The 55746-nt window shown below is 36.2% G+C and overlaps 1 protein-coding gene across 2 annotated transcripts; it reads left to right on the forward strand.

Moving 5' to 3' along the window:
* The first annotated feature begins 2245 nt into the window (after positions 1–2245).
* RICTOR (RPTOR independent companion of MTOR complex 2) lies at positions 2246–55459 on the forward strand. 2 transcript variants are annotated; one of them, XM_058170018.1, is made up of 39 exons: positions 2246–2496; positions 2698–2745; positions 12900–12997; positions 15897–15961; positions 18196–18327; positions 19270–19333; positions 21021–21147; positions 21572–21741; positions 22553–22620; positions 22883–22950; positions 24144–24226; positions 25317–25404; positions 25884–25974; positions 26119–26185; positions 26312–26392; positions 27131–27231; positions 28781–28943; positions 29228–29329; positions 29433–29479; positions 31084–31219; positions 32003–32050; positions 32693–32892; positions 33542–33668; positions 34834–34998; positions 35134–35210; positions 35314–35392; positions 36938–37047; positions 37156–37243; positions 37767–37859; positions 39117–39223; positions 45086–45315; positions 46695–47724; positions 49342–49522; positions 49766–49850; positions 50720–50953; positions 51402–51560; positions 52207–52330; positions 53587–53725; positions 53828–55459. In XM_058170018.1, the coding sequence occupies exons 1-39, from the start codon at positions 2448–2450 to the stop codon at positions 53900–53902; spliced, it is 5199 nt and encodes a 1732-aa protein (XP_058026001.1). In that variant the 5' UTR covers positions 2246–2447; the 3' UTR covers positions 53903–55459. The 2 variants fall into 2 exon arrangements, with proteins under 2 accessions (XP_058026001.1, XP_058026000.1); XM_058170017.1 differs by having other exon boundaries at positions 2247–2496; positions 32690–32892.
* The last annotated feature ends 287 nt before the right edge of the window (positions 55460–55746 follow it).

Here is a 55746-nt window from a genome sequence, read left to right on the forward strand (position 1 = left end):
CCAGACCTAAAATCCTGGGATTAGAAAATTTAGAACTCTGCCGACTCCGACAAGACTTGTATTTAATACACAGAATCATTTATTGCAATGTCCTTCCTGTTAAAGACAACTTCAGCTTCAATCGCAATAATACAAGAGCAAACAATAGATTCAAACTTAATGTTAACCGCTTCAATCTTGATTGCAGAAAAAATGACTTCTGTAACAGAGTTGTTAACGCTTGGAACTCACTACCTGACTCTGTGGTCTCTTCTCAAAATCCCAAAAACTTCAACCAAAAACTGTATACTATTGACCTCACCCCATTCCTAAGAGGACTATAAGGGGCGTGCATAAGAGCACAAAAGTGCCTACCGTTCCTGTCCTATTGTTCCCTTTCATTATATCAAATTAATATAGTTGTTGCATACTTTTGCTTATATATATGTTTATATGTGTTGTTGTTTTATGTTTGCGTATACTGTTGTGACAAAAAAAAAGTTGCTTCTCCCATTGATTAATTTCCACCCATTGCTTCTTGTCCTGCCCTCAGGTGCTTTGGAGAATAGTTTGACTCCCTCTTCTTTGTGGCAACCCCTGAGATATTGGAACACTGCTATCATGTCTCCCCTAGTCGTCCTTTTCATTAAACTATACATACCCAGTTCCTGCAACCTGTTCTTCATGTTTTAGCCTCCAGTCCCCTAATCAACTTCATTGCTCTTCTCTGCACTCTTTCTAGAGTCTCAACATCTTTTTTACATTGTGGCAACCAAAACTGGATGCAGTATTCCAAGTGTGGCCTTACCAAGGCATTATAAATTGGTATTAACAGTTCACGTGATCTTGATTCCATCCCTGTTAACACAGCTGGTACTGTGTTGGCTTATTTGGCAGCTGCAGCACACTGCTGGCTTATATTTAAGTGACTGTCCACTAGACTAGGACTCCAAGATCCCTCTCACAGTCACCACTATTGAGCAAAGTACCACATATACTGTACCTGTGCATTTTATTTTTCTTGCCTAAAGGTAGAACCTTACTTTTTTCACCATTGAATTTCATTTTGTTAGATAGCACCATAATATTCAAGACCGCATCTATTACAGGATGCCAGTCTCCCCCTTTCCTCCAATGTCCCCCTGAATTTGGCCAAACCAGTATTCACTGCTTCGATGACACTGTCTAACCATCTCATCCTCTGCTGTCTCTTTTTGCCTTCAGTCTTTCCCAACGTCAGGGTCTTTTCCAATGAGTCTTTTTTTATTTGGGGGCCAAAGTACTTGAGCTTCAGCTTCGGTATCTGTCCTTCCAAAGAAACATAAACCATGTTGCCCCAAAAATAAGACCCTGTTTATATTTTTTTTGAACCCTGAAATAAGTGCTTGGCCTTATTTTCAGGGATGTCTTCTTATTTTGGGCCGCATGGAGCAAGACTCTTGCCCTCTTACCTGATTTTCAGCTTTGTCTCCCTAACCAGAAGAAATGGCGGGGACTGGCTACGCATGTGTTTAAATATTTTCGGGGAGGGGGACTTATTTTAGCGCTTGCACTCAAAAGCCCGATTGGGCTTATTATCAGGGGATGTGTTATTTTAGGGGAAACAGGGTGCACACACACACAAAGAACCAGACATATTATATATTGATATCCATATATAGAGGGCGGGTGGGTGGGTGGATGGATGGGATAGATAGATAGATAGATAGATAGATAGATAGATAGATAGATAGATAGATAGATAGATAGATGAGAGATGATATAGATATGCATACATATACAAGTGTGTGTGTGTATGTGTGAGAGAGAGAGAGGATGGATGGATGGATGGATGGATAGACAGACAGACAGATGATAGATGATATAGATAGATGATAGATGATGGATGGATGGACGGACGGACAGACAGACAGACAGATTATGATGGATGAACAGACAGACAGATGATATAGATAGATGGTTAGATAGACAGACAGACAGATAGGTAGCTATAGAAAAAACACAAGAACTGCAGTGACTGGAAGCCACTCAGAGAAAGTAGGTAAGTACACTAATTAAGCTATCCACGTGCGCGCACGCGAGCTACAAATCCCGAGTCGCGCACACACAATTACCACCTATCGTGGTAAATAAGGCGATGCGGGTCCCGCCACCTGGCTGGAGGAGGAGGAGGGGGAGGGGGAGGAGGAGGAGCGGCGGCTGCTGCACTGCTACTGCTTCCCCCCACCCTCCTTCTCGGCCCTTCCAGGCAGCCTCCCCTCGAGAGGCACCGCCGAATACGGGCGGGTCCTTTCCGCCCTCCGGGAGCCCCCAGCAGCATCAGCGTCTCCGCCGCCGCCCCGCCCCGCCCCGCTTTCATACTGCCGGCCAGAGCGCGTCCGGCGGGCGAAGTCAAACGGCGTCTCTCCTCCGCCCGCTCTCGCGAGATCGGGCAAGGTTTCCGGTGTTGTGACTGCGGGACCGTAAACATGGCGGTGAGTCTCCGCGCCCGCTCGCTGAGGCACCTCCGCATCCGAGGTGAGGAGAACTTGGGCTAGGCCCAGACCGGGGCGGCGGGTGGGCGGCCGGAGAAGGGAAGCGAAAGCGGCGTGTCTCCGAATTCTTCGTCCTCTCTCTCTCTCTCTTACCTCAGCCTCGGCTGCCCCGCTGCGGCTTCCATCACTAACTGAATCTCCTGTTCTTGTCTCTCCTTTCTCTCCCCCCACCCCCACTTTCCAGGCCGGAACGACAGCGGCGAGGAGAACGTCCCCCTCGATCTCACCCGAGGTAACGGAGGGCCTGCCGAAAACCAAGCCGGGCCGGGAATAACACCCACTCCCCCGCCGCCTCCTCCTCCTCCTTCTCTTGCGTTGCCGGCTCCCATTTTCAGAATGGGAGTGAATGGAGTCTGGGTCTGAGGGTGGAGAGGCTCGTCGGGCGAGTCCTCCGTGGGGAGAAGAGGGAGGGTCGCCCAAAGGAGCATTGGGCAGCCGCTTCTCCCTTTCTCGAAGCGGGCTCCCTTGGCAGCTGGAAAGGTTGCCAATACACGACCGCCCCCCCCTCTTATATTTAAAACTAAGCTTGTTTTGGGATGGTTGGACAAAACCAACCAACCCTCCCCCCCCCGCCTCCTTCCTCCTGCCTTATTTAAAACTAAGCTTGGTTGGAGTGGTTCTCACTTCCCTATGAGTAATATTTCATTCAGCCCGGTTTTGCGGTGTCTGAAGCGGACTTGTGGAGTAAAATTAGTTCCTCAATGGCAGGCCCGGCCTTTCCATTTTTTACTGGTCTGCGTGTTTTTGCAAGACGAAATAAACTCTGAAGAAATAAGGTTTTTCGTACACTGTGTGTGTGGTTGTGTCGCCTCCCCCCCCTTTTTTTTTCTCTCTGCCCCCCCTCCTGCAATGGCGTTTTTTTCCCCCCTGCTTAAAATAAGTGGTATTCGTTGGGCCTCTTGAAGAGGGAGGGAATGTGAAGGCTGGGTTGACAGGATGAAAGGCAAACCGGTCTCTCTTTCCCAAAAAAAAAAAAAAAAGTCTGCCTTGAAAATAGTGAAAGTCATGGTGTTTTATGGCAGGGTGATAAATGCAAGGGATGCTTCATTCTGGTGAGTTGCTTGCTGAGATAGTCTTGATGTGGGAGGAGGGGGGAAGCATGAGGACAACAAGTAGCTACCCGGTTATTGACAAGTAGTGTATTGCGTTCTCTCCACCCTAGATTGTTTGTGCAACTTAACCTATTTCAGGTTCATTATTTAATCTGTTGATGGCTGTTAGCAGCCGTTAAACGCGAGTTTGAGTGCTTATGCTAGCACTATATAAATCTCAATGGTCTTTCTGAAGGCTTTCTGTTCCACTCCTACACTCAGCTTGCAAATTGATTTGGTGAGTCAGTCTACTTGGAAATAGGCCTCCTTTGCGCCTGTTGATAAGCTATAAAAGTTTCCTAACTGACAGTCTCCATAGATAGGCAAAAACTGTACCATGATTAGATGTGGATATTAAGGCAAGGTGGCAGCTGAAAGTATCATACTAACATTTTTGAAAAACTCAAAATTTTCAGAGATGATTTATAGGAATATATATGTTTCTTTTAAAATTAAAATATATACAGTTGTAGTAAAATATGCTATTGGCATGCTATCTAAACATAAAACTATCAGTACGCAGTATAACTTATTTCATTGCTAGTTATTTAGCATATTATATTCAGTATGACATACATATTCCTTAAGGCAGTATCAATTATATTAAAATAATACAAATTACAATACAAGCAAAACTCAGAAGGTATATATTAGTCAGTCTCAGGACTGTTTTTACAGCAGCGTGTTGTTTCTGGAATAAATAAACTGTAGCTTCTCTTCATTAGTCCAAACTGATGAACTGGGCTGTTTTCTCTGTTTCCATCATGCTATTTCTGGGTGGCAGAGTTGCAATTTGTCACTAGTAAATGGCAGACTAGCATTTGTTTTAGATAAAGTTTTGGGTAGATTAAATAATAGATTCTAGCGTACTGCATATTAGGATTTGCAAATCCTTTGTAAACTGAGTGGAATATTTGGCGCAGTCTTGTTTATCAGAAAAAAATAGAATAAGTGTATAAGCTTCTGACAAAATATGTAGTACGAATGATAGCACAGAATAAATTCAGAAGTGCACAATGAAATCCATAATTTTAATCCAACAGATCTAAATGCTTCTACTGAAGAATGAATGACATAATGCAAAAAGATACTGTTTATTCAGCATGTGATTTCTATGTTTGGACATTACTGCAGTGATTGCTGGACTTCATTATGGATGTCTTCTTACTGCAGTTGTAAAATCTAAATTGGGGCTAAATTTTTTAGAAAATGACATTCAATAGAGAAAATGTTCATTCAGTTTAAATGCTACAATTCAAAAAAATATCACAGACTATGTCTAGATATACATTTTGATACATTGTAACTCCAATTAATATGCCAATTTTCTAGATTATTGAAGGAAAAATATACTGAAGTCTCTTAAAAGTTAATTAGATTCTGGGGATCTTTTGACAACTTTTATGAGGATACTGAAAATGTATTGCACAGGGAGGTTTTGTTTCTCTTGTGTATTATTATTCTATTATTACTGTCTTATTACAGATGTGTTTACTGCATAGACTTGCTTCAGTAAGATAGTCCATGTTATATGTATTCATGAAGGCAGTGATCAGAGCTCTTAGTGATCCTTGGATAATAGTGCTTAAGTACGTCCCCTACATTTGGTTTTTTACTTTGAATGATGAAAGAAAGGTTGAAGAAAGCTAGATATGTTTAACAGAATGTGGTCAGAAAGATAATTTGCATATTTTAAAATCATGGTTAAGTAATACATACCGTAACTAGCAGTATTAATTGCACAGATAGTACTTTTAAATTCCTTCACAGGTGATGCAGAAGTGGTGCCTGTTGCATTGTTGTCTTTCTTCTGTGGGATCCTAATCTCTGGATTGTATCAGTTAGATAGTACTGCCTTGTAGAACTCAAGAAGCCTACTTTCTTTGTCACAATGCCTGTCCTATCAAACCATACTTCCAAAGTAGATTACATTCTATCTTCTGGGTCTTTTGGAAAGCTGTTTAGATCTAGGTATTTTCCCAGGCATAGAGTGGGGGGTGGGGTTAGAATTATAGAAATTGAAACCAGATGTTGCTGATTTCCTTGGTTGCCATAATACCTTGTCCTTTTTAAAAAAAAAAAATCACTGGTATATGTTTTTAATTTATCAGCTGCCCTGACTTGTGTTTATGAGATGGGTGGCCATGTAAATTGACTGAAATAAAGTCAATCAATAAAACAATTATGAGTAAGCTGCTTTGGTGATATGCTATGCTTCTTCCTTTCCTTAGAAGGAAGATTTAAAAGAAGACCAAAAAAATGGAGAAAGACCATGCAAACATCTTGGACGGTTCTTTTCATTGTTACATATAATATGCAGGTCACCTACAATTCTTTTGAATAGGCTTCAGTAACTTAGAACTCACCAGCTGAGTGTAAGCCAGTAGTTAGTCATTAAGATCCTCAAGTTGCTTGAAAAATCCAAATTTATTGACTCATGATCAATTGATGGGCTGGCAGTAATTTGCTATTTTTTAGCTCTACCTGTGAAAATTATAGGAAATTTTCTGTATGTGGTGGACACAAGAAAAAAATAGCTAGAAGTATGCATAATATCCTTCCTTTTCCACCTAAATTAGTTAACATCACAAAACGAAATGCAGTTTCTAAACTATTTTTAGTTAACTAAGAAATGTGTAAAGTTTTTCTGTTTATTGTCAAAGAACAGAGAGTCCTGGATATTATCACAGAAAAATCGACATTTACATAAAGTGACATTCTTGGATGACTGAAAAATAAGCCACAATTTCATTATCAAAATTTGTCACATCAGAATAGTAATTCTGCATTGCTAAAAATGATTTATGTTTATGTGTGTGTATATATATATATGTGTGTCTGTATGTATATGTGTGTGTGTATGTATATGTGTGTGTGTGTTATGTGTGTATGTGTGTATGTGTTATATATATATATAGGTCTTTGGTTGTTCGGGTTTTCTCCCGTGTAAAATTGGAAGTGTCTTGGCGATGTTTCGACGAAGTCTCATTCGTCATCTTCAGGCTTCAGCTTCGTGCTTCTGGGAGCAATGTGTGATCGCAGCTGTTTCTTCCTTTTAACTGCTAGTGGGGGTTTGAACTGATTGGGTGGGAGCTTGGCTGTGCTCTGATTGGATGGGGTTTTTTTTGTGCTCTGATTGGATGGGGGTGTGTCCTGTGTTGGTGGGGGCTTGGTTTAGTCTGTGTTGCAGGGGGATTTGAGCTGGTGAGCTGCATAGCTGTTGTTTGGCTTTGTGGTCGTGCTACATCTTCATAGTGGGTGTCAGTCTGCTGCATGTATGGATTGGAGGGGTTTGAAATGGCTAATGTTGCAGCTGCGGTCTGGCTTCTGGTCCTTGGTCGTGCTTCATGATCAGTGTGGGTTTGGGTCTGCTTTCTGGGTGGATGTGCGGTGGTGACATCCTGTGTGGACCTCGTGAGTGTGGGTCTGGTGTCATTCCTCGTGTTAGGGACTCGTTTGTCAATAAGGGCGGGTTTCCAAATGGCTGGTAGGCGGGAGGTGTCATCTCGTTTGTTCATGCTGTGTGGGCGTTTTTCTATCTCAATGGCTTCTCTGATTATTCTGTTGTTAAAGTGTTCAGTTTTGGCGATAGTTCTGGTCTTTTTAAAGTCAATATCATGTCCTGTGACTTTAAAGTGTTGGACCAGGGAAGAAGTTGGTTCCTCTTTTTTGAATGAGTTCTTGTGTTCTTCAATGCGTGCACTTATTCTTCTGTTGGTTTGTCCAATGTATGTGGTGGGGCAGGCGGTGCATGGGATTTCATATACTCCTTGATTTTCTAACTCAATTTTGTCTTTGGGGTTTCTTAGGATGGTGGATATTTTTCTGTTTGTGCAGAATGCTGTCTTGATGTTGTGTTTGTGGAGGATCTTGCTGATTCTGTCTGTGGTGCCTTTTATATATGGGAGGAGGGCTGTGCCGTTTTCTTGTTCTCTGTCTTGGATTTTAGTGGGGGGTTCTTTTTGGATTAGCTTGGTAATCTTATTTGTTTGGAATCCATTGGATGTTAGTACGTTAGAGTGTCACGGGAGAAAACCCGAACAACCAAAGACCTATATACAAACACCCGTGAAAACCTCAGAAAACATATATATATATATATATATATATATATATATATAAATGTAGGTCTTTGGTTATTCGGGTTTTCTCCCGCGTAAAATTGGAAGTGTCTTGGTGACGTTTCCACGAAGTCTCATTCGTCATCTTCAGGCTTCAGCTTCGTGCTTCTGGGAGCAATGTGTGAAGCACGAAGCTGAAGCCTGAAGATGACGAATGAGACTTCGTCGAAACGTCGCCAAGACACTTCCAATTTTACGCGGAAGAAAACCCGAATAACCAAAGACCTACATACAAACACCCGCGAAAACCTCAGAAAACATATATATATATATAAAGAGGGGGGGCATAATGAAATAATGTACTGTTTATTTCACTGAGAGCTTTATGGATTTTAAATTTTAAAACTTTCATGATGGGTGACAGAATAATATGTGGCATTCCTAATGGAGTACCATTAGAACATTTTGTAATGAAGAAAACCCCCAGAACATCTATGAATACGATTTATAATCACAGTCTAGAAATTTTTCTGACAATATAATTTTTATATAAGCACAAAGTAAGGAGATGAGACTGTCCCATGCCAGGATGTGGGAAATAAATTCCATGCCTCTATAGAGTTACATGAATTCAAAGATTTAGGAATGAACATAGAGTCAAAATCTATTCCAATAGAATTTTGTTCATACAGTGACTATTTTAATGGAAATCCAAACTAAGTCAAACCTAATTAATTATCCATTTAATCCTGTTCTGTCTTATTCAATTGGCAACAGTCTTCCAGAAATTTAATAAAATAACTGCATTGATGACTTAAAACTTATTTTAAAAAATCTTTTTAAAACTGTATTTTTAAAAAGTGAAGGGCTAGTAAACTAGGACCTGGGGTATTTAGAAGCTTTGGTCTGAAACTTAGTTTCTTTCTTAGTAATTTGATATTTCTCACTGTGGTCTGATATTTTATTCTCTTGTTTTTGTTTTTTTTTACTCTTTAGCTATAGGAAGGGGATTTTTTATTTATTTATTTATTTTATTTATTTATTTATTATTTATTTGCATTTATATCCCGCCCTTCTCCGAAGACTCAGGGCGGCTTACACTATGTCAAGCAATAGTCTTCATCCATTTGTATATTATGTACAAAGTCAACTTATTGCCCCCAATAATCTGGGTCCTCATTTTACCTACCTTATAAAGGATGGAAGGCTGAGTCAACCTTGGGCCTGGTGGGACTTGAACCTGCAGTAATTGCAAGCAGCTGCTGTTAATAGACTGTCTTACCAGTCTGAGCCACCAGATGCCCTTTGAAAGCTGCTCACACTCAATGCTAGAGTAAACAGCAAATAAACCCCAGCATATATGTTATATTTTCTATCCCAGATTTCTATTGCCAAACGAATAAAATACACTTTAATGTATTCGTTAGATTTATATCTTGTTTTTTATCTAGAAGCTTAAGTTAGTGTATATGATCTCCTTCCTTCTATTTTTCTTCAATAAAATTACCTTGTAAGGTGAGAGCAAGTGTTTGATTCAAACCCAACTAGTTACCTTCGATGATTGAGCTTGGACTAAAACCTGCTGCTAGTCTAACATTCAAACTGCTATACCACACAGAACTCTTTGTGGTAACAGTTTAAGTGTATTGGCTGATTGGGGATATGAATCTACATGTATCTTCATATATAAATGATGACTCAGAATCTAGTTATTTGCAGTAAATATTAAATAAAGGTATGATGCAACAAGAAATGCAGAATTGAAAATGAGTATGACATACTAAAGTAATCTTGCTATAGCATTTTGAACCATTTGAGGTTTCTGAGAAAAGCTATAGCATTATAGGGTATTAGTAACTCGATCTGAAATTTATAGAAACTGGAATAGCTGATGCAACAAACTTAAACGCTTCTGGATTATGAAGCAATCATTTCAAGCATTGAAATATTTTCTTTAGCAACAAAACAAGTGCAATGCCTTGGTTGTTATTTTTAAGATACCGTTACAGCTAATATGAACTCTCCTTGCAGCATAGGCATGAGTGGATTGCTGGATTAGGTGTCATTAAGTTGGTGTTTAACACTTAAACTTAATGACATGAATTACTTTTTTTAAAAAAAGTTATGTTTTCATTCGTCTCAATGAAGATGCAGGGTGACAATTGCAAGACTTTCTGAATGGGGTTAACCATTTATTTTATTCCATTAAATCTTTTTATATAACATATTTTCCTGTTTCATGCAATTCACATATAAGTGTTGTACAATGGTAAACTTGTTAAACAAATGTTTAGGAGGAGTCTAACTGGTTGGTATTGAGGACTGGGTTAAAGTTATTATAGCTAGGTATCCTTGTAGTAAGAAATACCACAGCTGTACTGTCCAGAGCTAAACTTGAGTTCTGGCTATTACCAGACTTCACACAGAAGTTATGAATCCAGAAGAATTACATTGAACAAGCAGCAATTCTTTCTAATGTGGGTTCAGATTTTTCCGGTTGTCTCTCGTCCCAAGTTTTCACAGGCTCCATGTGCTTATTTGTACATAGGGTCCTTCTGTGAGGGAGATGGGCAGTTTCTAAATATGATAAATACATAAAACAAAGAACATCAACTGCATCTCTTATAGGGTGGGGTAGCAGTATATAATTAGGCATCACCAGGATACTGCTATCACATCCAAAATTTTTAGATGACTTCCTCCATCAGTTTATTATAGATGTTAAAACACAGGGAAGGGAGAATTGAATCCTGTGGCAATCCACCCAGTAGTAGCTATTGGATCAATCTCTCCTCCCACTTGCTATGGCAGACTGAAATTGTCCGTTGAGGAAAGAGCAGAACCATTGCAAAACAATACCTCCTATCCCCAATTGCAGATGGTCCAACAAGATACCAAGAACAATGATGTCAGAGGCTGCAGTCCAGTTCACTTACTTAATTTTCAGAATGTTTGGGACCATGCTTCATACTCAATGTACACCTGCTTCTTGTAATATATCATACATGCCTTTTTTTCCATCAAGTTTTTTTATTTTATAACATATAAAAATTCCATTTTCAATTAAACTGTGTTGTCTGGGTACAAATAGTTTTAGGAAATAATAATAAAAATATTTACAACGGTGATCATTACATTAATGTTGATCAATAATAATAAAAATAGTTTACTTTAACATTTTAACATATCTCCCTTATATCATTGATCCTTTCCTTATATTTCCCTGTTTCTAACTCCTGTTTTTATCAGCTAACCATTGATAAAATAAATCCCAGGTCAAAAAATATTCAGTTTTCCTTAATTGTAAGTGTTAGCCTATCCATTTCTGCACATTCTTAAATTTTTTTAAAAATCACATTTTCATCTGTTGGGATCTCTTAACTTTTCCATTGTTCAAATGCAATTCTAGCTACAGTCAATACACGTAAAATCAGGTATGCATTTCTTTTATTGTACTTATCCGGTAAAATGCCCAACAAGAATATTTCTGGTTTCAAATCAGTATGTTGTTTTACCATTTTTTCCATCTATGTATGCATTTTTGTCCAGTATTCTTTTGCTTTGGGGCATGTCCACCACATGTGATAGTACGAATCAGGTATCTTCCATTAAAGCTTTGTGACCAGAGGATATTTTATTACTACTTTGAGAAAAGGCAAATAGAACTGCATTTTGGCTGTTAATTTGATCAAGCTGGAATGTTTCTGTTTTGTGGAGCCTTATTGAGAAAGCACAGGTAGTCGTCATTTAGCAACTGTGTAGTACTGTGATTGATCACAGTTATGAGAATGATGGAGAAGTAACTTTGAAACCAATTCTTGCATTTTTGACCTTTGCAGGTCTATAAAGCAAATGAAAGCTGAAGTTAAGATCATAAACAGGGTTACAGTTTTACTTAGCAATCACTTTGCTTACTGATTGAATTGCTGGTCCCAGTTGTGCTTGCTAAACAAGGACTGTCTGTAGTTTGATTTATTATTTTGCCAATGAAATAAGATTTTCTAAATTATAACTCTATGAACTTCTAGTTGAAACCTAAATAGTTTTTATAGCAAAATTATTTGAAAATTATTTATTTTGGCAATTTTCTGAAAAATGCTCAAAACAAAAGAATATACATCACCCATATTGTTGATGATTTTAAATTATAGGACAGCAATTTATCCCATCTATTACGCATCCTTAAAAATCAAAGATTATAATAGTGATGTTTTTATATCAGTACTATTGTAACCTTTGTAATCTCTTTTGTTTGTAGTTTTTGCTTTTTAAGTTTTATAAAATGTTTTCTGTCTTACTATTTTTTCTCTTTTTCTCATTCTTTTCACATTTTCTATGGAAGCGCTATTCTCACTTTGTAAAAGAATCTTTGGAATCTCAACATTTTCTATTATTTATTATTCTATTATTTAGAAAATGTTTTTTATAAGATTCCCTTCCATCAAAATTTTTAATTTTGCTTATTATTATAGCAGTAACAAAATAATAGAGTTTTTTAATAAGTACTTTTTGATTCAATAACAGTTCATCTAACAGTGGTTTAAAGTTTCAACAACATTAGGGAAAGTGACAATCAATTCACACACTTATAATCATTGTACCACTCCTGTGCTCACATCGTATTTTGGACACTTGACAACCATCCCGCATTTATGACCCTGTTGCACTGTTCTGTGGTCATGGGATTGTCATTTGCTACCTTTTTTTATCAATTTCCGGCAAAAAAATGAAATACCATTGGGTATTTGCTTAAGAGATGTTGATTCACTTAACAATTGCAGTGATTTATTTAATAACCACCATAAAACTTATAAAATTGGGTCTGACTCAACTTACAACCACACCATCTTACAATTCTGGTCCCAATTGTCATTAAACTGAGAACTATTTGTACTGGATTGTTGATAGCCAAATATATAATATTGTTCTGCACCGTAGCAGTTTATTATTGGGTGACTAATATAAAATAGAAGTGGTTATTTTTCAGTCTTCAATTAAGCTTGAACTCTCTTTTGGATTAGAAAAAGGCATACTTATACTTATTTACTTATAAATAAGTAACAAAATAATAACTTCAGTATAGAATAAATTTGTATGTCAAAACATAGCAGGAATTCTCAAAGATAAATATTAAGATAATTTACTGAGTTATACTGTGATCTAAGGGATACATTTTTCATTGTTTTGGGAACTGTATAGTTTCTCTAACTCTATTTGTACCATATTTTTTGTAGACCCCTCCGATAACTTGAGGGAGATTCTCCAAAATGTGGCCAAATTGCAAGGGGTTTCAAATATGAGAAAACTTGGCCATTTGAATAATTTTACAAAGGTAAGAAATTTAGTGACTGTTACAATGTTATCTTTTATTTTTATTAGTGCATCAAATAATTGTTTTAGAAAAATGGTGGTTGAATGATGGGATGATAATGTCATCAAGTAGTAATGGGATTGCTAAATTGTTTGAAATTACTTGGATATCCACAATTTTGCGGAGCTTGAACAAATACGTAGACTGCTGTGATAATGAACCATATTGAAGAAGCATATGCATATTACAGTATTTGATGTATACGAAACAAATTCTGGATGTGCTTCCAGAAGAAGTATGTTCTGAATATATACAGTATATGCATTCTTGCGAAGACCTAGAAGCAGTCAGCTGAGCCTGCGACAGTTACATGTCTCCTTTTGGCAGATCCAGAGAGGCATGATCTGTTTAGCCATATATGAATACATTTTTAAGTTAGAAATTGAGATGTTGGATATTAATGACTTATTTGTAGGATTTGTTTAGTCCTATTGACTAGGATTCTAGGCAAGGTAGAACATATAGTAACTAATAAAATATATCATAATTCCAGATAATACAGATTAATAAAAAGCATTCATCTGCCAGTGGTTCTACATTGATCAGTTCTCAAAAAGCCAGTTGTTTACAACCTTCAGACAAACAATGAGAGGCGAGCCATCTCTGCTTTGGGATAAGTTATTTCAAAGGAGGGGGATCTCACAGGGTGCAGAATAGAATAGAATAGAATAACTGAGTTGGAAAGGACCTTGGAAGTCTTCTAGTCCAACTCCCTGCTCAGGCAGGAAACCCTATACAATTTCAGACAAATGGTTGTCCAATCTCTCCTTAAAAACTTCCAGCGTTGAAACATTCACGACTTCTGGAGGCAAGTTGTTCAACATTCAGTAGGAGGGTAGCTGAGTCAGCTATTGGGTATCCTAAGGGAGATGCTTATGGCTCAGAGGGTTTGTTTATTGTTTTTATTATTTTATTTTATTGGCTTAATGATTTTTATAAACTGCCCAGAGATGCTTACAATGGGCAGCCATAATATAAATCTTTTAAATAAAATTCATTATCAAGCTCCCTTCAACTGAACCTTGTCACAGCAGTTGTCCCCTGGTCTCCTATATTGTCAGGCAAAAGGGGTTTCTAAAGTACTCAGACTCTGAGTTGTACGGTATGTAATAGATAACAACCAGCACTTTGAATCGCACATGATAACCAGTGTAGCTCCCTAATACAAATTTTGTCCATAGACCATTCAACAATGCTAGCTCAAGGGCATATGACACTTCTGAGACACATTGACTGCTGGTATCATGTGCTGCCAATGTGAAGTTTTGCATTTTTAGAGTCATTCAGAAGGGGGGCTGCATTGTTGCCCCCAAGGCTTTGATGCCCTAGGTCAATGTTTATTCAGACTAAAGCTCTCCCTGATTTTATTTTATATATAAGCTTATTTTATAAACTTTCTTTACAAAACTAAGCCCATACATAAAGTGGAAGAGAAGTGTCTACATTGTCTGCTATTTGACCTGATCTCTTACACTTTTATTTCAGGTGTCAATGCAATAGCATTTTGTCAGTTTTATGGTATTTACGGCCCCGGATATATTTTGTTATACAGTACATCCTTACTATAACAAATACTACATTCCGTATTTTTCAGAGTATAAGATGCACCTTAGTTTTTGGGAAGTAAAATAAGAAAAACTAATTGGCAGGTGGATCTATCCCCAATCAGCTATTCCCAGAGGTGAATTTTAGCAACAGGTTCCTTGGTTGTGACCTCTGTGCCTTGCTTTTTTTTTTTTTTTTTTTGCCTTTTTTTCTGCCTCTGAAAGCCTCCGAAACAGAGCTTCAGAAAAAAAGTCTCTGAAGCTCTGTTTGGGGGCTTCTTTTCTGAAGCTTCTTTTCTGATGCTTTTTTCAGCCTCAGAAAACTCTGTTTGAGAAGCTGGGCGAAGCCGCACCCAGATTTTCACCCTCTTTTTTGGGGGAAAGAGGTGTGTCTTATACTCTCAAAAATACGGTAGTAGGATATCAAATAATTGAACCAATTTTTATTATTTTTGTTATCATATATTTATAGGCAATGAAACAAAATTATATTGGTGACTTTTGTTTGAAAAGTGGTAGTAGCTTTGCCAAAAAAATGAATTGGATAAAGATGCAAGTGATTTTTTTCAATTCAAGATTGTTGCTGTTTGTAGAGAAACCAGGAATTTGTACATTTTTTAAAATTTGTGTCTTTTTAGGTAATTGGAGTTAATTATAGAATCCTGTATACGTCTGAAAAATAAAGATTTTTTCAGTCAATCCATATACCAATAGCTTGGTTTTTTTAAATTATCTTTCAAAATAATTGACAAAAGTTAATGAAAATAATTCAGCCTATTTCTTTCTCTTCTAATAATATCCTTGAAAAATGTTCAGGTTGGTTAATTAGGACATAGTGTAGATGTGTGGAAATGATTACCGTATATACTCGAGTATAAGCCGAGTTTTTCAGCACGTTTTTTGTGCTGAAAAACGTCCCCTCGGCTTATACTCGGGTCTATACGGCTTATACTCGGGTTTTTTTTTTTAAGCCCTCGCTTATACTCGAGTATATACGGCTTATACTCGAGTTTTTTTTTTTCTTTTTCACATTTTACCGGACGGTGGGAAGCCCTGCCGGTGCAGTGAGAGGGCGGGCGGGGGAGCCGCCAGCCTTCTCAGCTGAGGGAGGGAGGGTTTCCCCAACCGGTAGGTGCCTCATTTCCCACCCTCGGCTTATACTCGAGTCCCCAGTTTACCCCAGTTTTTGGGGTAAAATTGGGGACCTCGGTTTATACTCGGATCGGCTTATATTCGAGTATATACGGTAATTGAACTTGCTTATTGAAAATTGTTTTAATTCTGTTGTTGAAAGTACTGAAATTTATATCTTGCAGCTTCTTTGTAATGCTGGTCATACTGAAGAAAAATTAGGTTTTACTTATGAAGATATCATCATATGGTAAGTGTTGTGTATTGTAAATAGTAATCTGATGATTGAAATTCTGGATTAAAGTAATAACAAACCAGAAAGTGGTTTTCTACAGAGAATATGGTTTGTGACAGAATTAGAACAAAAGGCTAGAAATTCTAAGTTGTGATGGGAGATAAGTGTGGAAATTTATTAAGGTGGATTTAAACTGAGCATCTCTTCAGACCCGATAACAGTTGTGAGCAGTAGAGATTATTAGCTTGACTGTTACTCTGATTGTTACTCCTGTCCCGAATGCACAGTTGGGATTTATGCCCAGTTTATATCTTAAGCATAAGCCTGTTGTATAATATATCCTGAAAGAAAGACCTGAAAGAAAACCTTTAAAATTGTTTTTGTTTAAAATACCGGACTTTTACTAGCCACACATTGGGATGGTAAAGAATTTAAATTATTATAAACAGTGGATAAGCAGATAAATACTACAAAACATGCTGTGACTTGATCTGTTTTTAAAACAATACATACGTAATATGTTATAGTGGTCAGCATGACATACAGGTAGTCCTTGATTTACGATCACAAGTAAGCCCCAAGTTGCTTGGTTATGTGAGAAATTTGTTAAGTGAGCTTTGCCCCATTTTACAACCTTTCTTGCCTCAGTTAAGTCATTGCAGTTATTAAGTTAGTAATGCGACTGTTCAGTGAATCTGGCTTTCCCATTGACTTTGCTTGTCAGAAGGTCACAAATGTTGGTCACATGACCTTGAGACACAGCAATGGTCATAAATATGAATCTGTTGGCAAGCATCTGAATTTTGATCACGTGATCATGGGGATGCTGCAATGCTATGCAAAGCTTCATAACTGAAAAATGGTCATAAGTCATACTTTTCAGTGCCATTGTAACTTTGAATAATCACTAAGGAAGGAGGGAGGGAGGAGGATTGTCTGTGTTTTCTTTTGGAGGTATTAGAGAAATATAGTATTTTACATGCATTTCCTTTCCATTTACAGCTAAGGTGGACAATAATGTCTTCCTTATCCTTTACTGCTAACAGAATTGAATACAGTATAGTGCTATATTAAAACTCAGGAACAAATTTGACAAATCCAATTTTACTTTGAATATTAATAAAAGAAATATCTGTTAAAGATGTCAAATAGGTATTATTGACTTTATATCTCAAAGATTGGACATATTTGACTAAAGATTAACTTTATTCTTTATAATTTTAAAATTATATCATTGTATTTACTGGAGATTTAATTTAAGAATCAAAGCAATGCCATATTTTAAATCTGGTTTCTGAAAAGTCCTCTAGAACTTTGATAGCATAAACTTAACAATTGTCTGCACTCTAAAGGCCATCATAAGTATAGAAAAAAGCACAGTTCTTTTTAGAAGTTGCAAACATGATTTTGTATGCTTTTTTACCTAGTTGGCCATTCTTCTGACTTTCAAAATCTTAAATGTGCTAAGCTGAAAACCTTTGGGAAAAATATGATATATCAGCATAATGTTGAAAACATTTAGCTTTGTAGTGATTTTTACCCCATAATGATTTCACTTTTGATCATTCTGATAAACTGCAAATGAATCCAAACAGAAACTAGTACTTTTTAAGTGTAAAGTTAATGGATCTTTACTGGCTATAAAATGGAATAGCCAAAGAATTTAAATCTTAATTTTTTAAAAAAATAGCTCTCAAGGTCACTAGGCCATGTGTTTCAAGGAGGTGTATCTCCTTAATTGAAAGCAGTGAGTAATGAGACAATTTGTGATCTTACAATTATAGAGATGAGCTTTGGAAGAATTTAAGCTCTTTAGAACTTTTTAAAAAAGAAACAAAAAATTTAAGGGATTGATGGGTTAAATTGTTTAAAACTTTTGCAAATTTGGGGTTATGTAATTCCTTAAATGTTGCAGAGATGTTTTTTCTGTGGTAATTCTGACTTAGTTTCAACAATTAATATTTATAGCAAAGTGTAAAAAGTTTTATGTTTGTGTTACTCTCTAGATTCATATTATTGTTTTTAATTTGATTAAATATATAATACAATAGATATTTAACAATTTTTCAATCACATTTATAGGAATTTATACATTATTGGCTGCTGGTGTTGTAAAAAACATATTTTGGATACTACAGTGTTAAAAAATAGTTAGATGAAGGAAGTTAATCACATAAAATGAGTTTTGTGAATATAGAATGGATATACTTTGATCATTTATAGCATGAATGACTTATTTATCATCACAGTTTGCGGTTAGCTTTATTAAATGAAGCAAAAGAGGTGCGAGCAGCAGGACTCCGAGCTCTTCGATATCTTATCAGAGACGCCAGTATTTTACAGAAGGTATTAAAACTGAAAGTGGATTACTTAATAGCCAGGTAATTACCAAAATAATATAACAGTAATGTGATTTGGAATTGTTTGGATTTTTCATAAGTATCTGTTGTTTATATGGCCCGTCAACAGTGTCCATTTGTATTATTAAATTTGTAACTTGAGCCTCCTCCAACAGGAATCATCATCCTTTATGTTAGGGGTCCCTGGCAGGCCACAGATCGGTACTTGTCTGTGGCCTGTTAGGAATTGGGCTGCACAGCTGGAGGTGAGCAGCAAACAAGTGAAGCTTCGTCTGTATTTGCAACCACTCCCCTGCACTAGTACTACCACTTCAGCTCCACCTCAGATCATCAGGGATTAGATTTCCATAGGAGTGCGAACCCTAAACGCTGCATGTGAGGGATCTAAGTAGTGTGCTCTTCTTTCCCCCTTCCCCCATCTGTGGAAAAATTGTCTTTCACAAAATCAGTTCCTGTTGCCAAAAAGATTGGTAACCACCACTTTATGTATATATAGAATTATTATCAATAATAATATTTAGAAGTCGAACCTTATCATTATATCCCATAAAATAATTTTGGGTTGATTTGAGCATTTTTAGCCACTTGTACTTTGAGAGAAAGTGAAAAACATAGTTCTTGCTTCTTCCCTATGCTACCCCTGTGCAGTCTCCTACATATGTATTAGAAGATTCCACTTCTCTCTGCTAATCTTTTGAAAGTAGATTTTCAAAAAGAATAAGAAAATGTCACCTGTACTATTTTTCCATCAAAAGTATTCTACAGATAAACTTTCCTTGAAGGATGGAAGCCTTTGTGTGTTGTGAGGCAAATTCTAGATCCAAACCAACCAATAATTCTGGTTATTTTAATATTTGAATCCAAATTATAAGGAGCTAATACAACAAAACTTTAAGAAAATCAACCATGTTTCATAGGTAATTATAAATATATGTACATAAATATATATGTATTTCATTTTAGATGCATAGATATACAGCAAAGTAATGAAGTAGAACGAACACAAGCACTTCGTTTAGTCAGAAAGGTATGTGAAAACTCACAATATAATACTGTTATTTACTAAATTATCCATCTCAAGTTTTATATGATTATAAAATAATATTGCAAATTGCTTGATTATTTAACATAGAAAACAATGCTGATAATGAAATTCAGTTAATATGGTATAAACAAGATTACAAGTACAAAACAAATATATGAATAAATATAACGGTTTGGTTGCGTACCTCATCCATGGTCACAGTTCTGACTTATTTGTTAAATTTATTGCCATCCATCTCACCATTGGGCTACTATAGCTTACAACAATAAAATGGGGGGGGGGGTGATAAACTTGTAAAAATAACAATAGTAAAGGAATGAAAAATAAAAATAAACAGTGGAAGTACAATAATATGAAATCCAAAAGATGAGCAGTGTGGGAGGATGAAGCGCAAGAGGAAGGTGGGGTCAGTAAGTTAGTCCAGCAACCATCTTCAGTTATGTATTCTCCCATTTTGGTTCCTCAGCAAACTGACAGCTATGTCTTCTGTCCCAGGCAGAAGGATAGGGAGAAAATTTCACCTATGGGGGGCAGGATATTCCAGAGTGCTGGTGCTACAGCAGAGAAGGCTGTTCTCCTGATCTTATCAGTCGGAGTTCTGTGACTGATGGTTCCTCAGCAGGTTACCTCTGCCAGCTTGAATATGGTGGGCTTGCCTTAGTGGGACGAGATGGCTCATCAAATAGTCTGAACCTATGCCATAGGGGGCTTTAAAGGCCATAACTGAACACTGGAACTGCACCTGGAAACAAACTGCCAGCCAGTGCAGCTCGGGAAGCAGTGGTGCAACATGGGTCATTCTGTGGGCCCCAGAGACTGCTTATGCTACTGGTACCTTGTACCAGTATACTCCATGTAGTCTCTGTGGCTTTCCAAAGCCAACCAATGTCAATGGACTTTCAAAAAAAGCTTAAGATAGGAAGGAGAAATATCAAATAAAAGAAGCACTGTATCATTTAGGTCCAATTAGCTGCTATGCGGGGCATCTAGTGAATAAATATGATGCATCAAGGACTAATATTCAGGGACACTTTTTGAGAGTCCACTTAACATTGATCAGCTGTGTACTAAATGTTAAAGTCCCTTTAGGAATTGGAAAAAGCTTATTGAAAGTCAGGACATGGTTAGCTGCAATTAAACTCTGGTTCAAAATGTGTGTATACCATTCTACTTTTCTACTTTACTGAATGTCCATGGTTTAAAATTCCATCTCAGAAAATTATTCAAATTGGCCTCTATCCAAATCACCTATTTTTAATGGGACATACTTGGAGCCCTATAGTGCTCTCATACTCCTAGCTTTTCCATAGACATTATTATTTGTATGAACATTTTCAGATGGAGAAATTATTGGGGCACATTTCAGCAGCTCTTGAAGTAGCTTTTGAATATGTTTTTGCTATTCAATTTTTGTGGGTAAATTGAATAAAAAGATCTTGAAGATGCTTTAGCAGCAATGTTTCCCTTCTTAGGGCTGCTTCTTTGTATGGTTGTAGTCTAACAGTTATCTTTTGAAAAATAAAATTAAAAATTAAGAAGTTACTGATTAAGAACAGAATACCAAAACAAAACATTTACTGTTTAATATGAATAAGTTAATATTTTGTTTTGTTCCTTAATTGAGCCATGCATACAGCAAATACTTCCTTCTTTCTACATTTCTTTGCAGATGATTACAGTCAATGCTTCATTATTTCCCAGTTCAGTTACCAATTCTTTGATAGCTGTTGGAAATGATGGCCTTCAAGAGAGGGACAGGATGGTTCGCGCATGTATTGCTATTATCTGTGAATTAGGTAAGCATTTTTAAAAGTATTTCAGTTAAATATGAGATTCAGTAGAGAGAATTATCCATCTCTTGGAATGAATGGGCAATCTATACAGATTACCAATCTGTGTAATTTTTATCACATCTCCTTCCCATATGTCTTTTGAAATACATGTGCAACATAACTGAGAAAGACCCATTGAATTTAAACTTGCTGTTAAATCTTAAATACCTGTTCTGATGTGTGTTTTTGAACAATTTGAAATGAGTCTTAAATACGAGTTCTCAAAGTTTCTGTAAGGAATGTAGTATGGATTGGTGAAGAATTTTAAAAAAATAATTTAAGACTAATATTAACTTTTAAACGTAAGATTTTTGACTTTGGAAATGTGATTAGTTATTAAATATTATCAAAATTTTAATACTCTTTAAAATTGAATAATCTCTTTCAGCGATTCAAAATCCAGAAATAGTTGCTTTCCGTGGTGGCCTAAGTACTATTTTGAAAAATGTAATAGATTGTCAATTAAGCCGTATAAATGAAGCTCTTATAACGACTGTTTTACACCTTCTTAACCATCCAAATACCCGACAATATGTGCGAGCTGATGTGGAATTAGAGGTAATTTTCAATATAATTGCATTAATGTGCTTATTTGTTCTAATTTTGAATTGCTTATCTACATGTAGTTTTCACTTAGCAACCACAATTGGCAGCTGAGCTGCTACTCTGTCACTAAGCAAGTCATCACATGACCATGATAGACTTACTATCTCACGTCTATAGATGTTAAGGAATAAATCAGATAGTATGATTTTACTGCCGGCTTTGCCATTCACTGTGCTTGTTGGAAGCAGACTGTGAATGTGCAAATGGCAATCACATAACCATAGTGTGCTGTGACCGTCATAAGTGCAAGGCCTAATCGTCAAGTTTTTTTAACACTGTTGTAACTTTGATTGGTTGCTAAAAATGGCAGCCATTAACCAAGAACTGTTCGTATATCACATACAATTTTGAAGCTTTAGCTTTTAAACTTTTAATAACAGAATATTACCTATTAACATTGAAATTTGATACTTTCATATGTGTATGTAAATTATTCTTTTCTTCAAAAGCAATTGATATTTTTAGTTAATAAACAAATTATAACATCTCCCAGTGCCTTTTCTTTCTACACTATTTCCTTTAAAAATAAGAAATTAGATGATGAGTTTACATGCAGGGACAAGATACATATTTTCATGTTAAAAGCCCAGATCAACTGTATCATGCCAGTTCTGTTAAAAAGTAAGAAGCTTCTGATTAACAAAATAGATAGATAATTATACAGAAAAAGAGGACAATATTTTTAAGAGCATTTAAATAGATTTACATATGATAATAATATATAAAACGGTAATAGGAATGACACCAATCTTCTTTATTGTAGCGGATTTTAGCTCCATACACGGACTTTCACTACAGACATAATCCAGACACTGCAGAAGGACAGCTCAAGTAAGTATTATTATTTTTTTATTTGCATTTATATCCCGCCCTTCTCCGAAGACTCAGGGCGGCTTACACTATGTCAAGCAATAGTCTTCATCGATTTGTATATTATATACAAAGTCAACAGTCAAGTCAACAAGTCAAAGTACACAATCATTCTCTGCTATTCCCAGATTCCTAATTTGTGGAATAAGCTCTTTTACAGCAATAGCATTTTAAAAAAACAATATAACATAACAGTCTTTACTCATTAATGTTTTTTTAACAGAGAAGACAGAGAAGCACGGCTTTCTGCTAGTAAAATGGGAATTGTGGCAGCATTTCGATCATGGGCAGGTAGGCTATTTGTTCTCACTTTAACTGAAGTTAGTAAGTAGAATAATGCACACACATGCACACACACACACAGATATACCTATGCCCTCTCGGCTTTGAAAATAGCCCATGTAGAACTGTTTAGCATAGTCAAATATCAGCACAGGAAGTATTTTATGGCATTCTATATTATGTCATAAACTGTTTAGCCCACAGTGAACTGTATAGCATAAACATCAGCACAGGAAACATTTTATGACATTTTGTATTATGTCATAAACTGCTTTATGGTAATATTTAAATATTTAAAATGTTTTCTAAAATTTACCAAATTTCATTTCCACGGGAATCATGGATCTAGATTATAAATGCCTTCTGTAAGTTAACCCATTTGGGGTACCAAGGTCCATCCAGTTAAAGGTTACATGAAATAGAGTTTTAGTAGTATATAGATGCTTTATACTGTAGATGTAAGCAGAATCACTTGGAAGCAAAACTTTCCTATTGTGGGCAGACTAGATTGGATATTTCTTTAGGTAAGAAAGGATAAATTAAATGTTTGGCTTTCAGTGCAGAAAAAAGAATAACATGCACTAGACAATTAGATGGTTTAATTGTATTAAGACATTCATTTTTTTCTGATTTTTTTTAAGTTTATGATTTGTTTACAGGTAGCCTTCAACTTACAACTTTAATGGAGCCTGCCCATTATGGTCATAAGTCATGACAGTCATAAAATGAGTCACCCATAAAACTGACCTGATGTTACCAACTTTTTTTGCAGTGGTCATCAAATGCCATGGTCGTTAAATGAACTAATTGTTTACTTGGGCCAGTTGTGCCAAAAACCAAAAAATAAATGCTGAGTTTTGGACAAAAATATCATAAAAGAGTTATATGAGTGTGGGGTGTTGTAAATGGCTATAATGCAGGCCCATTGCCAAGTGCCTAAAATGTGGTCATGTGTTTGGGGGGGTGGCCATCATAACTTTGGAACTGGGTTGAAAGTGTACTGGCGTTACTTTGAACTAGGTGACTGATTGTAAGTTGAGGGCTACCTGCCGGGTTTTATTGGCTGTCTTAACTCCAACAGACACTGGGCTTTAACAGATTCTGAAACTGTAACAAAAATGTCTGCTCATGTGTTCAAATGTAAAAACATAACAGAACACTACTCTACCATTATATAATTATGCCTTTCATTTTGTTTTCAGGTATAATTAGTTTATGTAAGCCTGGGAATTCTGGGATCCAATCTCTTATTGGGGTGTTATGTATACCTAACATGGAAGTGCGGGTATGTTTTCGACTTCTGCCATTAAAATTGTGAGATTTGCAGATTCTTCACAAACCACACTCAGTTCTCACAATACTGTTGATCTAGGAAATTTATAACATTCATTTTCTTAGGCATCTATATTCTGTGTGAGGACATGTCAGAGGCACAGCCAGACGTTGCCATTGGCATTTGTGGGGATTGCTTACATTAAGTTTTGTTTTAAGGGGCTATAAATCACAATTTGGTTTCAAGTTCAGTAGAATTTAAAAACTTAATGGAAACGTGAGAATTGCCATCATATTCAGTAAACTTAATCTACTCATTTTGGCATACTGTACATTAGCTGCCGTACATTATTTAGTGCAATGCATATTGTTTATGTTTTTCTAGAGCTTCTATTACAAAGCACCCCAAAGCTATTTATTATAATCGTAAAAAAAAGAAAAATCATAGTAAAACAAAATAAAAGCAATTGATTAAATCTAGAGTTACTGTAAGTTTAAAGGCTGGGAAAGACCATTATAAAAAGATGGCTTTATTAAAAAAGAAAAAAAAACTCCTAAAACATGCTAGTATCGATGTACATCGTATGCAATCTAGTATTTTATTTTGTAGAATGCCTACCTGTTCCCTCCTCTTTAGAAAAACAAAAATTAATCAGATTAGTACCAAGTATCCTGGGAGAGGGAGTCACATTTCCTAAGCCACATTCTTGACACTGTTGTTGCTTTAGATCAGGGGTTTGCTGGCTGGGGAATTCTGGGAGTTGAAGTCCACCAGGCTCAAAGTTGCCAAGGTTGGAGACCTCTGCTTTAGTTGTCCCATCAAGATAGCCATTTTGTGACTGGGCAACCACATCCCAAGACAGAGTCAGTAGACCCATCACATGTTCTCAGCATTCATAATGTGCCCACTGCTTAAAAACTAGTTTCCTGCTGTAAATGTTTAATAAACAGTTAAAATTTTGGCAATTATAACAGAACATTAGCTATGCCCTGAAGAAGGTAGTCCATGTTTTTAATGCCTGAGTTGTATTTCTTTGATATTAGCTTCATATAAATATATTTTTTTGCTCGTCTTTGTAATCCTATTCCTGTTTATCTTACAGCGAGGCTTGCTTGAAGTTCTATATGATATATTTCGCCTTCCTCTTCCTGTTGTGACAGAAGAATTTATAGAAGCACTTCTCAGCGTAGGTTAGTATTGGACCTAGGGAAAGGCTCCATGGTGCTTGCTGGGAAGATCCAGGAGCATTTCTTTATCTGGTGTTGTATTGGGAACTTTAACCACAGCTGAATTGCAAAACTTATGTAGTAATCTTTTTTTGATAAACTAGAATCATGACATACAACTATAAGCATTTTATTTATGACATATAAAGGGCCCCTCTGAGGGAAGTCATTTGTTGCCTAAATTGCTAATATACGAGATGCTTTTTAAAAATAATTTATTTCACTATCATGCATGAAAGATTTTAAACTTAAGATTTTTTATGATGTTTGCAAGGCAAGCATGAACTCTCTCCCAGCACTGCAGAATAGAAGGAAGAACTGCTAAGGAAACAATGAGAAATAATATGCCGAATCACATGAGAAATGCCATGCCCTAATTTTACAGGATTTTCAGCTGCCCATCTTTAAACTTAGAGTACTTTTCCACATTTTTATTTGTGTAGATCCAAGCCATTTTCAGGACAGCTGGAGACTTTCTGATGGCTTTGTAGCTGCAGAAGCTAAAGTTATATTACCGCACCGAGCCAGATCCAGGTACTTAAATATTACCCACCCAAGCAGAATACACATTTTTGTCTCACGTTGATAAAGAAATAGATTGAAATAGATTTTTCTTTTAAAAAAAGTCAATATGAAGGATTGTCATTTTTTATTTTATTTATTTTTTATTTTATTCAGGCCTGACCTCATGGACAATTACTTGGCCCTGGTTCTCTCTGCTTTCATTAGAAATGGACTCTTAGAAGTAAGTTCAGATTTTAAATTAAATTGCAAAAAACCTCCGTTCTTTAGTACAGTATGTTGAGTGTAAAGCAACATGGATGTCATATGTGCACCACATATCTAGAATTTTATTTCTTAATTATTCCAGGGTCTAGTTGAAGTAATCACAAGCAGCAATGATCATATATCTGTCAGAGCAACTATCTTACTGGGGGAACTTCTGCATATGGTAAGAAAGATTTACCGTACCTTCATTAGCTGATTAGCTGCTATTCAATTTAATAGGCATTAAATGTTGGATTTCATTTCCAGTAGTAAAGAAGAAGGAAATAATGTTCAAAACTTAAAAAACAATGCCAAGACACATTCAAGTTGCTGTCTTATTTTAGCAAAAAAGGTAGTAACAATAACTTTTCCTTCCCTCTTTTATTATCTTAAAATATAAGGGGTTTGGTCTACAAATCAAAGTTGCCTAATCTATCAAATGTGGACAGTTTACTGAAAAATCCTTGCTTGTTTTCAATCCATTGCTAATATTCCTAAAATCTTTCTCTTCTTGGTTTAAGACAATACAGTTAAGTTTCTTTTCTTAACTTGAGATTTCCCTCTACTAAAGTAACTTTGTCATAATTCATCATTTCAGCAAGTTGTCCATTTTAGATTAGGATTCACCAATTAATTGCTTGTTGCCTGCTTTAATTAATAGGTAATATTTTGTGAATGGTTTTACCATGAGATCTATTTCCTTTGCTGCAAGCAAGGCAAGCAGTTAGAAAACAGTGTTTTCTAATAGTTTCCCCCAAATTCAGTATTTTTAAAATAATGTATTTTTATTAGTTATATTATTTGAAGTAAGCGCTGGTCTTATATCATTAGAATAAAACAGGTTGCACAGGGGGGCTGGAGTGAGTAGGTAGAATAAATTGGATTTTGTTTCAAAACCTCTAAAGCTGTTTCTGTTTTTCAGGCAAACACCATTCTTCCACATTGTCACAGCCATCATTTACACTGCTTACCAACTTTAATGAATATGGCAGCTTCTTTTGACATTGTAAAGGAGAAGAGACTGTAAGCATAAATGTTAATAACATGCTTAGATACACACTTAAGTTAAAAATATACATTCAGCTTTCATGCACATCCGAATACATTTTAGTTATCAAACATTTTACTTTGTTTTACTTTATTCAAAATAGAATACTGATGAGTCAGAGAGAGATAGAATTACTTCTCACTGAAAGTTTCCTCCTTTTTTCTGTTGATGGTAGTCCCTGCTCTGTCAAACAGCTTTCCATCAGCAGAGGAACATCAGTTGTATAAATAACACTGCTGAGCAGATTTTGCTCCTTGTATTATTATTTTCATCTGAAAATTTCCTTTGCCAAAATAGTGATTAAGACAGATTATGTGTATTTTCAAAAGAAAGCAAGTATAACCTTCTTGTTTTCTTGTTTTGAAATTACAAATTTTCAAAAAATCATAACACTTTATAATATATTCTGTGAAGCAAACAACATATACAGTGAATTTAGAAAGTATGCAACCCCCCTTCACTTTTGTCAATTTTGTTATGCTGAAGCCTGATTCTACACTAGAATCGGGCTACAGCATAATGAAATTGACAAAAGTGAAAGAAGTCTGAATGCTTTCTGAATCCACTGTATTTGCCTAAATTGTACATCTTTCATAAAGTTTATTTGGCATATTTCTACACCAGCAGCACTTATTCAAAGGCCAATTAACATTCATTTTCTCTTTTTTTTCTGTTTATGGCTAGAGAGCACTATTAGTAGTGAGCTCATTTTATTTTGTTTTCATCATTTTCAATTTTATTAGTTAACATTTTCAGGAGTTATTTCTCTGTGACTTAAACTTCAAAGCATGAATTAGAACTACATAAGTTGAATGCTTTACCCTTAAATAGTATTTTCCTTTTTAAAACAATTTCATCTCCACTGCAGCAAACCCTAGAGGCGCTGATACTCCTGCATAATTATTCTAAAGACAGTTGTCTTAAATCTTGGTATAAGAACCAATAATTTGCAAAATCAATTATTATAGAACTATATGTAAATTATGTTCAGGTAATTTTGTTTATACAGGTAGTCTTCAAGTTACATCAGTTCATTTAGTGACCATTCAAAGTTACAACAGCACTGGAAAAAGTTACTTATGACCATTTTTCACACTACCGTTGCAGCATCTCCATGGTCATGTGATCAAAATTCATATTTATGACAGTTACAGTGTCATGGAATCACCTTTTGTGACAGTCTGACAAGCAGAGTCAATGGGGAAGCCAGATTCAATTAACAACCATGTTGCTAACTTAACAATTTAAGTGATTCACTTAACAACTGTGGCAAGAAAGATTTTAAAATGGTGCAAAATTCACTTAACTGTCTCACTTAGTGACATAAATGTTGGACTCAATTGTGGTCATTATTCAAGCATTTCATCTAAACTACTGAAATCGGACTTGGTTTATAGTGGTTTCAAGTCAACAAACTACAAAGCCATTTCAGCATAAAAATCCCTGAGATTTACAGAAAAAAACCCAATATATTTTTAGAACCTTATTAAATACAGTAATTACATTATCATGTTCTTCTGCTAGACGAGCCAGTGCTGCATTGAACTGCTTGAAACGCTTTCATGAAATGAAGAAAAGAGGCCCTAAACCTTACAGTCTTCATCTAGATCACATTGTCCAGAAAGCGATGTCAACCCATCAGCGAAGAGATCAGTATCGCGTGCAGAAAGATATCTTTATTCTTAAGGTAGACTTATCTAGGTTCTTTGTCATCAGAAGAACATAGTACTTACATAATATTTAACCTAATCCTTCCTTCTATAATGGGTAGCCATTTTAAGCTAACTTTTTTTTTCATTTGCATGGGAGCCTGTCTCACTAGATACTAGTTCAACTCTGAGGTTTTGGTTTTATTTTTTTAAAATAAATATATATATATTGGTATGGTTAATTTGAAATGTGTTTAGTAACGCGGAGGCAACTTTACAGTGGGATTACTTTATTTTTATTTTTCCTTCCCTGCTGCTGAAGGATACTGAAGAAGCACTATTAATGAATCTGCGGGATAGCCAAGTTCTTCATCACAAAGAAAATCTGGAATGGAATTGGAATCTGATAGGGACCATACTTAAGGTAAGATGTACAGTATGATGATACTATAATTAGCATTTAAGAATTGAAATACAAGAAATTAATTGAAATAATTCTTACCATGCTTTGTATTTGCTGTTTTTAGTGGCCAAATATTAACTTAAAGACTAACAAGGATGAGCAGTTGCACAGGTATGAAACTATGTCAACAAAAATAATTACAAAAATATTTCATTTTGTCTTGGGCTTTTGTTGTTGTTATTGTAACGCTTTAGCCAACAGTTGATACATTAGGGAAAAAAAAGAAATTATATTGTCTTTTCGTCCAATAATTTTGAATTTAGCTTCTTGTAAATGAAACTATTTTCAGCTATTTTAGATCCAGAAAGAAATATAAATCTAGTGTGGCATCCACATAAGGAAACGGGTGTAAACAATTATTTTCAGGTGCTGAACTACCAGCCCTCTGTAATCTATAAATTGTACAAGAAGTTATTCTTAAGGGTGTTGAACAAATGGATAGGTTTGAAAGTAAAATAATAATTATACTATTGTCTTAGCCACTGAGTTTGTGAGATTCTGTCACAGAGCGTGTCATAAAAAAGGATCTCTATAATGCTTCCAGTCATATGAGTATTCTGTTGGCCATTTTCTGATCTAAAACTTAATGCAGAAGCCTAGTGATGTACACCTATATGGTTTAAAACTTAGCTGGCTAGACAAGGTTTGAGTTAAATTTGAATGGGATGCCCACCATGCTTGATACCCTGTGATGATTCTGAAATATTGCAATTCCTATCTACTATTATAACTTTCAGTAAGAACTGTCTCTTGGTCTTAGAAGCATTTGTTACATTATATTTCTCACATATTTCATTTAATTAAAAATCAGATTCTGTAAGTGCAAGATGGCAGACATAATTTCTTTTTTCCTCCACCAATTAAAAAAAAAGCTTATTCTGACTGGTTACTTTTAAATAATATATTCCTCTCAAAATTCCATATTGAATCCTGTATTCAAATAAAAGATTATACAAGTTTGAAGGGATATGAAAAGTTGTTGGTAGGTTCACATTTGTGAATAAGCAACATAAAGGAGAAAGATTTGTTGGATTTAAACATTTAACAAATTCAGAGTTGAAAACACACATCTGCAGTCTTCTTTAGCTTATATGTTGTTAGAGAAATAAAATGCATCAGATTTCCTAATAAGTTACTGCTACCATTTCTATAATATAAAATATAATAATCACCTACTTGCATGGGTTCAGAAGTATTGCTTGAAAAGGAAATCCGGTAATGTACGTGCTCCTCTTGGGATAGCAGAAGGATTCATTTTTTATTCATTTATTAAAATGCATATTTAATATATTTAATATGTTTGTAACTGAGATTGTAGTAGATAGCAGATATGAACAACTAAAATAAAGGATTACTGCACAAAAATTCTCAGGATTACTGAAAAAAATCCTTGTTGGAATAAAGAAGATTTGTTAAATAGGAAGAATCAGTGACAGAGGTCATATTAATTATTTCTTGAAGTAAATGTCTTACAAAACAGAAATAGCTACAGAAAAAAGTTCTCTATCATTTCCCCATAGGCTGTTGAGTATAGTTTTGACAATAGACCTCAGGGACAAGTTAGATTTAATGTCACAGATTTTGTAAAAAATTCCTTTTGATTTAAGTTTGATGAAACTTTCATCTTGTAATATAAATAACTATATACAGGTACATACATTGTCAGAAGCCTTTAGTTATGTTTTTAATTGCCTCATTCTTTTGTTTGATATTAGATTTGTACGGCGACTGATGTATTTTTACAAGCCTAGCAGTAAATTGTATGCCAATCTAGATCTTGATTATGCAAAGTCAAAACAGCTTACAGTTGTTGGTTGTCAATTTACTGAATTTCTCCTTGAATCTGAAGAGGTAAAATTTATTTACTTTTTTTAGCTATAATTAAAGACTGGCAGATTGCTGTTTGATGTATTTTAAGTGCAAAATCATACAATTTTTACCAGATCAACAAAACTGGAAATATTTTAATGGAAGAATTTAATTCTGAACCTTTACAATTAAGTAGGAAATACAAATAATTTGGGGGCAAAATGGAATTCATAAAATATATTGCTTATTCTGGGTCATAGTAGAACGTGTAATATAAAAGATACTGGCAAAGTTTTGTTTCAGTAAATAAATTTAAAATTAAAAGAGTGTGATATGCGTAAAATTCTTTGAAATGATTATTCCTCTTCTTATACTTAGCACTACATGGGAATATAAAATGTAATTAAATGGTGCCTATTAAGTAGATTTTCTACTTAGTCTGACTGCTTGTCAAATAATAATGCCACCCTTTTTGTTTAAACACCTGAGGCAGCACAATATTTTGGAACAACCACATTAGATTAGTTATAAAAATTAATTAAAGCACACCAATCAATTTCAAAGTTTATTAATCAAAACACATAACACATAAATTGCAAACAGTTCAGAAACAAATAAAATGCTAGTTATATCTCCTAAGTCTTGCCTTAGTTGATACATTAGCCAAGAAATTTATGTCTTTCATGCTTCAGAAGATGCATTTTAAGAGATAATTATGCATTTAGAAATTAAAACTTAAAAAATAGTACACACTGGCCTGATATGCTTCAGAATATTGAGTGGAAGTAATTCATGGGTCAATCAACATGCCCTTTTGCCCCTCAGGAAGGAAGACAGGAAGGAAAGAAGGAAGGAAGGCAGGTGCAACAAAAGGTAGATACAGACTTAACAATTATCTACAATTTCTACATGTTCACCTTTTGCATTCCTAACTTTCTGTGATGTGCAAAAGGTAAATCAGAATTGTTTGTTCCAGTTCTTTCCTTTTTTTTTTTTGGCTTGATTTTCATTGACAAAACTCAACGTGTAGAAGAAAACAACAGAAGATTAAGTTCACTTTTGCCAAAAAACTGGTCTTGACTTGGCACTTTCTCTTTCCATTGTTAGCTTTGGAAAAAATGTGGATTGCCTGTGGATTGTTTATATATATTACTGCCATAATCACCATAGGAATGACTTTCAGTCTATGTCAAAATCATTTGAGGCATTATCAAGACTGACTGTCTCCACATTTCACATGTAATCTAAATTTCTTAAAAACAACTCCCCAGCATTGTCGCATACATTTTTTTGTATTTTTTCTGTATTATGTATCGTTTGATTTAAGCACAGATTTTTAAATGTCAGGCATTTTAGAAATTTTATATTTACTTTTTGTTTTGCTTTTCTAGGGAACTCAGCAGTTGTTTGTTTTTATACCCCAGAAAAGTTGAAAACGTATTATTTTCATTAAGCAAGGAAACTTTGCTAAAAGTAACATGAACAAAGTTTTTTTGCTCTTTCCTTTTAAAGCAGGATGGGCATGGCTACCTCGAAGAGTTAGTAAGAGATATTGTGCACTGGCTTAACATTTCTTCAGGACTGAAACCAGAACGCAGTCTCCAGAACAATGGTTTACTTAACACGCTTAGTCAGCACTACTTCTTATTTTTTGGTACCCTTTCCTGTCATCCCCATGGAGTGAAAATGCTTGAAAAGTGTAATGTATTTCAGTGGTATGTATTTAGTTAACAAAAATAGTTTTTGAAATGTTGAGGTTCCAGAAACTTAAACATAGAAATTATCTTAATGTGTGTCATCATTGAATGCGTGGTAAACTATAGTTAGCTGTGACTAGTTGACATTAACTTTTTTATTTTTGGAGAAGCAATCTTATTTTAGATTTTATTTGTAAAAATGTTGAACACAAACTACCATAAATTTAAAGACTGTTGCAGAAGATAAATATATCTTAATGTTTTCTGAATAAACATTTCATATTTATAGAATGTAATGAGACCTAAGCACTTGTCATTTTCCCTGGAAAAATGGTGGAAAAAATCAATATGTATTATTTAAATGCCATAATAATACTCTTACAGTATATGTTTTATGATGTATACTGCCCAGGGTCACTTATTGAGATGGGCAGCTATAGAACTCATATAAATAAATACGTAAAGTTTATTATACGTAAAATTAATCTAGGCAAAGTTATTCTAACAGTAGCAGAGACATCAACGGAAGAACAGGAAAATAAAAGGCATTTAGGTAGAGATCACACTGCTTTTCTTAACTAGGAATATATCTTTTTAGATTCTGTTTTAGTTATAAGTATATATCCATATCTTATTAGAATTCTATTCATTGTTCATTTTTTTCCAGTCTCCTTAATCTGTGTTCCTTGAAGAATCAAGATCACTTACTCAAACTGACAGTTTCTAGTTTAGACTACAGCAGAGATGGTTTAGCAAGAGTCATCCTTTCTAAAATCCTAACAGCATCAACCGATGTAAGTGAAAGGCAGATTATCTTTTTTTAAAAAACCATATTTTATTAATTTTTAAACACCAAAAACACAAAAAACATAAATACAACAATACAAAAAAGAAAATTTTTGTCCAGAATTGTGACCATTTACATGACATATCACTATAAAGTTTCTATATCTATACATTTTTGAAAGGCAGATTATCTTACTCATGTTTTCATGGTATAGTATAGAAGCTGAAATGATGAACTATATTTGAATCCTTTCTCAGACATAAGCTTGAAAATAACTGGGTGACCTGAGTCAGCCATTTTCTTTCACCCTTCATACCTTTATGAAGGAATGTCCTGAAAGATGGTAAGAGATAAATACATCATAATACTGTAGATAAACAGTAAGCTATTTATTTATTTGCTTTTAGCCATCTGGCACGTTCATGGCTACTCAGCTGGTTTAGGCCATGAAACATAATACTGACATAGTAATAAAATCTTTATATTATAGTTATATATAAATAAAGCCAATTTCAAATAAATTCAGTTACAATAAAATACAGTGAATCATGTTAAATAAAAATAAAAGTAATAAAAGCCATGGAAAAAGATGAATTTATAAAGCTGTGTTATATGTGGCCAGATTATCCATTTCTCAGGGAATTCTTTACCAGAAATTACCATTTCTGCTCTGGTGTACTTTACTCATCTGCCCAATTTAAGTTAGATCAGATTTATGCAGAAATATTGAAAATTCAAAGGGATTCACAAATTTTTAAGCATCACTGTACATACATACACTTAAACATGTCATATTTAACCCAAAGAAATCTGATTCTGAATTAAATCTCTTCCCCCTTAAAAAAAACACTGGAAGATTGATAGAAAAAGCTTGTCTGTGTCTTTTACTGTAGTTACAATGAAACTTATGTTATCTCTTCCCCTCCCCATTTAAGAGAATATTGGAGCAGGGGACCTAGTCTTTCTTTTTAATTTTCTTTCAATTAAATATATTATATTTGGGGAAAATGTTATGGAAGACAGAAGCTTATAGATCAAGTAGACTCCAATCTTGATTTTGATTTGAAATTAACATTAATTGTACAATCATACATGTTGTGTATGTAAACCCAATTGCTAATCATGTTCCATTTTCTGGTTTTCCAATGATCTGTTTGTTTTTTCTTTCATAGAATTGTAGGTTATATGCTACAAAACACCTCCGAGTACTTCTGAGGGCCAATGTAGAGTTCTTCAGTAATTGGGGAATTGAGTTACTTGTCACACAGCTTCATGACAAAAATAAAGCAATTTCTTCTGAAGCACTTGAAATCCTTGATGAAGCATGTGAAGACAAGGTGAGACTTTTTCCTTCTTCATTAGTTGAAGAAGAAATAAGCCTTATTTTTTATATTAATCCTGTTTATATATTATATTAATGACTATATTGTTATTATACCACATTAACTCTGTCCGTCTTGTCGTCTTTTTAGGCTAATCTTCATGCCCTCATTCAAATGAAACCAGCACTTTCTCATCTAGGAGACAAGGGTATGCTTTTGCTGCTAAGGTAAACATTTACATTATTATTCCGGTGAAAACAAGGCAGTTAATTTGCATTTGCTCTGAATGTATTTTATAAACAATGGTTTATTTTGTTTTGTTTTGTTCAGATTTTTGTCAATCCCCAAAGGGTTTTCCTATCTAAATGAACGAGGCTATGTAACAAAACAAATGGAGAAGTGGCAGAAGGTATTTAATTATCAAATTGGAATCTTTCCTTGGAACTCTGTTATATGTGTGTAAGCTATTATGCTGCAGCTTTACCTGAGCCTACTTTGTTACCAGCAAATATTAGGGACACAAATGCTCATAAGGAAGACTATCTAGGCATTGATTTCAGAATAATTTTAAATACATGTAGATCTCACTTAACAACCACTCATTCAGGGACTGTTTGAAGTTATAATGGCAGTAAGAGGAAGAAAACAACAGGGTGGCCAAAACAGCAGACATGGAGAAAGATAAACAGGTGGGTGGAGTTTAAACAGAAGTGAGCATTGCAGGGCAGGAAAAGCGCAAGATCCTTGCCTAACAACATGCAGTTCTAGTCTGATGATCAAAAACAGGACTATTGAATATTCTGTCACTAAACAGTGTCGTAACTTGATATATAACTAAAAACCACATCATTTAAGGATGGAAATTCTGGTCCCAGTTCTGTTAAGCAAGGACTACCACCTGTACCTATTCAGCTCCTTCCATGTGACTTCTTATGCTTAGAAGTGCGGATGTTTGGAAAAATTATACTTAAAATTCTATCTTAGGTAATCAGTTTGAATAAACTAATAATTTAGTGGAATTAACAGTATTCAAATTAAAATTTTAGATAGCCATTTCTTGGAGAGTGATTGAATTTGTACAGAAGCTCAATTTACAAAGAGTATATAGTGCATATATGAAAATTTGCAGAATCTTAAACAGTTTTAATTACACTTATTATTTAATTTTTATAAAAATTATTTTAAATGGCATTTTTAGAATATCATTCTTAGAATATAATCATCTTAGATCAGTATTTCTTAAAGTGTGGTCCTAGGACTCCTGGGGGAGCGAGACTCAGTGGTCCACAAAATCAGAATTATTTGCCATCCCATGTTGAAAAGTAATAATAGTATTAAATTGTTTGAAGGTAAATCAAATGTAATATTGTTTGGATGGAAGAAGGAAAGTCAGGGATTTAAAGACAAAGCAGTTTTTAAAAATTACATTTGATCCACATTCTCCAAATTAGTCCTATCCAAAATTGCCCCTTTCATTAGAAGTGCTTGCTGAAACTAAATTAACATTTCCGCATAACCTGTGGAAGTATTGCCCTACTGAAAGAGGCTGTGTGGGTTTAATAATAGAGCTTATCCTTTGACTACTTTGCATAATGAACATCCTGGTGTAACAAATGAATGGAGAGGCATTATCATTGATGCCAACTATTCTAATTGGTTATAGAAAAATAAATTTAAATAGAAGAGTTGTATAGGATAGTCAGACTTTCTTTGTAAAATTGTGAACCTGAACCAATGGGAATTGCATTGTATTGATCTTGCTCAATCATGTTGTCTCTCATAGAGACATGCTTTTAAAATATTTTGATTATAAAATCAACTTCCAGTGAGTATTTTATCATATTGGAGTTAGGGAACATTTTTTACCTGGGTCATTATGTAATGTGTTTATAAACATAATTTATTGCTAGAGAAAATGTTTTTCTGAAGATCTCTGAATTCCATTATATCCTAGGAATACAATTTAAAATATGTTGACTTGATAGAAGAACAATTAAATGAAGCACTTACTACGTACCGCAAACCTGTTGATGGTGATAATTATGTTCGTCGGAGCAACCAAAGGTAAAATAACCTTGACTCATTTCTTAAAGCAATGCCTATAGTTATGCAGATGGTTTTAAAATTGTTAGAATTAATTCAGTGCAAACCAACTTTTTTTCTTCCCCACAGATTACAGCGGCCACATGTCTACTTGCCAGTTCATCTCTATGGCCAACTAGTACACCACAAAACTGGCTGTCATTTGTTGGAAGCTCAGGTGAGGAAATTTAATGTAACTGATTCAAATATATTAATATTAATTGAATGCTATATTCTTTTCACTAACTTTAGCATTTATTTGCCTATTACTGATTCAGAAGTATGTAGCATAATCCACGCTACAAGGCAATTTGACTTGGCTTACCCAATTGACTCCATAAGCAAGTCAGGATTTGTGAAATCACATATAAGGTTAAACGATTGCCAGAATTCATGTACGCACTCTCTCCTTTTAACTGATGGGAATAATTGCTGAGGATTAATTTATAAAGCTAAGAAGAAATATTTCAGCTTCTTGCTCCTTCACCCTTGATATTTTAATCCCCATTTCTTTAGTCTACAGAAATAGATGGCCTCCATTGCAGTGACATTGTTTTGCCTCTACAAGATGTGAAAATGTGATTAAAAGCATAAATATTTGTATTTTATTATTAGCACTGCTTTCATATGAAAACAGAATTGAACACTTGATAAATAAATTACACTGTGGTGGTTGTTTTTTTGTCGTTGTTGTTGTTTAGAGTATTGTTCCTGACCTGAGTTACACTATCCGTTCCCCTATGCTGGAAAAATGGGAGGGGATTAAGCAACTAAAAGCTGCTCTTTGGGCACTGGTTAGTTAAAAATATTTACTACGTTTTAATATATATATATATATATACAACTAAGTATCAGTTGGTGATTACGAGTTTGCTTCTATTCTGAAATGTTTGTAAATTGCTATAGAGAGGTGAAATAACGTATTAGACTTTGTTTGTATTCTGTTTCTTTTTAACTAAAAATGATGCTTAAAGCAGCCAGTAATAAAATGTTAAATAATTAAAATAAATTATCAATGGAACTTATAAATAATATATTTGCATTTAGATGAGCTAAGAAGAAGGCAAATGCTTTCAGAATGAAAATATAATTGTCAGCAAAACTATGTTATATTTCTAGCTTGGAAGATGAGCTAGAAGGATTTAGGACTTTAAAACAGTCATTAAGATGGCTTTTTATGTTCATCTAAGAGGCTTTGAAGGAAAGCGTCCAAATTATAAAAAATAAAAGCAAATGTTTTGGGATAAGAATTAATTTTAAATTATGTCTGGCAACGATAACTGCAGCCTTTATGGTTTCTCTTTTTTTCACTACAAATTTAGAGATTGCATTGATCTATCTCTATTAAACCAATAAAGATTGTCAAAGTTTGGCACAAGCCTTTCAACATTAGTAACCCTGTGTCCTACTTGTTTCCAGTAGGAAAAATAAAAAGTTTCTTTAGCTTTCAAACTGGTTTAACTTACCTGAATCACAAAGACAACATTATGGCAATATTGCAAACATCTGAAAATTAAAAAAAAAAAAACTTGCTGCAGTTGGCTGCCAAAATTACTTTGCATCATCATGAGAAACACCATTTTTTCTTGGTTAATAAGTCATGGATATCATACTGTTATCAAATTTATGGTTTATCCATTTGACTTTGGGTTGTTAGTCCAAGAAGAAACTGTTGATGTCAAGGTTAAATGTTTGGTATTATATTTGGTATCCTGTGGGTTGAATCCAATGGTTCTGATTATTCCTACAAAGGAAGACTCCTTTAGTAGAAGAAGGGAATTTTACAAGTGTGTAATATTAACCACATTAACCATATTTTTATTGGCCTAATAAAATGGATTTTAAAAAACATATTCCTTGTGATGTTGAAAATTAGATTAATAGAACGATGCCAATATTTTTAAAAGACTATCCTTCGATGGCTCAAGTAGATATTTACGTAAGTAGAAAAGGTGTATCAGTTATGCAAAATTTGTTTTGAGATTATAAATCACTGTCTTTTGTCAAGCATACCTTGATTTTCTATTTATTGACATTTATTTATATTTAAGGGAAATATTGGCTCTTCAAACTGGGGATTGAATTTGCTTCAGGAGGAAAATGTGATACCCGATATAATGGCACTTGCCCAGCATTGTGAGGTCCTTTGTATTAGAGGGTAAGTAGAATTTGAAAACTGGAAATGGCATTGTAAAATGTCTATGAACAATTTATACTGTCTGAGCATCAATATATTTAGATTTTTATGACATCATAGAACTAAAAGAGACCTCAGAGGTCAACCTTCTCTCAGGAGATCTCTGCAGAAACTAGTAAAGCATTTCAGATATATGACCATTCAGTCTGTTGGAAGGCCTCTAGCAAAGGATTGCTCACATTTCAGTTAAAATGTTATTATCGCTTGAGACCATCACCATGGAGAACTAGCTATTTTTTGTTCCACAGCTGACAATTTGTGTAGTCGGGAATTTCCTTTTGATATCTAGCATGAACTTGCTTCCTTGCAGATTTAACCCATTGATTCTGGTCCTGCCCTCTGAAACTATAGAAAATAAGTCCACTCCCTCTCCAGAATGACAGTTTTGAGATTAATATCTTCCTTTGGAAGAGGCTTAGTAGGCTTAATATACCCATATCCTTTAACTATTCCTCAAAGGATGGTTTTTAGACCTTTTACAATTTCTGTAGCATTCCTTTGAGCTTGCTCCAATTTGTCACTGTCCTGTTTGAAAGAGAGTGTTAAGAACTAGATAGAGTATTCCACATGAGATCTAATTGAGGCATGATAGAAGAGAACAGTTGCTTTCTGCCATCCGGACTGTGTGTTTCTGTTAATACACCCTAGGACACCATTTGGCTCTTTTTTTGCAATTCCATCAGTATGGCTTAGATCAGTGGTAGTCAACCTGGTCCCTACCGCCCACTAGTGGGCGTTCCAGCTTTCCTGGTGGGTGGTAGGGGTTTTGTCCGATACTGAAGCACTTTCCTTTTTTTAAATTTAATAGAATAGAATAGAATAGAATTTATTGGCCAAGTGTGATTGGACACACAAGGAATTTGTTTTGGTGCATATGCTCTAAGTGTACATAAAAGAAAAAGGAAAAAAAATACCTTCATCAAAGGTACAACATTTACAACACAAATGATGGTCATAGGTTGCAATTTAACCCTTAATGATAGCAACAAAAAGTTACAGTCATACAGTCATAAGTGGAAAGAGATTGGTGATGAAAACGATGAGAAGATTAATAGTAGTGTAGATTTAGTAAATAGTTTGACAGTGTTGAGGAAATTATTTGTTTAGCAGAGTGATGGCCTTTGGGGAAAAATTGTTCTTGTGTCTAGTTGTTCTGGTGTGCAATGCTCTATAGCGTCGTTTTGATGGTAGGAGTTGAAACAGTTTATGTCCAGGATGTGAGGGATCTGTAAATATTTTCACGGCCCTCTTCTTGATTCGTGCAGTATACAGGTCCTCAATGGAAGGCAGGTTGGTAGCAATTATATTTTCTGCAGTTCTAATTATCCTCTGAAGTCTGTGTCTTTCTTGTTGGGTTGCAGAACCAAACCAGACAGTTATAGAGGTGCAAATGACAGACTCAATAATTCCTCTGTAGAATTGGATCAGTAGCTCCTTGGGCAGTTTGAGCTTTCTGAGTTGGCACAGAAAGAAAGTCTTTGTTGTCCTTTTTTTGATGATGTTTTTGATGTTAACTGTCCATTTTAGATCTTGCGATATGATAGAACCTAGAAATTTGAAGGTTTCTACTGTTGATACTGTGTTGTCAATATTGTGAGAGGTGGAAGTATGGAAGGGTTTCTCCTAAAGTCTACCACCATTTCTACAGTTTTGAGTGTGTTCAGTTCCAGATTGTTACGGTCGCACCACAAGGCTAGTCGTTCGACCTCACATCTATATGCGGATTAATTGACTTTTTAAAAAAATTTCATAACATTATTTAAAAACATTTTCATTAGGTTTTCATAAAATTCCCCGTGACAATTTAGGTGATGGGCCAGTGTCTTGAAGCCATGCGGTTCTGGATGGGGAGGAACAGGCTCCAGCTCAACCCCTCCAAGACAGAGTGGCTGTGGGTTCCGGCGTCCCGGTATAGTCGGCTTACGCCATCACTGACTGTTGGGGGGGAAGTATTGACCCCCAGGGGAAGGGTGCGCAACTTGGGCGTTCTCCTGGACGATCGGCTGTCCTTAGAGGAACATTTGATGGCCGACGCCAGGGGAGCATTTTATCAGGTCCGCCTGATTCGCCAGTTGCGCCCCTTCCTTGATCGGGACTCCTTACGCACAGTCACTCACGCCCTCATTACTTCCCGCCTGGACTATTGCAATGCTCCCCTTGAAGAGCACCAGGAGGCTCCAGCTAGTCCAGAATGCGGCTGCACGGGTGATAGAGGGAGCACCACATTGCTCCCATATAACACCTATCCTGCGTGGCCTGCACTGGCTGCCGGTAGCCTTCCGGGTGCAATTCAAGATGTTGGTCACTACCTTTAAAGTGCTCCACGGTTTATGACCGGGTTATCTACGAGACCGCCTTCTGCCACCGATAGCCTCCCAACGACCTGTGCACTCCCAAGGAGTGGGCCTCCTCAGGGTGCCGTCGACCAAACAATGTCGGTTGGCGGCCCCCAGGGGGAGGGCCTTCTCTGTGGCAGCACCGGCCCTATGGAATGAGCTGCCTCCGGGGTTTAATTCGCTTGTATGGCTGTAAACCGCCCTGAGTCCTTCGGGAGAAGGGCGGTATAGAAATTAAATTATAAATAAATAAAATAAAATAAATTTCTGAAAATATATTATTTGTATCGCCCACGCATAAGTTTAGTTCACATTATGTAAGTGAAACTAAATGGCGCTATAGTACGACCGCTGTCGTGTCCCACTCATCCGCTGACGGCCGGGTCAGGGAAATCCGAATCAGGCTTGCCTCTGCAGCTCTGCCCAAAGTCCTAGCAAAGTCCTCAGAGCAGGCAGGAGACCAGAAAGTGACTTCAGCAAGATAAGTTCGACTTTGCCTGACTCAGAGACTGCCAGAAAGCAGATCCTTTATATAGGCCATGGGGTGTGGCTCCATGACTCAGCACTCATTAAGGCCTGCCCCTCCCTTCCTTCTGTTGCCTCCGCCTATCCAGTCTTCTGATGCGAGGGTCACTCCAATCAGCAGCTGTTGGAAATAAACTTTCCTCAGGCTCACATGCTGTGGAGGAGGGGGAGGGGTCTAGCTGCTCCGTTTGCCTGGGCATGGAGCCAGGGCTGGGGCCGGGAGGTGCCCCCTCCTCCTCAGCCTGTCTGGGCATGGAGCCAGGGCTGGGGCCGGGAGGCATACTAGGAAATTCCTCAGCGTTCGGAAGCAGATAAGAAGACCCCGGCTGCGGTGAGAGCGGGCAAGACACAACAACCGCAAACAAAACAGCCTCGTCCCAGAATAGCTCGCGCATCTCCCACCACACCACCCAGCTGTAACAAACAAGCAGAGCTGGTAGCCGGCGCCCCTCCACAAACCCAATCCACAATGTGCGAGAGGAATGTGCAGACGACGATACACAGCGCATTACTGTGGAACCAGTGGGCGGTTAGAAAATTTTACTACTAACAAAGATACAAAAGTGTGTGGTAGGTATAAAAAGGTTGACTACTCCTGGCTTAGATTGTAATTCACAATAATGCCTGGTAGTTTTTGCATGTATTACTATCATACTGCCATCCCCCATTCCTTCCATCTTATATTTGTGCCTTTCTTTTTTTTCCTTCCTTCTTTACATTCTTCTCCATTCAATTCCATCTTAATTATTTCAGCCCACTTCTCAAATTACCTAGCTCTTTTTGAATTCTTTCTTTCATCTTGAAATATTAGCTACCTTCTCCAGCTGATGTAAAATTATTAAAGTGTGGTCTTTGAGTTCATTCAGTCGTCAATCAAGAATCCATCTAACAATAGTATTCTCTAGCCTTTCTTTAAAAATAAGGAGAATATCATGAAGCATTCCGTTGAAGACTTCGTTGAGGTCTAAGTATATTAGATTTATAACATTTCGTTAATCTAGGAAGTTAGTAACTCTGTCAAAGAAGGAGATACAGCTTGTTTGGCATACTTTGTTTGCTAGTTCTACTAACTGTAGCATGCTTATTCTCATGCTCGCAAACACCTTACCTTAGGGGAGATAATGTTCAACAGGATGGGCGCCATAGCAGAAGACATTTTGTTCCTGGGTCCCCTCAGATTTAACTCCTTAACAGATGGGATCTGCACTAAAGAGGTAGTCCTTGCTTACTATCACAATTGGGATTGGAATCTTGATTGTTGAGCAAAGCTGCTGTTCAGCAAGATCCCCGTGTGACCGCTTTGTTTAATAAGTGCAATCATGCCTTTCCCAGTTGCAGTTATTGTGCACCGGCTCTGTCTGGGGCTGTGCAATCCCATCCAACATCAAGATGGCATGTCCTAGAATCAACAAGCTCAAAAATCAAAAGCTCCTCAGTTTTGCCAAGATTTAGTTGAAGCTTGTTGTTCCCCATCCAGATTCCAACTATCTCCTGGTGTTGGGATAAGACATCAACAGCTTGTATTAATTTGCCAGGGCCAGAGATACATAATTGTTTATCATCAGTGTACAGATGATACCTCACCCCATGGTGACAGATCAGCTAATCCATTGGCTTCATGTAGATGTTAAAAAAGAGTAGAGAGAGTGTTGAACCCCACAGTACCCCACACAGTAGGGGGCTATGCGCAGGGTCTCTTCCCTCCCAGCACCACCATCTACAATGCCATCCACCTATAATCCCCAGACCCACTCAGAAGGATTCCATGATTGATGCTATTGAAAACCACTGAATAGTCAAACAAGACTAGGATGAACGCACCAGCCGGGATCATCTAAAAGTACAACCAATGCCTTGTTGTTGTTTTTTGCTCTCCTCTTCCCCCTGCTGCTGATGAGGTAGGCCTGGCTCTTAGCAAAGAGTAGTTACCCAGCTACAGCTGCTCTCATCACACTTAACTCCACAGCTCCAGCCACTCTGTGCTCTGCTACTCCAGCCATCTTTTTCCTCCAAATGCTGATGAGGCATGCCCAATCTGGCCCTTCATGAGGTAGCTGCTAGCTGTGTGCAAGGAGTTCTTCCCAAGGTCTTATCTGGTAACTTCAACCACAGAAAGAATGTTCATTAAGCAAGGATACCTATACCAAATAGTTAGATCTCATGTTTTAACTGTAACTTGAAAATAACATTTCTGTCTGTAGTAGTCATTAAGCTTGTGAGAAACGTTATACTTTGAAGTGTCTCAAAGAAGTAAAATTACATAAACATTCTTTTCTAATGCAAAACAGAATGCTTAAAAAATTTGGAAGGTGTTGGAGCACAGTTAAGCACAGTTTCTCTGTTTTAAGTTCTAAATGTGTTCAGATAACTTAAAGTAGCCCAATTCATGCTTAGAATGTTGGGTAAAGTTTGGCCCTTGAATCTTTTTAAAATGAAATATTTTGTAAACTCCTTGTGGTAATCCATATTAGATTTAAAATATGTATTTTAAATCTTCCTGATCTTTCTTGGCACATTATTGTTTCTTGTTTACCATCTATTCTATCTCCAGTCTCTATAATAATATACCGGAGATACATAACTGAAGTCTAGAAACCAAGCAGTAAAACAGTAAATAGTTTAACTATTTAACAGTAAATAGTTTAAAAAGTTATTCATTCAGGTGTGATTTGGCAAGGAAAAAAAATGAAATGCATTCATTAAAACTGTTGATATTATTCCCCATATAGTTAGTAGTTCTGTATTTTTGTTGTATTAAAAACTTGAGTACTGTTGTAATGTTTGGAGTGTCTTTTGGGGGGAGTGGTATCATGTTGATTATTTTGAAAATCCCTAGGCAGACCTGGGAGAGCAAATTCAAAAGGAACAGAGAAAGCATTTTTCTATAATTCAACTGCATTGCATTCCCACTTAATTTAACTTCATAATAGATTTTCATTTGACTTTTATTTTCTAAATGCAGGACCTGTGTCTATGTGCTTGGCCTAATAGCAAAAACAAAGCAAGGCTGTGATATTCTGAAACATCACAATTGGGATGCAGTAAGACACAGTCGAAGGCAACTTTGGCCAGTAGTTCCCGATGATGTGGAACAACTCTGCAATGAACTTTCTTCTATTCCCAGCACTCTTAGTTTGAACTCTGAATCTACCAGTTCAAGACATAACAGTGAAAGTGAATCAGCACCATCAAGTAAGCTATTTGGCAGCACTAGTAGCTAACAAATGTCTTTTTTTTTTTTTTTGAAAACCATGTAGATTACGAGGCTGACCTTTTTCTTTGCATGTACTTCATAAAGTACAATATAGATTAGGTCATGCTACTTCATAAGTATTTTTTTGCTTTTACAAATTAAGGCAAATAATGTCAATTTTAATAATTTAATTAATGTTAATATGTTAATGTCAATAATAAATTAGCAAAGAGGTGGGCAAACTTTATTTTTCTGAGATGTATTTGTTGGTGAATTTAGTTCGCTTGTCTTGCTAGTAGCTATCAATGGTTTCTTATCCAGAAATACCTAGGTACATACTTCTGTGAACTCATTTTTTGGAAAGGATGGTTTAGTTGTTCCAAGATCTTGAGATCAACATTAGTCCAGAAACCATTCATATAACTAGCAATTGCTTGCTTTTTAAGAAATAATTTGCAAATCTGTGGCAAATCCAAATTGGCACCATGACACAGGAGCCAAATGGGACTTTTAATCTATGCTGGGACTCATTTTAAGTTACATTTGAAAAAAATACATTTTTTTCATTTCTTAATTGTATGATCAATGTCAGAAGTACATGAAAATGTAGATCTAAAATGCATGGTTAAATAAGAACACTTATGTAAAAATTTAAACTGGTGAAGACAATTTCATAAACACTTGTCATAATTAACATGCTGAAATGAAATCCAGGTATTCTATCGCTAAATTGGAGGGGAAATTTTCCTAGGCTATAGGCCTAATTAGTTGGACCATAAGAAAGGCTGAACACCAAAGAATTGAGGCCTTTGAACTATGGTGCTGGAGAAGACACCTGCAGTCCACTTCCTTGGACTGCAAGGTCAGTCCTAGAGGAGATCAACCCTGACTGCTCTTTAGAAGGCCAGATCCTGAAGATGAAACTTAAACATTTTGGCCACCTAATGAGAAGGAAGGACTCACTGGAGAAGAGCTTAATGCTGGAAATGATTGCGGGCAAAAGAAGAAGGGGACGGCAGAGTATGAGATGGCTGGATAGAGTCACTGAAGCAATAGGCGTGAGCTTAAATGGATCCAGAGGATGGAAGAGGACAAGAAGGCCTGGAGGAACGTTGTCCATGGGGTCACGATGGGTTGGACACAACTTCACAACTAACAACAACAATAGGCCTGATTGTAAAATAATATTGGTAAAGATTTCCTTTCATCCCCAATAGATTCTGAATACTCTTCTGACTTTTAGGATATGTAAGAAGTCACCCTATACTTGTTGCTTTCATTTAATGTTCAGCTTCCTTGCCTTAATTCTTTGCCAGAACTAGCCTTAATTACCCAAACCTTTGTGAATCAAAAACATGAGCATTTGTTTTCATTTCAGGCATGTTCATTCTGGAAGATGACCGGATTGGCAGCACCACCTCCACTAGCACATTTTTCTTAAATATCTCAGAAGATGCAGAACAGAATCTCTATGACCAAACCGGGCCAGTGAAGGATAAGGACCGCAATCCCTTCCCCTTTTTCTCCTCCCGCAGACTTGTCAGGAATCGCATCTTGAATTCTCTTACCCTACCCAATAAAAAGCTGAGGAGCAGCAGTGATCCTAAAGGAGGCAAGCTGTCTTCCTTGGAGAACAAGATGGGCTTAAGGCGAAACAGGACAGTAACAGAACCTTGCAGCAGCATGGATTTTACAAGGGGAGATGACTTTACCCCGGTATTCAAGGTTCCTAAGATTCACACTCTGAAACTAGAAACTTCATTTGTTGGGAGCAAGCACAGCGAAGATGCAGATAGTACTCCAAGTATTGGTGAAAATGACCTTAAGCTTCCCAAAAGTCTTGGCCATGAAAATCACCGGGAAAACTCCAGCCGAGAGAGACTCATAGAAGTTTCCACACAGACTCATTTCAAGAGTCGTAGTTTGAGTTTCAATACGGACACAACCACAAGTGGCATAAGTTCAATGAGCTCCAGCCCTTCCCGAGAGACTATGGGAGTGGATGCTACCAATATAGACACTGACTGTGGGAGCTTAAGTACTGTGGTGAGTACCAAGACCATTAAAACAATTCAGTGTTCAACCCCACAATCTAACCACCTCCCTCTGTCAAAATCAAATTCTGTCTCCCTGGTACCACCAGGGTCTTCGCACACTCTTCCTCGGAGGGCCCAGTCACTAAAAGCTCCTTCCCTTGCTACTATAAAAAGCCTGGCTGACTATAATTTTAGTTACACCAGTTCTCGAGATGCATTTGGATATGCAACCCTGAAACGCTTGCAACAGCAGAGGATGCATCCTTCTTTGTCACATTCTGAAGCCCTAGCTTCTCCAGCAAAGGATGTACTCTTCACAGACGCAATCACAATGAAATCTGGTAGCCTAGACTCTCGACTAACGCCCAACCGGTGAGTAATACTGTCTTCTGTTTTACTTCATTAAAATTGGGTTATCATGGGAGAGAAATTATCTTTCAAAGAAACACTGATCTCTTTATTGTCCCAGTGCATTTTGAGGAACATCTGTTTTTCAAGAAGACTTTTATATTGTACCTCTCCTAAGACAGCTGTAAGGGGTCAAGATGTGAAGGGAGAGTTAGCACTGCTTAAACCAGATAGAATAACTGTGTAATCATGAACAAGTGGATTCCAGTTTTAAAGCTGGGAAAAAACGGTCAAAAGTCCATTGACTTAAAAAGGTGAAAATAAAAGGCATTAAGATTTAAATATCTAGGGAGATTGATATCTGTATTTGGTAGTAGTCAGTGGTGGGTTGCTCCCGGTTCTGTCCGGTTCTATAGAACCGGTAGTAAAACCAGAGGGAGGCTCCGCTCACCCACCCCAACATCATCAAGAGGCTTCTGCGCATGCGCAGAAGCGCACACGCAAAGCAAGTGCGCACGCACGCTCCCATTGCGAGCCAGTAGTAAAGGTAAGTAGAACCCACTCCTGATAGTAGTAAATCTTGTCTATGTATATGCTGCTTTTCTTACTTCAATTAAACCAATTATCTAGCAGTATGTACTCCTTGAAGGTACTGCTGGTATCTATTTCCTGAACATTTCTGAAAAAATCAGAGATGTATAGTTAAAAGGACCTGAAATTGCTCTAATCTGAATGGCCTTGCTCATTCATATTTAAGTGAATTAATAATTTTCACATAACTTTACATTTAACTATTCTCTGACCATCTGAGGACCCAGATTGTTGGGGGCAATATGCTGACTCTGTAAAACTGCTTAGAGGGCTGTAAAGCGGTATATAAGTCTAAGTGTTCTTGCTTTCTTTTTTTTTAGAGGTGTTAGTAACCCATGATTCCAAATGAATGAAGAATGACTTAGGAAATTTGCAGATGATCCATATTGGCTACAGGGGAACGCTGCCATGGCATAATTATTTTTTGCTGTGATCACAAAAACAGTTTGTGTGTGTGAGGGGCGGGGGGAGAGAAAGAGAGAGAACAAGATGGTTGCAGCAATGCTATTAAAGGTTCTTCCTCTGTTCATATGTGTAATGTCAGTTCACATACAAAAGGAGTATAGCTTGGTTTGTGCTGCTATTATCACCCATCTTTTCTGATTTGATACCCCTACTTTTCATACCCCTAACAGTCCCAGCTTCTGATAGACAGCATGATACCATTCAGATTCAGGAAGCATCAGAAATTCTATTTCATTTAATCAGGACCAGATAAATACTAAACTGTGTATTGATTTTGTACTTTTGGGATGATCCTTCAAGTTCTGGTGACTGCCTGAACTAGTCCCTGCAGTTATCTTGGCAAAATTTTTAGAAGTGGCTTGCCATTGTCTTCTTCTTAGGGCTGGGAGAGAATGACAAGGTCATCCAGCTGGTTTTATACTTAAGGCAGGATTAAAACTCAGTCTTCTGGTTCTAGCCTGTTGCCTTAACCATTACATCAAACTGGTACTTGAACTAAAATTAGCCATGGTATTTTAAAATATAGTACTCATTATAATAAAGCCAGGGTTGTTATTCTAAATATGCTCCTTCTGCATGTTACAGGTTCATGAGAGCTTTGAGCTATGCATCATCCTTAGATAAAGAAGATTTATTAAGCCCTATAAACCAAAATACACTGCAGCGTTCTTCTTCCGTTCGTTCCATGGTGTCTAATGCTACCTATGGTAGCTCAGACGATTACATTGGACTTGCTCTCCCGGTTGACATCAATGAAATATTTCAGGTATGTGGACAATATTTTTATCTTAAGTGAGGGAATTAGTCATGCTAAGTACTGTGTTGCTATTCTATATGAAACACTTAATTTCACCCCTAGCAATATATAGAGAACATATTGCAATTTATTACACTTACTGGAATATTGTTGAATGTTAAATACTTCACACTGAAGCTACTCAATATTTCCAGAAATAATGACTATTTTTAAAACTTGATCTGCATAATTTTTTGGCTTAAAATATTTCAGGTAAAAGAAACCCCATATTTCCAGAAGAAAACTATGCTTTCATACGATGATCGGGGCAGTCGAGTCTTTGCCCAGGATACTTCAGGTATGCTTTCTATTCTCTTTTAGCTTACATGGTCACCTGCCACTTTTCTTAAGCTCTTCACCTCCTCCTTTAGGAAGAAAGTGTTTATTCCCAACTGCTGATTTCTAAGCCCTGTGATCTGAAATATGACGATCATGTTTCATATCACAGATTCCAGGACTTTCACTTCTGAGAGTACATTCAAAGCATTGTGGCTTATATCGTGCCTTATATTCAAAGGGAATTATCTTCATACAGACAAAAAAAGAGATAGAGAGAGGTAATCCATGGTAGGACATTACTTCACAGCATCTTAATTTTGCATATCTCATAAAGTCAGGTTTATGTTATACTAGCACATCTCGCCCTCAGATCCCAATCTGACCCACGGTTGCAGTTGGCTATCAGCAGTGGTGTAGCAGTTGGATATCAGCAGTGGTGCAGCATTGGTGGTGTGCATCAGGGGCCATGATGGCAGTGGGGCCCACTACAGCAGTTCATTTCTAATGTGGTCCCTTGGGCAAATAAATTGTCCACCTCTGTACTAGCAGAATATGCCCCAATGAGGACTGGATTGCCCAAAATCTTCTCTGGAATCTTGATAAATGGAAGTATTGACAACGTTTTTGTAGTATTGGGCAAGACACAGGGAAACAGACATTTGTTACAGTGTGCTTACTTTATGTGGCTATAGCATCCCTTAACAATTGAAATTTATTTAGATGTGGGCTTATTATTTTATGTGCCTTAAAAGAATTATAGGAATTTATTTATTAAATATATTTGCCGCCTATCTCATTTTGAAGCAACTCTGGGCAATTAATTGCAGAAAGTGCTATTGTATTGCTCCATTATGTTCTATTTTCTGTCGCTTAACCAAATGCTTCCAGGTTTGCCATGTGAGTCTGCTGAGCTTGTAAAGAGTCCCTTCCAGATGCTTCGTCAGCAGATAAGTCTTACAGAGATTATGAACACTAGTCGTTCAGATGCCTCCCAGTTCCTAGAAAACATGGAAGACACGGGACTCCAAGAACACACTGAAGATAATTGTCTCTATTGTGTTTGTACACACATCCTCGATTGTCAGCATAATAACAAACTGAACTCTGCATATAGTCACCCAGGTTAGTGCTACCAGGTCGGCATCAGCTAGACAACTTGAATCTGATCTGCAATAATTAGAAGACTGGAAGCTTTCTCCATTCTGCTTCCATTTGCTGATGCTACTTCACAGAATTCCAAAATCTATTTCATAATCTTGAAAGCTAGAAACCTTCGTTGAATGTTTAACTTCTCTGGCTGGCAAATCCTGTGGAAACAAACTTTTCCCATTGTTATTGTTGTTTTAAGAACCATAGTGCCTGCCTCATAAATTCATCATCACAATACTTTTCCTTTATTAGTGCATTGTTATCAAAATAGTAAGTTCATGTTTGTTTGGTTGGATTGTTTCTAAGTTATTCAGTTCTGTATCATTTTGGGTTTTTTTTTCCCCTATGTAAATTATGTATATCATGCTGGATTTTTTTTCTATCTAAATTATTCCATCTATCTTATATCAAACTTTATCAGAATTTTCAGACATTCCTTATTCAGACTGGTGTGGAAAGGCTATGCATAATCATTTGGATGTGGTTTCACATTCCTCGAAGTTTTCTGGAATTTCAGGATGTAGTGATGCTGTATCCCATGGATCAGCTAGTAGTACCAAGAGTACTGATCTCATCATAGGTGAGTTATTTTTCACAAAGGCTGCTTCTGATGCTTCTTGTTGCTTGGCTGTTGGATGCTTTCATCAGAAATCCCAGCTTTGCACTCTGCTTCTTAACACTGGAATAATCAAGATGATTATTGATTATCCAGGCATTACTAACTTTCCCACTTTTTGCACAATTTCTGTTTTTATCTTTTCTCAATATTTATTTATTGTTTTATTAAAATTATGTGCCACCCATCTTGTCAGAGGCGACCTTAGGCATCTTACAAATATTAAAACTAGTATAAATTAATATAATAAAATAATAAATATCATTAAAAGATGGGGAGAGGGGAACATAAAGCACATGAGAAAGATGGGGTCTTTTCCTAATCCAATAGTCACCTCCAGAATAGTTCATTCCCATTTGGGAAGAGCTATGTATGATTTGGGCTTTTGATTGGGATTTAGATCATTCTGCTTGGTTTTCCATGGTCCCTTTATGAGTAATATGCCCATTTGAACCAGAATAAATAACATTTGTACTTGACAGTTGCTTTTATGCCCATTGGCCTGCATCTTTAAAATATATAACAGACTTTGTCAATGTTATCCAGTGATATTTCAGTCAGTACAAATACTGTTTCAGTTTAATATACTGTTAAATTTCTTTTTCTCAAGGCATGAAATCAATCCCAGATGATACTCCAGTATGCCGCATACTACTGAGAAAGGAAGTTTTGCGATTAGTAATCAACTTGAGTAGCTCAGTAGGAACTAAAGGTCATGAAACGGGTCTCTTGACGTAAGTGAAATTTTTCCCATTATTTTTAGCTTTTACAAGTAATATTCCTTTTATTTTTGAATTGGGAATAGAATTGTTCTCATATTACACACAAATCAGTTTAAGTTCTTTATATACATATACATATAGGTGTACTTCTGGCATTTCTTACGTTGTATCTCAAAATAGAACTCACAATAATATGTTAGAATGATACAATTGAAAGGACTAAGTTGACTGCAAGGCTGTCATTAATTTGAACCATCAATATGTCAAGTCATATGTCAAGTCCGCTCTCAAGTCCGTCCAGTCCGCTCTCACAGAGAGGGCCTCCTTAGGGTACCGTCGGCCAACCAATGTCGGCTGGCGGCCCCCAGGGGAAGAGCGTTCTCTGTGGGGGCTCCGGCCTTGTGGAACGATTTGCCGGTGGGACTCCGTCTTCTCCCTGATCTTCGGACCTTTTAAGCGCGAGCTCAAGACCTTCTTTTTTCACCAAGCGGGGCTGGCCTGATTGATTTTAATATTGTGGGTTTTAGTGGGCTTTTAAATAGGGGTTTTATTCTATTTTTGTAATTTTCTTAATTAATATTTTTAACTTACAGCCATTGAATTAGATTTTTAAACTTGATATTGTATTTTAAATTTTTGGATTATTGGTGTTTTATCTGCTGTACACCGCCCTGAATCTTCAGAGAAGGGCGGTATAAAAATTTGAAAAATAAATAAATAAATAAATAAGAACACCCTATACAGGTAATCCTTGACCTACAACAGCTCATTTAGTGACTGAAGTTACAGTGGCACTGAAAAAAGTGACTTCTGATTGCTTTTCACTCTTAACGCCTATTGCAGCATCCCCATGATCACGTGACCAAAATTCAGACACTTAGCAGCTGACCCATATTTATGATGGTTGCAATTGCCCCGGAGTCATGTGATCACCTTTTGCAAACTTCTGGCAAGCAAAATCAATGAGGAAGCCAGATACATTTAACAATTATGTTACTCTCTTAATATCTACAGTGATTTATTTAACAATTGTGGCAGAATGATAATAAAATGGACATCTCTCTTAACAAATATCTCACTTAGCAACATAAATTTGGAGCTCAATTGTGGTCATAAATTGAGGATTACCTGTAACTTATGTGCATTGTGGTGGTTTTTTTTCCATGTTTTATTTCAAATGCTTATTTCTCAAGATTTGCCTAAATATTAGATGTCTCAGGTTTGATGGAACCTTTTAAAAATATGCTTCCTTATTCTTTATGGTCCAGAATTAAAGAGAAGTTTCCCCAAGCATTTGATGATATATGCCTTTACTCTGAAGTATCCTACTTGCTAGCTCATTGCACTTTTCGATTGCCATCTAGACGGTTTATTCAAGAACTCTTTCAAGATGTACAGTTTTTGCAGGTGAGTAGAATTAAAGTCTAATGAACTCTGGGAAAAGGGGGCACCAAGTTGTTGCCCCATATAAGTTGCCTTGAAAACTTTGCACATTCTATTTTCTTCTAGATGCATGAAGAAGCAGAAGCTATTTTAGCCTCACTGTCAAATCAACAAACAGATAGCCCATCAACTGAATCCTGACCTCTTGTTTTCCATGATGTGATAAATGTGAAGTTACTAGTAGCATTCAATAACACCTAATTGACTGGGCAACAGAGAAATACCATCTTCTGAATTGTTCCAGGAATTCTGGTACATAAAATTGGATGCTCAGTTGTAGAATTTTTCTTCGATGGAACTTGCTTCCAAAGCCATCTGAGCCCTGAGGGGAATTGTTAAAACAATGAAAGTAACAAGATATGCAAGAAGAATGAAGCACCAGACACTTATGCAGGTTTTCATTTCACTTAATTTTGAATGCAATGTCACAAAAATAGAGGACAAATTACACGGGACCTGGTTTACATGGTTGACTTTTGACTTCCGTTTTGGACAGAGTTGATGCCTTGCTTGTTTACCCTGGATTTGAGAGACGTGGTATCTTAAGCTGTATCCCATTGTCATCAATGGAGCATGCTATAACCATGACATCAGGGGATTAATTAGGGGATTTCCTTGATATATTTCTTAATTTTGTGAACACTACTTGGACAATTTCTGCTCTCAGAGAATCTTCAGTAGGTTTGGGAGTAACCTTAACTTATTTTATTGTTATAATATTAGCAGTCTGTCCAGTTTTGTTGCAGTTTCATGTAATTATGTTAAACTGAACCAATTAATGAATTTCACTACAGTTTGAGTTGAGGAAAAAAAAACACCATTCCCCTGGAATTAGATTTACCTCCATGTAACACATGCATTATAATGGGGTATTCTACATTAATGTTCATCCAGTAATTGATTAATTGTCTAAATGTAGATCTTCAAAAACAATAATTTATGTCAGGTAAATCAAGTAAAATTAATACTTATTGCTGCTTTTTATCAAGAAAAATGCAAAATAATAATTTCACATTCCATGGCTTTAAATTTGCTCCTAATCATTTGCTTCAATCATACAGACGAAAGATTAATGGCAAGATAATACCAATAATTGTAGTGAAAAGCCTTAAATGTGTAGTGTAAAAGTGCTACATTGCTATAATTCAGAGGTCTTTTCCATAAAATTAGCACAAATTGTGTAATAATGATGGTATGTAGTTCCATTCTCTCCAATATCAAATTTATGCAAGTATGAGGTTGAAACAGATTGAATTTATTTCCAAATTACAAAGTTTCTTTTAGAATCAAATGACATTTACCTGAAAATCTGTACATACAAATGTATAATTGTTTTGCTTACAAAACCTGTAGGGTTATTTGGTCATTTCTTGTCTATGGAAATAATTCAGATAGACTGTACTGGGAATACGCCCATCAAAGTTTATCTCCCCTTAAAAGTTTGCAAAGATTTGTATGTGTGTGTATATGTATGTGTGTGTGTGTGTGTGTGTGTGTGTGTGTGTGTGTGTGTGTGTGTGTATGTAGGTCTTTGGTCAGAAAACATATATATATATATATATATATATATATGTTTTCTGAGGTTTTCACGGGTGTTTGTATGTAGGTCTTTGGTTGTTCGGGTTTTCTCCCGTGTAAAATTGGAAGTGTCCTGGCGACGTTTCGACGAAGTCTCATTCGTCATCTTCAGGCTTCAGCTTACACGGGAGAAAACCCGAACAACCAAAGACCTATATATATATATATATATATATATATATATATATATATATATATATATATATATATTTCTTCAGTTCTAGAAGACAGCAAATGCCATCATTACAGTTATATTATTGGCTAAGAAAGATGAAGCAAGAGTTTATCTGTAAATTGAATCTTCAGGACTAGTAATCATAAGTAAAATCTCATAGTTGAAGAAACAGGATCGATAGTTCATTTCACATAAAACTGAAAACAATTTTTTTTCCCCCTGCCACCCTGCA

This window comes from Ahaetulla prasina, chromosome 2 (genome assembly GCF_028640845.1).
Source record: "Ahaetulla prasina isolate Xishuangbanna chromosome 2, ASM2864084v1, whole genome shotgun sequence".
NCBI classification, from domain to species: Eukaryota; Metazoa; Chordata; class Lepidosauria; order Squamata; family Colubridae; genus Ahaetulla; species Ahaetulla prasina.

Bases quoted from the DNA above. Each gene is read 5' to 3' on its own strand.
- RICTOR (XM_058170017.1), top strand. From the start codon at position 2,448: ATGGCGGTGAGTCTCCGCGCCCGCTCGCTGAGGCACCTCCGCATCCGA. The intron at 31,220-32,002 runs GTAAAATTTATT...TTTGCCCCTCAG, and splicing joins TTCTCCTTGAATCTGAAGAG to GAAGGAAGACAGGAAGGAAA. The intron at 45,316-46,694 runs GTAAGCTATTTG...TTTTCATTTCAG, and splicing joins AAGTGAATCAGCACCATCAA to GCATGTTCATTCTGGAAGAT.